Source organism: Triticum aestivum, chromosome 6A (genome assembly GCF_018294505.1).
Source record: "Triticum aestivum cultivar Chinese Spring chromosome 6A, IWGSC CS RefSeq v2.1, whole genome shotgun sequence".
NCBI classification, from domain to species: Eukaryota; Viridiplantae; Streptophyta; class Magnoliopsida; order Poales; family Poaceae; genus Triticum; species Triticum aestivum.
This window is the reverse complement of record NC_057809.1, coordinates 138,145,062-138,217,150: the sequence shown is the minus strand read 5'-3', so window position 1 is coordinate 138,217,150 and position 72,089 is coordinate 138,145,062. Positions and strand designations below refer to the sequence as shown.

Genomic DNA, 72,089 nt, shown 5'->3' with positions numbered 1-72,089 from the left:
AGTTCGGGAACCCCTACCCAAGATCTGGCGGTTTTGACACCGACACCAGGCATGCCACCGGATAGAGATATTGAGTCTTTGATTGAGCTTTTGCCAGGCACAGGGCCAATATCAAAGAGACCATATAGGATGCCCGCAAAGGATTTGGTGGAGATTAAGAAGCAGATTATGGAGTTACTGGATAAAGGATATATTCGCCCAAGTTCTTCGCCTTGGGTATCGCCAGTACTTCTAGTGGAGACGAAGGATGGATCGTTAAGGATGGTTGCTGATTATCGAGGATTGAATGAAGTAACCATCAAGAACAAGTACCCACTACCAACGATCAATGATCTGTTTGATCGATTGCAAGGAGCTAAGGTATTTTCCAAGATCGATCTGCGATCAGGATACCATCAGTTGAAGATTCGAGAACAGGATATACCTAAGACGGCTTTTACCACCAGGTATGGGTTGTACGAGTATACCGTTATGTCATTTGGTCTGACTAACGCACCTGCATATTTTATGAACATGCTGAACAAAGTATTCATGGAGTTTTTGGATAAGTTCGTCATGGTGTCCATTGATGATATCCTGGTATACTCGAAGAACGAAGAGGAGCATAAGGAGCATTTGCATTTGGTACTCAGTAAGCTCAGAGAACACCAATTATATGCCAAGTTTAGCAAATGCGAGTTTTGGTTGAAGGAAGTTGGATTTCTCAGACACGTTATATCCGGAGAAGGTATAGCAGTAGATCCCACAAAGGTTGATACTGTGACAAATTGGGAAGCCCCAACAACAGTTGGAGAGATCCGGAGTTTTCTTGGACTTGCAGGATACTACCGGAGATTTATTGAAAATTTCTCGAAGATTGCAAAGCCTATGACGGAGTTGTTGAAGAAGGATACCAAGTTCATATGGACTGAGGAATGTGAGGCCAGTTTCTAGGAGTTGAAGAAACGTTTGGTTACATCACCCGTGTTGATTTTGCCAGATCAGACCAAGGATTATGAGGTGTATTGTGATGCTTCACGTCGAGGACTTGGGGCAGTTCTTATGCAGGAAGGAAGAGTTGTTTCCTATGCCTCACGACAGCTTAAGCCTCATGAGTTAAATTATGCCACACATGATTTGGACTTAGCAGCCATAGTGCATGCATTGAAAACCTGGAGACACTTTCTCATTGGAAACCATTGTGAGGTGTACACGAATCACAAGAGTTTGAAGTATATTTTCACGCAGAAGGAGTTGAACCTCAGGCAAAGGAGATGGTTGGAGCTCCTCAAGGATTATGATATGACATTGCATTATCACCCCGGAAAGACTAACGTAGTAGCTGACGCGTTGAGCCGTATAAGTCATGTAAACACCTTAATGACGGGAGATTTACCAAGGGAGTTAGCTGAAAACCTTCGTGAGCTATGTTTGGAAATAGTACCAAGAGGCTATGTAGCTGCATTGGAGATTCAGTCTACTTTGATGGATAAGATCAGAGATGCCCAGAAGATTGACAAGGAGATTGCTTCTATTAAGGAGAAAATGAGAAAAGGAAAAGCTAAGGGATTTCGTGAAGATGAGCACGATACCTTATGGTTTGAAGACCGTGTTTATGTGCCTAATGACCCAAAGATCAGGAAGTTAATTCTGCAGGAAGCCCATGATTCACCATATTCGATTCACCCAGGAAATACCAAGATGTATTTGGATTTGAAGGATACTTTCTGGTGGACCGGAATGAAGAAGGATATTGCAGAGTATGTAGCAGTTTGTGATGTATGTCAGAGAGTAAAGACAGAGCATCAGAAGCCAGTAGGATTGCTACGGCCATTGCCGATACCCGAATGGAAGTGGGATAAGTTAGGCATGGATTTTATTACGGGTTTACCCAGAACTCGTTCAGGCTATGACTCAATATGGGTTGTAGTCGATCGTTTGACAAAGGTAGCTCATTTCATTCCAGTGAAGACTACCTATACCAGTGCAAAGTTGGCAAAGATATACATGACCAGAACCGTATGTCTGCATGGAGTTCCAAGGAGCATTGTATCAGATAGAGGAACCCAATTTACCTCAAAGTTCTGGAATCAGTTGCATGAAACTTGGGGAACCAGGCTAGAATTCAGTACAACTTTCCATCCGCAGACAGATGGACAGACCGAGAGAGTCAATCAGATTTTGGAGGATATGCTGAGAGCTTGTGCGCTAGATTACGGATCTAGCTGGGACGAGAATTTGCCATATGCAGAGTTCTCTTACAACAATAGTTATCAATCCAGTTTGAAGATGGCCCCTTTCGAAGCCTTGTACGGAAGGAGGTGCAGGACCCCACTGTCATGGGATGAAGTTGGAGACCGCCAGTTGTTTGGACCGGATCTGATTAAGGAGTCTGAGCAGAAAGTGAAATTGATTTGCGATAGGCTCAAGGTAGCTCAATCCAGGCAGAAGAGCTACACAGATTCTAAACGCAAGGAGACAGTTTATGCAGTCGGAGACCGAGTTTATCTTCGAGTATCTCCACTTCGAGGAGTTAAGCGCTTTGGAGTTAAGGGAAAGTTAGCGCCACGTTTTGTAGGCCCATACAAAGTTTTGGAGCGTATGGGAGAAGTAGCTTATAAGTTGGAATTGCCCAAAGGATTGTCAGGAGTTCACGACGTGTTCCACGTTTCCCAGTTGAAGAAGTGCCACGCAGAGATGGCTGATATACCGCTGAGAGATACAGTGCCACTGGAAGCGATTCAGTTGGACAGTGATTTGACTTATGAGGAGAAACCAGTCAGGATTCTTGAGTATGCTAGTTGAGTCACCCGCAGCAAGGTTATCAAGTTTTGCGAAGTTTAGTGGAGCCACCACACGGAGGATGAAGCCACCTGGGAGCGAGAGGAAGATTTGCTGAAGGACCACCCTGACCTATTTTCTAGCCAACCCGAATCTCGAAGGCGAGATACATCTTAAGGGGGGTAGGTTTGTAACATCCCAAATTTGCAATTTGGAATGTTATACACTAGATCATCATTGCATATCATATTTTATTGCATTTTGGTTGATGCTAGAAATTCTACGCGACTCAAGGACCCTCGGAGAGAGTTGGGGATTTCGTTATTTTCATATTTGAGTTTTCTTAAATTTTGAAAATAGGATCATTTGATTTTATTTATCTTATCTTCAATTATTTCTATTATCAAATTATGAGAGAGGGAATAAAATGAGTTTCCCAAAATAAAGAAAAATTGAGGATTTAATAAAAAAATCAAATAAGATTTTATTTTGGTTTTATTTGATTTTAGGAAAAATGCGCGTTTTTCAAAATTGCATTTAGGCCCCAAATAAATGTTCATCCTATGCGGCTTCATTTTAGAAGCCGGTGAAAATTTATTTCGGGATTTTTGGAGTCCGTTTAGTATTCCTTTTGTTTTTTTCTGAGCGTAATTATTAAAAAAAAGTCCGAACCGACTCTGGGCCGTAACCGGCCAGGACTCCACCCGGCCGGGGCTTTAAGTAGCGCCGCTCGAGGCCCAGGAGCAGCCCAAGCCGTGCCCCGCCCAAACCCTAACCCTAGCCCCGCCGCGCCGCCCCGCGCCGCCGCCGCCCTGCCGCGCCGCCACCCGCCGCCCCGCCGCCCCTCTGCCCCGCCGCCGCCGCCGTTCACCGGAGTCGCCGGAGGTTGACCTCGCCGCTGCCGTTTTTTTTCTTCGAAAAACCGTTCGGTTTTTCCATCGGTTTTTCGTTCGTTTTTTAGTTTCGTTTTTTTAAATAGATCGGTTTTCCGGTTTATTTAATTAGAGAGCGTTCGCTCGTTCATTCATTTTAACAAACGTGTTCTTCGTTTAGATCCAGTTAACGAACGTCCATTCGTTAATCTGTTCGTCATTTTCTTTTTCTCGGATTAAATCCGCGATTTTTCAGATTGCGATTCCTGATCCATTTTTCGTTCTAGTATAACTTTTCGCTCGTTTATCGAATCAGGCGATTCAAGCGCCTGGAGTTTCGTCTCGAAACCCTCTTTCTGTTTAACCCAACTCAAACAAGTTTTTACCACTGTAAAAATTGCCCTAGATCCAGAATAGTAAATGAAGCTTGTTTCTTTTGCCGTTTGTCTTTCGTTGCTTCGTTCGATTTGATTCTTTTTGCCAACCGGGGTTCTTAAGTTGAACTTTCTGGTTAGATCTCTTATTCAAATTTTACCTGTGCATTAGTTGAGTACTTATTGTCCCTGTTCAAGAATTCATCTGATTAACCAGTTAACTTGCCGATTAATCCCTACTCGTAGGGTCACCGAGTAGCCGATAAACTGATAAATCATCCGATTAATTGATTAAATGGCCGATTAACTTGCCGATTAGCCTATTAATCCCCTACTCGCCAGCCAACCGAGCAGTTACCAGTTAACGATTTCCTCAAAAATGTTTATTGTATGCTTGTTTGTTTGCGATAGAGTACCCGGAGTGCACCGCTTGCTACTTCGAATTGCTAGGTTTTGCGGATCATCAGCAAGGCAAGTAACACGTTGATCATACTTCCAATTACCCAGTTTTATTGCATTAGATCAATCCTCACACATTGCATGATTAGGATCTAATTAAATTGTGGGTTTGGGAAGTAGTTGAGGTAGTACCTATTACCTGTTATTATCAAACCTTTGGGAGTTACTTCTACGTTTGCTTATTATGCCATGCTATGCTAGTAGACGTGGATTGGGTGAGTGAAATCCATGACAGATGGTGAGATTGTTAAAGTAAAGGTTTATCTAAGGTGGCAACTTAAATACACATCTGGGTGGATTGAGGCACCTGGGTATTCCAGCGATTGCCTGTTTTCTTTTGGACTGCCACCCAGGCTCAAAGCGATCATGAGATTATTCATGCTAGAAACTTTCGTGTGCAGCCACAAGCTATTATGGGCTCTAGCATAGTTGATTAAGTCGTGCGAACTCTTACAGTGGTAGACTAGCAGATGTAGGGGAAAGTAGGTGTAACGGTCTACTCGATCGTAAGGTGCTAGCGCTTCTGAAAGACTATGTCTCGGTCATCCGTTTCTCAAACACCATGTAGTGCGAGATATTCAACGGAGGAGATCGAGTCTTGTGGGGAAAAGTGCGCAAACCTCTGCAGAGTGTATAAACTAATCATGGTTAGTGGTGTCCCCGGTTATGGACATCTTGAGTATCTAGTACCTGGATTATCATGTGAATCTCATCATGTTACTCTAAAATAAATTTTGTTGGGTTTTGTTTAATGATGATGTTTAATTGGGATTGAGAATGCTGTCAACCATTCTCAATGTTTAACAACTACCATGATAGTTAAATAAAATTTATTCCTTTACAGTAGGGAAAAATTGGCTTTACGCAAAACTGTAACCATAGAGCTTTCCACCAGCCAAATATGCATGTAGTATAGTCCTATTCTTTCATACTCTCTATGTGTTACATTGCCAGCATATTCCATGTGTTGACCCGTTTCGGGCTGCAACGTTAATGTTGCAGACTTTTCAGACGGCACTTAAGGTGCTTTTAGGTCGTGGTTCTATACTCAGTGATGCCGTTGGAGTTGATGGACTCACTTATCTTCCAAGCCTTCCGCTGTTATCGTATTTAGATGGCCTTAAGGAATATTTATTTTTTGAGACTCTCGATGTAATAAGTGTGTGATTGCTACTCTGTTATAAATCCTTCAAGTACAGTGTGGTGTCAGCATTACTGATCCAGGGATGACACCTGAGCACAGAGATTGGACCGTTTGAGGTCTGGTCGCTATAGAACTAGTGCACCTATACAATTTACCATTGTATTGGGTGTGTTGGGGACACAAGAGACTCTTTGTTATTTGGTTGCAGGGTTGCTCGAGAGAGACCATCTTCATCCTACACCTCCTACGGATTGATAAACCTTAGGTCATCCACTTGAGGGAAATTTGCTACTATCCTACAAACCTCTGCACTTGGAGGCTCAACAACGTCTACAAGAAGAAGGTTGTGTAGCACACGTTAGTATATCCCTCAGTTTTTGAGAACCAAGGTATCAATCCAGTAGGAGGCTACGCGCGAGTCCCTCGTACATGCACAAAACAAATAAATCCTCGCAACCAACGTGAATAGGGGTTGTCAATCCCTACACGGCCACTTACGAGAGTGAGATCTGATAGATATGATAAGATAATATTTTTGGTATTTTTGTGATAAAAATGCAAAGTAAAATAAAGGCAAAGTAAAAAATCAAAGGAAATAACTAAGTAGTAGGAGATTAATATGATGAAGATAGACCCGTGGGCCATAGGTTTCACTAGTGGCTTCTCTCGAGAGCATAAGTATTCTACGGTGGGTGAACAAATTACTGTTGAGCAATTGACAGAATTGAGCATAGTTATGAGAATATCTAGGTATGATCATGTATATAGGCATCACGTCCGAGACAAGTAGACCGACTCCTGCCTGCATCTACTACTATTACTCCACTCATCGACCGCTATCCAGCATGCATCTAGAGTATTAAGTTAAAACAGAGTAGCGCCTTAAGCAAGATGACATGATATAGAGGGATAGACTCATGCAATATGATGAAAACCCCATCTTGTTATCCTCGATGGCAACAATACAATACGTGCCTTGCTGCCCCTACTGTCACTGGGAAAGGACACCGCAAGATTGAACCTAAAGCTAAGCACTTCTCCCATTGCAAGAAAAATCAATCTAGTAGGCCAAACCAAACTGATAATTCGAAGAGACTTGCAAAGATAACCAATCATACATAAAAGAATTCAGAGAAGATTCAAATATTGTTCAAAGATAGACTTGATCATAAACCCACAATTCATCGGTCTCAACAAACACACTACAAAAAGAAGATTACATCGAATAGTTCTCCACAAGAGAGGGGGAGAACATTGTATTGAGAGCCAAAAAGAGAGAAGAAGCCATCTAGCTACTAACTATGGACCCGTAGGTCTGAGGTAAACTACTCACACTTCATCGGAGGGGCTATGGTGTTGATGTAGAAGCCCTCCGTGATCAATGCCCCCTCCGGCGGAGCTCCGGAATAGGCCCCAAGATGGGATCTCGTGGATACAGAAAGTTGCGGCGGTGGAATTAGGGTTTTGGCTCTATCCCTGATCGTTTGGGGGTACGTAGGTATATATAGGAGGAAGGAGTACGTCGGTGGAGCAACAGGGGGCCCACGAGGGTGGAGGGCGCGCCTGGGGGGGTAGGTGCGCCCCCTACCTCGTGGCCTCCTCTTTTGTGTCTTGATGTAGGGTCCAAGTCTCCCGGGTCTTGTTCGTTGAGAAAATCACGTTCCCGAAGGTTTCATTCCGTTTGGACTCCGTTTGATATTCCTCTTCTTCGAAACTCTAAAATAGGCAAAAAACAGCAATTCTGGGCTGGGCCTCCGGTTAATAGGTTAGTCCCAAATATAATATAAAAGTGGATAATAAAGCCCAATAATTTCCAAAACAGTAGATAATATAGCATGGACCAATCAAAAATTATAGATTTGTTGGAGACGTATCAAGCATCCCCAAGCTCAATTCCTGCTCGTCCTCGAGTAGGTAAATGATAAAAACAGAATTTTTGATGCGGAGTGCTACTTGGCATAATTTTAATGTAATTCTTCTTAATTGTGGCATGAATATTCATATCCGAAAGATTCAAGACAAAAGTTCATATTGACATAAAGATAATAATTCTTCAAGCATACTAACTAAGCAATTATGTCTTCTCAAAATAACATGGCCAAAGAAAGTTCATCCCTACAAAATCATATAGTTTAGTCATGTTTCATTTTCGTCACACAAGAATGTTCTCATCATGCACAACCCCGATGACAAGCCAAGCAATTGTTTCATACTTTAGTAATCTCAAACCTATAAACTTTCACGCAATATATGAGCGCGAGCCATGGACATAGCACTATGGGTGGAATAGAATATAATAAGGGGGGTTATGTGGAGAAGAGAAAAAGGGAGAAAGCCTCACATCAACGAGGCTAATCAATGGGCTATAGAGATGCCCACCGATTGATGTTAATGCAAGGAGTAGGGATTGCCATGCAACGGATGCACTAGAGCTATAAATGTATGAAAGCTCAACAAAAGAAACTAAGTGGGTGTGCATCCAACTTTCTTGCTCACAAAGACCTAGGGCACTTGAGGAGGCCCATTGTTGGAATATACAAGCCAATTTCTATAATGAAAAATTCCCACTAGTATATGAAGATGACAAACAAGACACTCTCTATCATGAAGATTACGATGCTACTTTGAAGCACAAGTGTGGAAAAAGGATAGTAACATTGTCCCTTCTCTCTTTTTCTCTCATTTTTGGGCCTTCTCTTTTTTATATGGCCTTTCTTTTTTTATATATTCCTCACTTGGGACAATGCTCTAAAAATGATGATCATCACACTTCTCTTTATTTACAACTCAATGATTACAACTCGATACTAGAACAAAAGATGACTCTATATGAATGCCTCCGGCGGTGTACCGGGATATGCAATGGACCAAGAGTGGCATGTATGAAAGAATTATGAACGGTGGCTTTGCCCCAAATACTATGTCAACTACATGATCATGCTAAGCAATATGACAATGATGAATGTGTCATGATAAACGGAATGGTGGAAAGTTGCATGGCAATATATCTCGGGATGGCTATGGAAATGCCTGATAACCCACAAGTATAGGGGATCGCAACAGCTTTCGAGGGTAGAGTATTCAACCCAAATTTATTGATTCGACACAAGGGGAGCCAAAGAATATTCTCAAGTATTAGCAGCTGAGTTGTCAATTCAACCACACCTGGAAACTTAGTATCTGCAGCAAAGTGTTTAGTAGCAAAGTAATATGATAGTGATGGTAAGGGTAACAAAAGAGTAACGAAAGCAAAGAAATGTTTTTGGCATTTTGTAGTGATTGTAACAATAGCAACGGGAAAGTAAATAAGCGTAAACCAGTATATGGAAAGCTCGTAGGCATCAGATCAATGATGGATAATTATGCCGGACGCGGTTCATCATGTAACAGTCATAACATAGGGTGACACAGAACTAGCTCCAATTCATCAATGTAATGTAGGCATGTATTCCGAATATAGTCATACATGCTTATGGAAAAGAACTTGCATGACATCTTTTGTCCTACCCTCCCGTGGCAGCGGGGTCCTAATGGAAACTAAGGGATATTAAGGCCTCCTTTTAATAGAGAACCAGAACAAAGCATTAGCACATAGTGAATACATGAACTCCTCAAACTACGGTCATCACCAGTAAGTATCCCGATTATTGTCACTACGGGGTTAACGGATCATAACACATAATAGGTGACTATAGACTTGCAAGATAGGATCAAGAACTCTCATATATTGATGAAAACATAATAGGTTCAGATCTGAAATCATGGCACTCGGGCCCTAGTGGCAAGCATTAAGCATAGCAAAGTCACAGCAACATCAATCTCGGAACATAGTGGATACCAGGGATCAAACCCTAACAAAACTAACTCGATTACATGATAAATCTCATCCAACCCATCACCGTCCAGCAAGCCTACGATGGAATTACTCACGCACGGCGGTGAGCATCATGAAATTGGTGATGGAGGATGGTTGATGATGACGACGGCGACGAATCCCCCTCTCCGGAGCCCCGAACGGACTCTAGATCAGCCCTCCCGAGAGGTTTTAGGGCTTGGCGGCGGCTCCGTATCGTAAAACGCGATGAATTCTTCTCTCTTGTTTTTTCTCCCCGAAAGCAGATATATAGAGTTGGAGTTGGAGTCGGGAGGTCTCCAGGGGGCCCACGAGGTAGGGGGGCGCGCCCTAGGGGGGGCGCCCCCCACCCTCGTGGAAGGGTGTGGGCCCCCTGGTCTTCATCTTTGGCGAGGATTTTTATTATTTATTGTAAGATATTCCGTGGAGTTTCAGGTCATTCCGAGAACTTTTGTTTTCTGCACATAAAACAACATCATGGCAATTCTGCTGAAAACAACGTCAGTCCGGGTTAGTTCCATTCAAATCATACAAGTTAGAGTCCAAAACAAGGGCAAAAGTGTTTGGAAAAGTAGATACGACGGAGACGTATCAACTCCCCCAAGCTTAAACCCTTGCTTGTCCTCAAGCAATTCAGTTGACAAACTGAAAGAAATAAAGAAAAACTTTTACAAACTCTGTTTGCTCTTGTTGTTGTAAATATGTCAAGCTAGCATTCAAGTTTTCAGCAAAGATTATAACTAACCACATTTGCAATAATTCTCAGGTCTCATGATTACCCATATCAATAGCATAATCAACTAGCAAGCCATAATAATAAATCTCAGATGACAACACTTTCTCAAAACAATCATAATATGATATAACAAGATGGTATCTCGCTAGCCCTTTCTGAGACCGCAAAACATAAATGCAGAGCACCTTTAAAGATCAAGGACTGACTAGACATTGTAATTCATGGTAAAAGAGATCCAATCATAGTCACACCCAATATAAATTAACAGTAATGAATGCAAATGACAGTTGCGCTCTCCAGCTAGTGCTTTTAATAAGAGGGTGATGACTCAACATAAAAGTAAATAGATAGGCCCTTCGCAGAGGGAAGCAGGGATTTGTAGAGGTGCCAGAGCTCGGTTTTGAAATAGAGGTGAATAATATTTTGAGCGGTATACTTTCATTGTCAACATAACAACCAAGAGATGGCGATATCTTCCATGCTACACACATTATAGGCGGTTCCCAAACAGAATGGTAAAGTTTATACTCCCCCTCCACCAACAAACATCAATCCATGGCTTGCTCGAAACAACGAGTGCCTCCAACATACATCAGGTCCCAGGGGGAGTTTTGTTTTGCAATTATTTTTGATTTAGTTTGCATAAAGCATGGGACTGGGCATCCCGGTGACCAGCCATTTTCTCGTGAGTGAGGAGCGGAGTCCACTCCTCTTGAGAATAACCCGCCTAACATGGAAGATACAGGCAGCCCTAGTTGATACATGAGCTATTCGAGCATACAAAACAGGATGATTATTTGAAGGTTTAGAGTTTGGCACATACAAATTTACTTGGAACGGCAGGTAGATACCGCATATAGGAAGGTATAGTGGACTCATCTGGAATAACTTTGGGGTTTAAGGGATTGGATGCACAAGCAGTATTCCCGCTTAGTACAGGTGAAGGCTAGCAAAAGACTGGGAAGCGACCAACTAGAGAGCGACAACAGCCATGTACATGCATTAAAATTAATAAACATTGGATGCAAGCATGAGTAGGATATAATCCACCATGAACATAAATATCGTGAAGGCTATGTTGATTTGTTTCAACTACATGCGTGAACATGTGCCAAGTCAAGTCACTTAAATCATTCAGAGGAGGATACCACCCTATCATACCACATCATAACCATTTTAATAGCATGTTGGCACGCAAGGTAAACCATTATAACTCATAGCTAATCAAGCATGGCACAAGCAACTATGATCTCTAATTGTCATTGCAAACATGTTTATTCATAACAAGCTGAATCAAGAACGATGAACTCATCATATTTACAAAAACAAAAGAGGTCGAGTTCATACCAGCTTTTCTCATCTCAGTCAGTCCATCATATATCATCATAATTGCCTTTCACTTGCACGACCGAACGATGTGAATAATAATAAGAGTGCACGTGCATTGGACTAAGCTGGAATCTGCGAGCATTCAATAAACAGGAGAAGACAAAGCAATATGGGCTCTTTGTCAGATCAACAATAATGCATATAAGAGCCACTTCAACAATTTAATCATGGTCTTCTCCTACTGACCCCCAAAGAAAGAAAAGAAATAAAACTATTTACACGGGAAAGCTCCCAACAAGCAAAAGAAGAACAGGAAATATTTTTGGGTTTTCTTTTTAATTACTACTACAAGCATGGAAAGTAAACTAATTAAAAGCTACAACTATTTTTTTGGGTTTTTCTTAAGGTTTATTAAACACAAAAGAAGAAAGCATAAAAGGAAATAAACTAGCATGGATGATACAATGAAAAAGTATGAGCACCGACATCTAGCAATGAGTGTGTGTGAACATAAATGTAATGTCGGTGGGAAATACATACTCCCCCAAGCTTAGGCTTTTGGCCTAAGTTGGTCTATGGCCACGTCTGGCGTGGCGGATATCCATAATAATAGTTGTTGGGGTCGTACTGTGATGAGAAGAAGAAGGCTCCGATTGCCTCTGGCTGGCAATCATCTCCGGATCCCACTGATAGTTAGACTGTCGTGAAGGATCAAATTGTGGTTCCGGTTCTGGCTCCTCGGCTAGTGCAGGGTTCCGGTAGGTGTGGGTATCCGTCAACGGAACAAGGTACTTGCCTACAGTCAAATCAAACAAAGAAGGAGCAGGCAAGGTAATAGTCTCAGGATGATGTTTATTAAAGAATAATTGATATTTAAGCTCTCCTGCCCTATTCTTAATAATAAAATCATGTGCCACCATACTTCTATAATCTAGATAAACACGAGGCAACACTTTTTCTTCCTTCTCAGCATGCCTAATAGGTATGTTAAAATGTGCAGCAAGGCGTGTAGCATAGATGCCTCCAAAGATGGGACCTTTGGTACGGTTCATACTTAACCGTCTAGCAATAATGCCGCCCATACAAAAAGTGTTATCACTGTATAAACCGTGGAGCAGAATAATTATATCAGGGATACTAAGGTTTCCACAGTTTCCACGTCCAATTAAGCAACGACTAGCAAATAATGCAAAGTAACGTAAAACAAGAGAATGTATGCTAGTGATTCATGCATCGGAAACCTTCCTAGTTTATCCTACAGTGATAGTATCAATAAACCCCTCCACATCATCATGATGTGGTTCTTCTGTCTTGCCCTCAAAAGGGACTAAACAAATCCGACAAAAATCATAAAGTGACATCTCCTTATGTTCATCATATAAATGAAACTCCACCGTGGGTGGCGAGTTCCTAGAATGGAAATGAAAGTTTTGCACAAAGGTATTTGTGAGTAAGAGATACTGATCACATTGGTCGTGGAGGAAAGCGGTGAGGCCTGCATTATGAGCCAATTCATGAAAATCTTCATAGATACCGGCTGCTCTCAAGAAATCATCAGAAGGCCATTCACACGCCCGAATCTCCGTGGTGCGCGGCAAATTATACTTAGGCTTCGGTGCCTTTTCCTTTGAGCTTTGGATCGATGAGCCCCTCAATAATCTCCTCATAATTTTCTGAAAAATTCTGCAATTTTTAGTAACTTCAAAATAAAAGTAAACCAAACTCAATAATACTAATAGCAACCACTCCTACAAGTGCCTAGGGCCTATATCATGCATCAAAACTACTTTTGACCATATAAATTTGACATGCAAGCTCAAGAACAGGGTCACCTAAGCAGCAAAAATTTGTAATGAATAAAGCACTAGAACAAAAACTAATTGGACCAATGGAGGAGTCACATACCAAGGAACAATCTCCCCAAGCAGTTTTGTGAGAGGTGCTTTGAGCAAGGAGATCGAAAATGGCAGCAAAGAGGGCTGGAACTCGTGCTTGAGTTGGTTTTTCGTGTTTGTGGGAGGAAGAAGAAGAGGATGGGTGCAGGAATAAGTGGAGGAGGGCCACCGTGGGCCCACGAGGCAGGGGGCGCGCCCTCCACCCTCGTGGCAAGGTGGTTGGCCCCCCTGGTGTGTTCTTTGTTCCATAAATCCTCAAATATTCTAGAAAAAATCATATTTAATTTTCAGGGCATTTGGAGAACTTTTATTTTCGAGGTATTTTTATATTGCACGGATAATCAGATAACAGACAGAAAATTATTTATTTTTACTTTATTTCAACTAAATAACAGAAAGTATAGAGAGGGTACAGAAGGTTGTGCTTCTAGTTTCATCCATCTCATGCTCATCAAAAGGAATCCACTAACAAGGTTGATCAAGTCTTGTTAACAAACTCATTCCGATTAACATGAAACCAGAGAAATTTCGAATAACACTAGGTTACCTCAACGGGGATATGCACATCCCCAATAATAAGTATATCATATTTCTTCTTGACAGTAGGAAGAGGAAATTCAAAACCTCCAAATATAATCGATGGAATTTTTCCGATAGAATTGATACTATGAACTTGAGGTTGTTTCCTCGGAAAGTGTACCGTATGCTCATTACCATTAACATGAAAAGTGACATTGCCTTTGTTGCAATCAATAACAGCCCCTGCAGTATTAAGAAAAGGTCTTCCAAGAATAATAGACATACTATCGTCCTCGGGAATATCAAGAATAACAAAGTCCGTTAAAATAGTAACGTTTGCAACCACAACAGGCACATCCTCACAAATACCGACATGTATAGCAGTTGATTTATCAGCCATTTGCAAAGATATTTCAGTAGGTGTCAACTTATTCAAGTCAAGTCTACGATATAAAGAGAGAGGCATAACACTAACACCGGCTCCAAGATCACATAAAGCAGTTTTAACATAGTTTCTTTTAATGGAGCATGGTATAGTAGGTACTCCTGGATCTCCAAGTTTCTTTGGTATTCCACCCTTAAAAGTATAATTAGCAAGCATGGTGGAAATTTCAGCTTCTGGTATCTTTCTTTTATTTGTAATAATATCTTTCATGTACTTAGCATAAGGATTGTTTTGAGCATATCAGTTAATCGCATACGCAAAAAGATAGGTCTAATCATTTCAGCAAAGCGCTCAAAATCCTCATCATCCTTTTTCTTGGATGGTTTGGGAGGAAAAGGCATGGGTTTCTGAACCCAAGGTTCTCTTTCTTTACCATGTTTCCTAGCAACAAAGTCTTTCTTATCATAACGTTGATTCTTTGATTGTGGGTTATCAAGATCAACAGCAGGTTCAATTTCTACATCATTATCATTACTAGGTTGAGCATTATTATGAACATCATCATTAACATTTTCATTAGGTTCATGTTCATTGCCAGATTGTGTTTCAGCATCAGACATAGAGATATCATTTGGATTATCAGGTGGTTCAGCAATAGGTTCACTAGAAGTTTGCATAGTTCTATCATTTTTCTTTTTCTTCTTTTTAGAAGAACTAGGTGCATCAATATTATTTCTCTGAGAATCTTGCTCAATTCTCTTAGGGTGGCCTTCAGGATACAAAGGTTCCTGAGTCATTCTACCAGTTCTAGTAGCCACTTTAACAGCATAATTATTTTTCTTACTATTCATCTCATTGAGCAATTCTTTTTGAGCTTTAAGTACTTGTTCTACTTGAGTGGTAACCATAGAAGCATGTTTTCTAATAAGTTTAAGTTCACCTCTAATATTAGCCATATAATCACCCAAGTATTTAATCATATCAGCATCTTGTTTTAATTGTCTACCAAAATAAGCATTGAAGTCTTCTTGCTTAAACATAAAATTATCAAACTCATCCAAGCACTGACTAGCAATTTTAGTCAGAGGGATTTCAGCTTTATCATATCTATAAAGAGAATTTACCTTTACTACCTGTGTCGGGTTATCGAGATCTAGAGGTTCTTCAATAAATAAAGGGTTAAGGTCATATGTTTCTTCAATAGGCGGTAAATTAAGACCATGTATTTCTTCAATAGGAGGTAAATTCTTAACATCTTCAGCTTTAATACCTTTTTCTTTCATAGATTTCTTTGCCTCTTGCATATCTTCAGGACTGAGAAATAGAATACCCCTCTTCTTCGGAGTAGGTTTAGGAATAGGATCATTAATTGGAGCAGGAGCTGGCTCAGGAGGTGCCCAATTATTTCCATTTGTCAACATATTAATCAATAAGATTTCAGCTTCATTCGGTGTTCTTTCCCTGAAAAGAGAACCAGCACAACTATCCACGTAATCTCTGGAAGCATCGGTTAGTCCATTGTAAAAGATATCAAGTATTTCATTTTTCTTAAGAGGATGATCAGGCAAAGCATTAAGTAACTTGAGAAGCCTCCCCCAAGCTTGTGGGATACTCTCTTCTTTAATTTGCACAAAGTTGTATATTTCCTTTAAAGCAGCTTGTTTCTTATGAGCAGGGAAATATTTAGCAGAGAAGTAATAAATCATATCCTGGGGACTACGCACACAACCAGGATCAAGAGAATTAAACCATATCTTAGCATCACCCTTTAATGAGAACAGAAATATTTTAAGGATATAAAAGCAGCGAGATCTCTCATCATTAGTGAACAGGGTGGCTATATCATTTAATTTGGTAAGATGTGCCACAACAGTTTCAGATTCATAGCCATGAAAATGATCAGATTCAACTAAAGTAATTATATCAGGATCAACAGAGAATTCATAATCCTTATCAGTAACAAAGATGGGTGAAGTAGCAAAAGCAGGGTCAGGTTTCATCCTAGCATTTAGAGATTGCTTATTCCATTTAGCTAATAACCTTTTGAGTTCGTATCTATCTTTGCAAGCTAAAGTAGCAAAAGAAGCTTCTTGATCAAATAAATAACCCTCAGGAATAACAAGTGATTCTTCATCATCACTTTCATCATCATAATCAGATTCAATATTTTCAATCTCTCTAGCCCTAGCAAGTTGTTCCTCGAGAAAATCACTAAGTGGCATAGTAGTATCAGGCATATAGGTAGTTTCATCACAAGGATCATGCATAGCAGAAGTGGCATCATCATTAACATGTGACATATCAGAACGAATAGCAGAAGCAAGTGTAGGTGTTGCAAATTTACTCACAACAAAAGGTGAATCAAGTGCGGAGCTAGATGGTAGTTCCTTACCTCCCCTCGTAGTTGAGGGATAGATCTTGGTTTTTGGATCTCTCAAGTTCTTCATAATGTCCAGCAGATATAAATCCCAAGTGACTCAAAGAATAGAACTATGCTCCCCGGCAACGGTGCCAGAAATTAGTCTTGATAACCCACAAGTATTGGGGATCGCAACAGCTTTCGAGGGTAGAGTATTCAACCCAAATTTATTGATTGGACACAAGGGGAGCCAAAGAATATTCTCAAGTATTAGCAGCTGAGTTGTCAATTCAACCACACCTGGAAACTTAGTATCTGCAGCAAAGTGTTTAGTAGCAAAGTAATATGATAGTGATGGTAAGGGTAACAAAAGAGTAATGAAAGCAAAGTAATGTTTTTGGTATTTTGTAGTGATTGTAACAATAGCAACGGGAAAGTAAATAAGCGTAAACCAGCATATGGAAAGCTCGTAGGCATCGGGTGAATGATGGATAATTATGCCGGATGCGGTTCATCATGTAACAGTCATAACATAGGGTGACACAGAACTAGCTCCAATTCATCAATGTAATGTAGGCATGTATTTCGAATATAGTCATACGTGCTTATGGAAAAGAACTTGCATGACATCTTTTGTCCTACCCTCCCGTGGCAGCGGAGTCCTTACGGAAACTAAGGGATATTAAGGCCTCCTTTTAATAGAGAACCGGAACAAAGCATTAGCACATAGTGAATACATGAACTCCTCAAACTACGGTCATCACTGGTAAGTATCCCGATTATTGTCACTTCAGGGTTAACGGATCATAACACATAATAGGTGAATATAGACTTGCAAGATAGGATCAAGAACTCTCATATATTAATGAAAACATAATAGGTTCAGATCTGAAATCATGGCACTCGGGCCCTAGTGACAAGCATTAAGCATAGCAAAGCCATAGCAACATCAATCTCAGAACATAGTGGATACTAGGGATCAAACCCTAACAAAACTAACTCGATTACATGATAAGTCTCATCCACCCCATCACCGTCCAGCAAGCCTACGATGGAATTACTCACGCGCGGCGGTGAGCATCATGAAATTGGTGATGGAGGATGATTGATGATGACGACGGCGATGAATCCCCCTCTCCGGAGCCCCGAACGGACTCCAGATCAGCCCTCCCGAGAGGTTTTAGGGCTTGGCGGCGGCTCTGTATCGTAAAACGCGATGAAATCTTCTCTTTTATTTTTTTCTCCCCGAAAGCAGTTATATAGAGTTGGAGTTGGAGTCGGGAGGTCTCCAGGGGGCCCACGAGGTAGGGGGCGCGCCCTAGGGGGGCGCCCCCACCCTCGTGAGAAGGGTGTGGGCCCCCTGGTCTTCATCTTTAGCAAGGATTATTATTATTTATTGTAAGACATTCCGTGGAGTTTCAGGTCATTCCGAGAACTTTTGTTTTCAGCACATAAAACAACATCATGGCAATTCTGCTGAAAACAGCGTCAGTCTAGGTTAGTTCCATTCAAATCATACAAGTTAGAGTGCAAAACAAGGGCAAAAGTGTTTGGAAAAGTAGATACGACGAAGATGTATCAATGCCATAATAGGTAGGTATGGTGGCTATTTTTAGGAAGATATAAGGAGGTTTATGTGTGAAAGAGCGTATCATATCACGGGGTATGGATACACCAGCAAAGTTTGCGCCAACTCTCAATGTGAGAAAGGGCAATGCATGGTACCGAAGAGGCTAGCAAGGATGGAAGGGTGAGAGTGCGTATAATCCATGGACTCAACATTAGTCATAAAGAACTCACATACTTATTGCAAAAATCTACAAGTCATCAAAAACCTCGGCACTACGCGCATGCTCCTAGGGGGATAGATTGGTAGGAAAAGACCATCGCTCGTCCCCGACCGCCACTCATAAGGAGGACAATCAAATAACACCTCATGTTTCAAATTTGTTAAATAACGTTTACCATACGTGCATGCTACGGGACTTGCAAACTTCAACACAGGCATTTCTCAATTTCACAACTACTCAACTAGCACGACTTTCATATTATTACTTCCATATCTCAAAACAATCATCAAGCATCAAACTTCTCTTAGTATTCAAAACACTCATAAGAAAATTTTAGTAATATTGAATACCTAGCATATTAGGATTTTAATAAAATTACCATGATATTTAAGACTCTCAAAATAATCTAAGTGAAGCATGAGAGATGGTTTCTATAAAACAAATCCACCACCGTGCTCTAAAAGATATAAGAGAAGTACTAGAGCAAAACTATATAACTCAAAAGATATAAATGAAGCACATAGAGTATTCTAAACAATTCTAAATCATGTATGGCTCTCTCAAAAGGTGTGTACAGCAAGGATGATTGTGTTAAACTAAAAAGTAAAGACTCAAATCATACAAGACGCTCCAAGCAAAACACATATCATGTGGCGAATAAAAATATAGCTCCAAGTAAAGTTACCGATAGAAGTAGACGAAAGAGGGGATGCCTTCTGGGGCATCCCCAAGCTTTGGCTTTTAGGTGTCCTCAGATTATCTTGGGGGTGCCATGGGCATCCCCAATCTTAGGCTCTTGCCACTCCTTGTTCCATAATCCATCAAATCTTTACCCAAAACTTGAAAACTTCACAACACAAAACTTAAAGTAGAAAATCTCGTGAGCTCCGTTAGCGAAAGAAAACAAAAGACCACTTCAAGGTACTGTAATGAACTCATTCTTTATTTATATTGGTGTTATACCTACTGTATTCCAACTTCTCTATGGTTTATAAACTATTTTACTAGCCATAGATTCATCAAAATAAGCAAACAACACACGAAAAACAGAATCTGTCAAAAACAGAACAGTCTGTAGTAATCTGTAGCTAGAGAAATATATGGAACCCCAAAAATTCTAAAATAAATTTCTGGACGTGAGGAACTTATCTATTAATCATCTTCAAAAAGAATTAACTAAATATCTCTTTCCAAATAAAAATGGCAGCAGTTCTCGTGAGCACTAAAGTTTCTGTTTTTTACAGCAAGTGTAACAAGACTTTCCCCAAGTCTTCCCAACAGTTCTACTTGGCACAAACACTAATTAAACACAAAAAACATAAACAAAACAGAGGCTAGATAAATTATTTATTACTAAACAGGAGCAAAAATCAAGGAATAAAAATAAAATTGGGTTGCCTCCCAACAAGCGCTATCGTTTAACGCCCCTAGCTAGGCATAACAAGCAAGGATAGATCTAGGTATTGCCATCTTTGGTAGGCAATCCATAAGTGGCTCTCATAATAGATTCATAAGGTAATTTAATTTTATTTCTAGTAAAGTGTTCCATGCCTTTATTTAATGGAAATTGGAATCTAATATTTCCTTCCTTCATATCAATAATTGCACCAATCGTTCTAAGGAAAGGTCTACCAAGAACAATAGGACATGAAGGATTGCAATCTATGTCAAGAACAATAAAATCTACGGGCACATAATTCCTATTTGCAACAATAAGAACATCATTAATTCTTCCCATAGGTTTCTTAATAGTAGAATCCGCACGGTTCATGTTTAGAGAGCAATCATCAAAATCACAGAAACCTAACAAATCACACAAAGTCTTTGGAATCGTGGAAACACTAGCACCCAAATCACATAAAGCATAGCATTCATGATCTTTAATTTTAATTTTAATAGTTGGTTCCCACTCGTCATAAAGTTTTCTAGGGATAGAAACTTCCAATTCAAGTTTTTCTTCATAAGATTGCATCAAGGCATCAATGATATGTTTAGTAAACGCTTTATTTTGACTATAAGCGTGCGGAGAATTTAGCACGGATTGTAACAAGGAAATACAATCAATCAAAGAGCAATTTTCATAGTTAAATTCCTTGAAATCCATAATAGTGGGTTTAGCAACATCTAGGGTTTTAATTTCTTTAATCCCACTTTAATCAATTTTAGCATCAAGATCAACAAATTCTGAATTCTTGGAACGCCTTCTAGGTAAAGGTGGATCATATTCAGTCCCATCATTATCAAGATTCATATTGAAAAACAAAGATTTAATAGGGGACACATCAATAACTTTTAGATCTTCATATTTATTTTCATAGGAACTAGAAGAACATGCTCTTATAAAGGCATCTTTCTTAGCACGCATCCTAGCGGTTCTTTCTTTGCACTCATCAATGGAAATTCTAATGGCCTTGAGAGACTCATTGATATCATGCTTAGGTGGAATAGATCTAAGTTTCAAAGAATCAACATCAAGAGCAATTCTATCAACGTTCCTAGCCAACTCATCAATCTTAAGCAATTTTTCTTCAATCAAAGCATTAAAATTCTTTTGCAAAGTAATAAATTATTTAATATTAGATTCAAAATCAGAGGGCATCTTATTATAATTTCCATAAGAATTGTTGTAGGAATTACCATAATTATTAGAGGGATTACTAGGATAAGGACTAGGATTAAAATTTCCTCTATACGCGTTGTTAGCAAAATTGTTCCTACCAACAAAATTCACATCCATAGATTCATTATTATTCTCAATCAAAGTAGACAAGGGCATATCATTAGGATCAGAAGAAACACTCTTATTAGCAAATAATTTCATAAGTTCATCCATCTTTCCACTCAAAACATTAATTTCTTCTATCGCATGCACCTTTTTATTAGTAGATCTTTCAGTGTGCCATTGAGAATAATTAACCATAATATTATCTAGGATTTTAGTAGATTCTGCTAAAGTGATTTCCATAAAAGTGCCTCCCGCGGCCGAATCTAAAAGATTTCTAGAAGCAAAATTCAATCCGGCATAAAAGTTTTGTATAATCATCCACAAATTTAAACCATGAGTAGGGAAATTACGTATCATTAGTTTCATCCTCTCCCAAGCTTGTGCAACATGTTCATGACCAAGTTGCTTAAAATTCATAATATCGTTTCTAAAAGAGATGATCTTAGCGGGAGGAAAATACTTAGAGATAAAAGCAACTTTGCACTTGTTCCATGAATCAATACTATTTTTAGGCAAAGACGAAAACCAAGCTTTAGCACAATCTCTAAGCGAAAAAGGAAATAGCTTCAATTTAACAATATCATTATCCACATCTTTCTTCTTTCGCATATCACACAAATCAACAAAGCTATTTAGATGGGTAGCGGCATCTTCACTAGGAAGGCCAGAAAACAGATCTTTCATGACAAGATTCAGCAAAGCAGTATTAATTTCACAAGATTCGGCATCGGTAAGAGGAGCAATCAGAGTGCTAATAAAATCATTGTTGTTGGTATTGGTGAAGTCACACAATTTAGTATTATCTTGAGCCATCGTGACAAGCAAGCAAACTAACACACAAGCAAACAAAAAGCAAGCGGGAAAAAAGAGGCAAATAGAGAAAGAGAGGGAGGATAGAGAGAGAGGGGGCGAATAAAACGGCAAGGGTGAAGTGGGGGAGAGGAAAACGAGAGGCAAATGGAAAATAATGTAATGCGGGAGATAAGGGTATGTGATGGGTACTTGGTATGTTGACTTTTGCGTAGACCTCCCCGGCAATGGCGCCAAAAATCCTTCTTGCTACCTCTTTGAGCACTGCGTTGGTTTTCCCCGAAGAGGAAGGGATGATGCAGCAAAGTAACATAAGTATTTCCCTCAGTTTTTGAGAACAAAGGTATCAATCCAGTAGGAGGCTACGCGCGAGTCCCTCGTACCTCCACAAAACAAATAAATCCTCGCAACCAACACGAATAGGGGTTGTCAATCCCTAAACGGCCACTTACGAGAGTGAGATCTGATAGATATGATAAGATAATATTTTTGGTATTTTTGTGATAAATATGCAAAGTAAAATAAAGGCAAAGTAAAAAAGCAAAGGAAATAACTAAATAGTAGGAGATTAATATGATGAAGATAGACCCAGGGGCCACAGGTTTCACTAGTGGCTTCTCTCGAGAGCATAAGTATTCTACGGTGGGTGAACAAATTACTGTTGAGCAATTGACAGAATTGAGCATAGTTATGAGAATATCTAGGTATGATCATGTATATAGGTATCACGTCCGAGACAAGTAGACCGACTCCTGCCTGCATCTACTACTATTACTCCACTCATCGACCGCTATCCAGCATGCATCTAGAGTATTAAGTTAAAAAACAGAGTAACGCCTTAAGCAAGATGACATGATGTAGAGGGATAGACTCATGCAATATGATGAAAACCCCATCTTGTTATCCTCGATAGCAACAATACAATACGTGCCTTGCTGCCCCTACTATCACTGGGAAAGGACGCCGCAAGATTGAACCCAAAGCTAAACACTTCTCCCATTGCAAGAAAAATCAATCTACTAGGCCAAACCAAACTGATAATTCGAAGAGACTTGCAAAGATAACCAATCATACATAAAAGAATTCAGAGAAGATTCAAATGTTGTTCATAGATAGACTTGATCACAAACCCACAATTCATCTGTCTCAACAAACACACCGCAAAAATAAGATTACATCGAATAGTTCTCGACAAGAGAGGGGGAGTGCTACCTCTTTTAGCACTGCGTTGGTTTTCCCCGAAGAGGAAGGGATGATGCAGCAAAGTAGCGTAAGTATTTCCCTCAGTTTTTGAGAACCAAGGTATCAATCCAGTAGGAGGCTACGCGCGAGTCCCTCGCACCTGCACAAAACAAATAAATCCTCGCAACCAACGCAAATAGGGGTTGTCAATCCCTATAGGGCCACTTACGAGAGTGAGATCTGATAGATATGATAAGATAATATTTTTGGTACTTTTATGATAAAGATGCAAAGTAAAATAAAGGCAAAGTAAATAGCAAAGTAAATAACTAAGTAGTAGGAGATTGATATGATAAAGATAGACCCGGGGGCCATAGGTTTCACTAGTGGCTTCTCTCGAGAGCATAAGTATTCTACGATGGGTGAACAAATTACTCTTGAGCAATTGACATAATTGAGCATGGTTATGAGAATATCTAGGTATGATCATGTATATAGGCATCACGTCCGAGACAAGTAGACCGACTCCTGCCTGCATCTACTACTATTACTCCACTCATCGACCGCTATCCAGCATGCATCTAGAGTATTAAGTTAAAAATAGAGTAACGGCTTAAGCAAGATGACATGATGTAGAGGGATAGACTCATGCAATATGAAGAAAACCCCATCTTGTTATCCTCGATGGCAATAATACAATACGTGCCTTGCTGCCCTTACTGTCATCAGGAAAGAACACCGCAAGATTGAACCCAAAGCTAAGCACTTCTCCCATTGCAAGAAAGATCAATCTAGTAGGCCAAACCAAACTGATAATTCGAAGAGACTTGCAAAGATAACCGATCATACATAAAAGAATTCAGAGAAGATTCAAATATTATTCATAGATAGACTTGATCATAAACCCACAATTCATCGATCTCAACAAACACACCGCAAAAAGAAGATTACATCGAATAGATCTCCACAAGAGAGGGGGAGAACATTGTATTAAGATCCAAAAAGAGAGAAGAAGGCATCTAGCTACTAACTATGGACCCGTAGGTCTGAGGTAAACTACTCACACTTCATCGGAGGGGCTATGGTGTTGATGTAGAAGCCCTCCGTGATCGATGCCCCCTCCGGCGGTGCTCTGGAACAGGCCCCAAGATGGGATCTCGTGGATACAAAAAGTTACGGCGGTGGAATTAGGATTTTGGCTCCGTATCTGATCGTTTGGGGCTACGTGGATATATATATAGGAGGAAGAAGTATGTCCATGGAGTAACTGGGGGCCCACGAGGGTGGAGGGCGCGCCTGGGGGGGGGGGGGGGGTTGGCGCGCCCCCCTACCTCGTGGCCTCCTATTACGTGTCTTGACATAGGGTCCAAGTCTCGTGAGTTGTATTCGATGAGAAAATCACGTTCCCGAAGGTTTCATTCCGTTTGGACTCTGTTTGATATTCCTTTTCTTCGAAACCCTAAAACAGGCAAAAAACAACAATTCTGGGCTGGGCCTTCGGTTAATAGGTTAGTCCCAAAAATAATATGAAAGTGGATAATAAAGCCCAATAATGTCCAAAACAGTAGATACTATAGCATGGAGCAATCAAAAATTATAGATACGTTGGAGATGTATCAAGCATCCCCAAGCTTAATCCCTGCTCGTCCTCGAGTAGGTAAATGATAAAAACAGAATTTTTGATGCGGAGTGCTACTTGGCATAATTTTAATGTAATTCTTCTTAATTGTGGTATGAATATTCAGATCCGAAAGATTCAAGACAAAAGTTCATATTGACATAAAAATGATAATACTTCAAGCATACTAACAAAGCAATTATGTCTTCTCAAAATAACATGGCTAAAGAAAGTTATCCCTACAAAATCATATAGTCTGGCTATGCTCTATCTTCACCACACAAAATATTTAAATCATGCACAACCCCGATGACAAGCCAAGCAATTGTTTCATACTTTTGACATTCTCAAAACTTTTTCAATCTTCACGCAATACGTGAGCGTGAGCCATGGATATAGCACTATAGGTGGAATAGAGTGGTGGTTGTGGAGAAGACAAAAAGGAGAAGATAGTCTCACATCAACTAGGCGTATCAACGGGCTATGGAGATGCCCATCAATAGATATCAATGTGAGTGAGTAGGGATTGCCATGCAACGGATGCACTAGAGCTATAAGTATATGAAAGCTCAGAAAGAAACTAAGTGGGTGTGCATCCAACTTGCTTGCTCATGAAGACCTAGGGCAATTTGAGGAAGCCCATCATTGGAGTATACAATCCAAGTTCTATAATGAAAAATTCCCACTAGTATATGAAAGTGATAACATGAGAGACTCTCTACTATGAAGATCATGGTGCTACTTTGAAGCACAAGTGTGGTAAAAGGATAGTAACATTGTCCCATCTTTCTTTTTCTCTCATTTTTTTATTTTTTTTATTTTGGCCTTTTCTATTTTTTATGGCCTCTTTTCTTTCTCTTTTTTTATTTGGGCTTCTTTGGCCTCTTTTATTTATCGTCCGGAGTCTCATCCCGACTTGTGGGGGAATCATAGTATCCATCATCCTTTCCTCACTGGGACAATGCTCTAATAATGATGATCATCACACTTTTATTTTTCTTACAACTCAACAATTACAACTCGATACTTAGAACAAAATATGACTCTATATGAATGCCTCCGGCGGTGTGCCGGGATATGCAATATGACAATGATGGAGTGTGTCATAATAAAAGGAACGGTGGAAAGTTGCATGGCAATATATCTCGGAATGGCTATGGAAATGCCATAATAGGTAGGTATGGTGGCTGTTTTGAGGAAGGTATATGGTAGGTGTATGATACGGGCGAAAGGTGCGCGGTATTAGAGAGGCTAGCAAAGGTGGAAGGGTGAGAGTGCGTATAATCCATGGACTCAACATTAGTCATAAAGAACTCATATACTTATTGCAAAAATCTACAAGTTATCAAAGCAAAGTATTACACGCATGCTCCTAGGGATATAGATTGGTAGGAAAAGACCATCGCTCGTCCCCGACCGCCACTCATAAGGGAGACAATCAATAAATAAATCATGCTCCGATTTCATCACATAACGGTTCACCATACGTGCATGCTATGAGAATCACAAGCTTCAACACAAGTATTTCTCAAATTCACAACTACTCAACTAGCATGACTTTAATATCACCATCTCCATATCTCAAAACAATTATCAAGTATCAAACTTCTCATAGTATTCAACACACTCATAAGAGAGTTTTATTATTAATCTTGCATACCAAGCATATTAGGATTTTAAGCAAATTACCATGCTATTAAGACTCTCAAAATAATCTAAGTGAAGCATGAGAGATCAATAGTTTCTATAAAACAAATCCACCACCATGCTCTAAAAGATATAAGTGAAGCACATAGAGCAAAGTTATATAACTCAAAAGATTTAAGCGAAGCACATAGAGTATTCTAACAAATTCCAAATCATGTATGGCTCTCTCAAAAGGTGTGTACAGCAAGGATGATTGTGGTAAACTAACAAGCAAATACTCAAATCATACAAGACGCTACAAGCAAAACACATATCGTGTGGTAAATAAAAATATAGCTCCAAGTAAAGTTACCGATAGAAGTAGACGAAAGAGGGGATGCCGTCTGGGGCATCCCCAAGCTTTGGCTTTTAGGTGTCCTTAGATTATCTTGGGGGTGCCATGGGCATCCCCAAACTTAGGCTCTTGCCACTCCTTGTTCCATAATCCATCAAATCTTTACCCAAAACTTGAAAACTTCACAACACAAAACTTAAAGTAGAAAATCGCGTGAGCTCCATTAGCAAAAGAAAACAAACGACCACTTCAAGGTACTGTAATGAACTCATTCTTTATTTATATGTGTGTTATACCTACTGTATTCCAACTTCTCTATGGTTCATAAACTATTTTACTAGTCATAGATTCATCAAAATAAGCAAACAACACATGAAAAACAGAATCTGTCAAAAACAGAACAGTCTGTAGTAATTTGTATCTAGGGCAAGATCTGGAACCCAAAAATTCTAAAATAAATTGCTGGACGTGAGGAATTTATCTATTAATCATCTTCAAAAAGAATTAACTAAATATCACTTTCCAAATAAGAATGACAGCAGTTCTCGTGAGCGCTAAAGTTTCTGTTTTTTACAGCAAGTTCAACAAGACTTTCCCCAAGTCTTCCCAACGGTTCTACTTGGCACAAACACTAATTAAACACAAAAAAACACAACCAAAACAGAGGCTAGATAATTTATTTATTACTAAACAGGAGCAAAAAGCAAGGAATAAAAATAAAATTGGGTTGTCTCCCAACAAGCACTATCGTTTAACGCCCCTAGCTAGGCATAACAAGCAAGAATAGATCTAGGTATTGCCATCTTTGGTAGGCAATCCATAAGTGGCTCTCATAATAGATTCATAAGGTAATTTAATTTTCTTTCTAGGAAAGTGTTCCATGCCTTTCCTTAATGGAAATTGGAATTTAATATTTCCTTCCTTCAAATCAATAACTGCACCAATCGTTCTAAGGAAAGGTCTACCAAGAATAATAGGACATGAAGGATTGCAATATATGTCAAGAACAATAAAATCTAAGGGCACATAATTCCTATTTGCAACAACAAGAACATTATTAATTCTTCCCATAGGTCTCTTAATAGTGGAATCCGCAAGGTGCAAGTTTAATGAGCAATCATCAAAATCACGGAAACCTAACAAATCACACAAGGTCTTTGGAATGGTGGAAACACTAGCACCCAAATCACATAAAGCATAGCATTCATGATCTTTAATTTTAATTTTAATAGTTGGTTCCCACTCATCATAAAGTTTTCTAGGGATAGAAACTTCCAATTCAAGTTTTCCTTCATAAGATTGCATCAAGGCACCAACGATATGTTTAGTAAACGCTTTATTTTGACTATAAGAGTGAGGAGAATTTAGCACGGATTGCAACAAGGAAATACAATCAATCAAAGAGCAATTTTCATAGTTAAATTCCTTGAAATCCATAATAGTGGGATTATGTAAAACCCTCGATGCGACTATAGCTCCCACGTGTCGAGGCACGACTTAGAGACATAATCGCATTGTAGGCATGTGTCGCAAGTTAGGCAATCTTCACAACATCCCATGTAATATAAATCATAAAGGGGAGATAACATAGTTGGCTTACACTCGCCATGTCAATCAAGTACATAAATAACATTACATCATCCAAACACTCATGGCCCGATTACGGCGCCAAAATAAAAGATAACCCAACAAGCGACACGGTCCCGATCACCCCCAACTGGGCACCACTACTGATTATCAGGAAAGGAAACATAGTAACGTTGAGAGTCTTTGTCGAACTCCCACTTGAGCTCAAACGCGTCACCTGGAGCGGAATCATCAGGCCCTCCATCTGGTGTAATAGTAATTTGTGAGCCATAGGGACTCAGCAATCTCGCACCCTCGCGATCAAGACTATTTAAGCTTATAGGTAAAGCAAGGGAAATATATATGTGGAGCTGCAGCAAGCGTTTAGCAAAAATATGGTGGCTAACTTATACGCAAAAGAGAGCGAGAAGAGGAGGCAAAGCGCGAGCGAGAAATTAGAGAGGAACCTGCGCAACCATTACTCCAACACCGTGTCCACTTCCCGGGCTCCACCGAGAAGAGGCCATCACGGTAACACACTCAGTTGATTCATTTTAATTAAGTTAAGGTTCAAGTTATCTACAACCGTACATTAACAAATTCCCATCTGCCCATAACCGCGGGCACGGCTTTCAAAAGTTCAAAACCCTGCAGGGGATTCCCAACTTAGCCCATGACAAGCTCTCACGGTCAACGAAGGAATAGACCTCCTCCCAAGACGTTCCGATCAGACTCGGTATCTCGGTTCTTCAAGACACTTCGACAGGTTAAAACAAGACCAGCAACACCGCCCGAATGTGCCGACAAATCTCGATAGGAGCTGCACATATCTCTTTCTCAGGGCACCCTCAGATTGTCTAAACTTCTGGTAGGCCAGCCCAGAGTTGCCCCTGGTAGCCACCGGCGGCTGACAGTTTGGACCAACACTCAGAGGAGCACTGGCCCGGGGGTGGTTAAAATAATGATGACCATTGAGTCTGCAGAACTCAAGGGAAAAAGGCTAGGTGGCAAATGGTAAAACCAAGGTTGGGCATTGCTGGACAAGCTTTAATCAAGGCGAACTATCAAGGGGTTCCCATTATAACCCAACCGCATAAGGAACGCAAAATCTGGGAACATAACACCGATATGACAAAAACTAGGACGGCAAGAGTGGAACAAAACACTAGGCGAGAGGCCGAGCCTTCCACCCTTTACCAAGTATATAGATGCATTAAGATAACAAGATAATATAATGATATCCCAACAAGTAAATAAATGTTCCAACAAGGAACGACCTCCAAACTTCACCTGCAACTAGCAACGCTATAAGAGGGGCTGAGCAAAGCGGTAACATAGCCAATCAACGGTTTGCTAGGACATGGAGGGTTAGAGGTTTGACATGGAAATTTGGGAGGCTTGAAAGCAAGTGGTAGGCATCGTAGCATTGGCATAGCAAAAGAGCGAGCAAACTAGCATAGCAAAGATAGTAGTGATTTCGAGGGTATGATCATCTTGCCTGCACAGTTGTCAGAGTTGACTTGATCCTCAAAAGCAAACTCAACGGGCTCCTCGATAGCGAACTCGTCTCCCGGCTCTACCCAAACAAGACAAACAAGCAACAAGGACACCATCAACCACGTGCAAGGATCAACCAATACGATGCAAGGATGGTATGCTATGCGGGATGCGATGCGGGATGCATATGCAAGATGTGACAAGGAATGCATGAGCCTGGCCTCAACTAGGGAATCCAAGTGCACCACTGGAAAGATGAGATGAAATCCCTTGAAAACGATATAAAGATCACCGGAATCGGAGTTACGGTTTGGAAATGGCAAGCGATTCAAATATGGCAGCGGTCTGCGATTTACAGCAAGTAGCCATCTAAATGCAATGAGATGAACATGCTACAGCACCCAAACATGACAACAAAATTCATGGTAGGGATGCATACAAGATGCTTAACAAAAGTCTAGCACTGATCTACGGCCAATTCATCCATTAGCAGGTTCAAACAAGCATGTCAAAAATGCATATGGCAAACAGATCTCAGACTTAGTGAATTTAACACTTGTCTGGAATTTCATATCAGGTAGCACTCTTTGGAGCAACAAAACTACATGCTATAGGAACTGAACATGGTAAAGTAAAGCATGGCATGGAGCTACTCAAAGAGCTTAACAAAAGTCCCTTAGTGACCTTGAGCCAAAAGGGGTCAAAAAATACAATTGCAAGCATGTGAACATAGCAAAAACATAATCAGTTTTCAGACTTAGTGAAAACTGGAGCATGCTGAAACCATATATCAAGTAGGCATGTTTACGAGCTCGATGCACTCACTACGGAGTAAGTCATGACCAACTAAGCATACATCTATCAAGAACACACAAAATGCAAGCTAGACATGGCAATAACAATAACATGGCATGCACGGATCAACTACAACATCATCGGCAAATTGCAAACAAGTTGACAATGTGCCCAGATTCACAAAGTAGCAAAAGTAGAGCTCGATTGACTCAAGCTAGGGTGCTCCATAATTGCAAGCAAAGACATGGATGGATAGAGCACTACAAGATTAACAAAACATCCTTACTGACCATCCTCAAAAGAGGCACGGATCACTAGGAAACAACATGAACATATGGCCATATGAAGTAAATAGATCAAGAACTTAGTGCAAATGCTAAGTCCCTGAAAACAGAATTAACAAGTGCACCACTTTGCAAGCTCGTGCTAGACACCACACACATCACAAAAATACATGGGTTACACCTCTGGAAAGATGAAAAAAACCTTAACAAAACATATGTAGCACTCAGGGGCATATCATACACACAATAATCATGGCAAAAATGACAAAAAGCTAAATGGAGTAGCAGATCTGACAATTATCTCAAGTAGCCCACTTCTAACAGCATTTCGGGCATCAAGATGAACTCAAATGAAAATGATGCAATGGAATGAAATGATGTACTCTCTGAGGTGAACATTTTGATATGCTATATGCATGAATCGGAGCTACGGATGCAAAGTTACGAGGCCACGAACATAAGCATATGGACTAGAAAATCCGGGGACTTAGAAGAAAATCAACCTCCCAGATCTAGGGTTTTGACGGCACGCGAACCGAGGCGATTTCCGGCAAGCACTATTCACCGGCGACGACGAAGACGGCGGCGGCTAGGGTTGGGGGCGCCGGATCCGGTCGCTCCTCGACCGGATCTGGCCCGAGGAGGGAGCTGGCGGCGGCGGCGGCGACCCGCGGTGGCGCGGCTGCGGCTGCGGACGGCGGGCGAGGCGGCACGGCGGCGGCGCGGAGAAGGAGGCGGCGGGGCGCGGCGCCGGCTTGGGAGGAGAAGGGCGGCAGGCGGCGGAGCGCGGCTTCGGGCCGCGTGGGCCCGGGACGGGCTCGCGGGCCGGCGGGGGGAGGCTCCCGGCGCGACACGTGGCGGCGTTTCACTAGCCGGGCGCGGCGGCGCGAAGAGTCCGGCCAGGGGCGGACATGTCCGACGCGGCGGGGCGATTTTTAGGGTTTCGGAGAGGGGGATCCGCGAATTTCGGGAGGGGACTATATATACGCATAGGAGGAGCTAGGTGAGTCCAAATGAGGTGCGGTTTTCGGCCACGCGATCGTGATCGAATGCTCTAGATAATGGATAAGACTTAGGTGGTTTTGGGCCAAATTGGAGGGGTGTTGGGCTGCAACACACACGAGGCTTAACCGTTGGAGTATCAAACGAAGTCCAAATGATACGGAACTTGATAGGCGGTCTACCGGTAGTAAACCAAGGCCGCTTGGCAAGTCTCGGTCCAATCCGGAAATGTTTAATACCCACACACGAAGGAAAGCTAGAAACGACCACCGGAGGAGAACGAATCGCCGGAATGCAAAACAGACAACGGGGAAAATGCTGGAATGCATGAACGAACACGTATGCGAATGCAATGCACATGATGACATGATATGAGATGCATGACAACTACAACAACACACGGAGACAAAGACCTGAACCCGAGAAAATAAATTAACTTAACGCCGGAAATGGCAAGAGTTGGAGTACAAATTGGGAAAGTTACATCCGGGGTGTTACAACACTCCACCACTACGAAAGGATCTCGTCCCGAGATCTAGGACTGAAAGAACGCCGGGTACTTAGAATGGAGGTGATCCTCGCGTTCCCAGGTAGCTTCACGGTCGGAATGGTGTGACCACTTGACTTTGAGAAATTTGATTGACTTGTTGCGAGTCTTGCGTTCAGTCTCTTCAATAATAGCAACGGGGTGCTCATGATAGGAGAGATCTTCTTGGAGCTCAATGTCCTCGAAGTTGACGGTGCGGTCAGGAGTCTTGAAGCACTTTCGGAGCTGAGAGACATAGAACACGTCATGAACATTTGCAAAGTTTGAAGGAAGCTTGAGTTGATAGGCGAGGTCACCTCTCTTGCTGACAATCTTGAAAGGTCCCACGTATCTGGGGGCAAGCTTCCCTTTGATACCGAAGCGACGAGTACCTTTCATAGGAGAGACGCGGAGGTAAACATGATCTCCGATCTCGAAAGCCAAATCGCGGTGCTTACCATCATAGTAGCTCTTCTGGCGGGATTGGGCTGCTTTGAGGTTATCATGAATGACTTTGCACATTTCCTCTGCCTCTGTGATTAAGTCATTACCCAAAAGCTGACGTTCACCGGTTTCAGACCAGTTGAGAGGGGTACGGCACTTCCTGCCATACAGAATTTCAAATGGGGCCTTGCCCGAACTTGCTTGAAAACTGTTGTTGTAGGAGAATTCAGCATAAGGAAGACAATCCTCCTACTTCATGCCGAAGGAGATCACACAAGCCCTGAGCATATCTTCAAGAATCTGGTTGACACGCTCGACTTGACCGCTAGTTTGAGGATGGAAAGCTATGCTGAAGCGAATGTTGGTGCCCATGACCTTCTAAAAAGAATCCCAAAACATGGATGTAAAGATGCTGCCATGGTCTGAAGAGATCACTTGTGGAATACCGTGCAGAGAGACAATACGAGAGGTATAGAGTTCCGCCAATTGAGCTGCAGTGATCGACTCTTTGATAGGCAGAAAGTGAGCCACTTTAGTGAGTTTTTTGATGACAACGAATATAGCATCATTGCCATGCTTGGACTTTGGAAACCCAGTCATGAAGTCCATCTCAATGTGGTCAAACTTCCATTCTGGAATGGCAAGAGGTTGGAGGAGACCAGCTGGCCTTTGGTGTTCTGCCTTCACTCTTCTGCAGACATCACATTCATTCACGAATTGAGCAATCTCGCGCTTCATTCGAGTCCACTAATAAGCTTGCTAAAGGTCCTGATACATCTTCGTGCTCCCAGGGTGGATGGAGAGGAGAGAATTGTGAGCCTCGTTCATGATCACTTTACGGAGGTCACCTTTGGCTACAACAATACGATCCTCGAAGAAGAGAGTGTCCTTGTCATCAAGGCGGTAGCACTTGTACTTGGGTTGACTCTTGGCAATCCCAATCTTCACCTTTTTCACCATAGCATCAAGAAGCTGGGATTGGCGAATCTGATCTTCCAAGGTAGGAGAGACTTGAAGGTTGGCGAGGAAACCTTGAGGAACAATTTGCAGATTAAGTTTGCGGAAAGCTTCACAAAGCTCGGGTTGATAAGGCTTGAGAATCAGACTGTTGCAGTAAGCCTTCCTGCTCAATGCGTCAGCAATCACATTGGCCTTGCCTGGAGTATACTCAATACTCGGATTATACTCTTGAATCATTTCGACCCATCGAGTTTGCCTGAGATTGAGATTAGGCTGAGTGAAAATGTACTTGAGACTCTTGTGGTCAGTGAAAATGTCCACTTTTCTTCCCAATAGAAGATGTCTCCAAGTCAAAAGAGCATGCACAACTACCGCCAACTCGAGATCATGAGTGGGGTAGTTCTTCTCATTAGGCTTCAACTGGCGAGAGGTATAAGCAACAACTTTCTTCTCTTGCATCAATACTGCGCCAAGACCTTGGAGAGAGGCATCACAAAAGACCTCGTACGGCTTGGATTCATCAGGTGGAGTCAGAACTAGAGCAGTGATCAATTTCTCTTTCAAAGTATTGAAAGCAATGTCACACTCCGGAGACCAAATGTACTTGACGTGCTTCTGGAGAAGATTAGAGAGAGGCTTCGCGATCTTGGAAAAGTTTTCAACGAATCTTCGACAATAGCTTGCGAGACCGAGGAAGCTACGGAGTTGCTTCACGTTGTGAGGAGGTTCCCAATTCACAATTGCAGACACCTTCTCAGAATTCACGGCAATGCCCTTGGCAGAGATGATATGACCAAGATAAAGAACCTCATCGAGCCAAAATTCACACTTGGAGAACTTGGCGTAGAACTGATGTTCCCTCAACTTATCAAGAACCAAACGCAAGTGCTTGGCATGATCTTCCTTGTTCTTGGAGAAAACCAGAATGTCGTCGAGATAGACCAAAATGAAGTCATTGGTGTAGGCATTGAAGATGAAGTTCATCATGCGAGAGAACGTCGGAGGAGCGTTGACGAGGCCAAAAGACATGACAGTGTACTCATATGAACCAAAACTTGTCCTGAAAGCCGTCTTGGGAATATCTTGCTCGCGGATTCGAATCTGATGATAACCCATACGGAGATCAAGCTTGGAGAATACTTGGGCACCTTTGAGTTGTTCGAACAGCTCATTGATGTTGGGAAGTGGATATTTGTTCTTGATGGTCTTCTTGTTCACTGGACGGTAATCAACACAAAGTTGGTCCGTTCCATCCTTCTTCTTCACAAGAAGAACACCACAACCCCACGGAGAAGAACTAGGCGGGATGAGACCCATTTTCTCTTGAATATCGAGTTGCTCCTTCAGCTCCTTCAACTCTTCAGGTCCGAGCTGGTAAGTACATTTGCAAACAGGTTCCGTGCCGGGCTCAAGATCAATGACGAATTCAACTGGCCGGTGCGGAGGCATTCCTGGAAGCTCTTCTGGAAAGACGTCTTGATATTCGCAAACGACTGGAATTTGCGAGATAGCATCCAATTCACCCTTCTCATTGAGAGAAAACAGACGGATGGTATTATCTCGAGCGGCAAAGACAATTACATCCTCAGACGAATGAGTCAATTGAATCTGCCTGGCTGCACAATCAAGCTGCGCCTTGTGCTTAGAAAGCCAATCCATTCCGAGAATAAGATCAATATCCGAGTTACCAAGGATCATTGGAGAAGCCAGAAACTTGAAATCACCCATCAAGATAGAAATATCCGGAACCTCGTAGTTAGCGAGCAAACATCTACCCGGAGAGACAACTGCTAATGGCTTATGCATAACTTGTGAAAACCACCCATGCTTAGATGCAAAAGGTCTCGAGATAAAGCAATGTGATGCACCAGTGTCAAAAAGAACTTTTACAGGAACATCGTTAATAGGAAGGTTACCCATGATGACATCTGATGAATCCTCTGCCTGAGCTGCACTCACCATATTGACCTTGGCGTACTTGGGGTTATGCTTGACCACAGCTGTACTTGCCGATCTGACAGGAGGAGGAGGAGGAAGACGCCTCTGGTTGAAACACTTGTTGGCATAGTGACCCTTCTGTTGGCACTTGTTGCACGTGACCTCTGAAAGCGGACGGTGATACGGAGCACTCGATCTTGGAGCTTGAGACGAAGTCTTGTTCTAAAAGCCAGGGTTGGGTGGGTGGGAAGAACCACTGCCACCTTTGCTCTTCTGCTGATACGGCTGACGGAACGGAGGAGGAGGAAGCCAATACTTCTGCTGCTTGGCCACTTGAGTAGAGGAAGGAGTAACATCTCTGACTCGCTTCTTGGAAGCATCACACCTCAACTGAGCAGCCTCTTGCTTCAATGCCATGATGTAGAACTCATCGTATCTCAAGGGCTCAAAGAGAACAAGAGCTAGCTGAATTTCTTCTTTGAGACCACCCCTGAACTGGTATATCATGCTCTTCTCATCAGGGACGTCCTGCTTGGCAAAGCGGGCGAGCATCTGAAACAACTTGTTGTAGTCATAGACAGACAAAGAGCCTTGCTTCAGGTTGCGGAATTCTTCACGCTTGCTTTCAACCACGCTTTGGGGAATATGATGAGCTCAGAAATCTCGACAGAATTCATCCCAGGTGATAACACGTCCACCTCTGGAATCCTTGTACTGCTGGAACCATTCGGCAACTTGATCTTTGAGTTGGAAGGAAGCGAACTTAACAAAGTCCTCAGGCCTGACGTTACTGCACTCGAAATGTTTGCACAGATCCACTAGCCAATCGTCAGCATCAGTTGCCTCAACACAATTTCTGAAAGTCTTTGGCCCATTAGCAAGGAACTGGTTGAGTGAAGCAAAGTGATTCTGAGAGTTGCCTTGATTCCCTTGGTTGCCTTGATTGCGCTCTTGAAGAATTTGCATGATCAACTATGTGTTTGCATTGGTTGCGGCCATCACAGCTTGCCATGCCTCCGGAGGAGGTGGAGGTGGTGGCGGATCAGGATTCGGAGTCGTGCGCATTGGAGGAGCCATCCTGAAGAGGTTGACATCCATTAGCACATTGATAGACAATATTGAAGCTGAATCCAACGGAATGAAAATTGCAACACATAGTCTTCACATCCGAACGAAATGAACGAATGCATTCCTCTTGAAATGGTCACATATCCATAAATTGAGAAGCCACGTAGAATTAAGGTAGAGAAATAAATCAACAAGGTACGGATCAAGAACGAATAATCGGTAAGAAATCCCAATCTCAAACCAATATCCGTGGAAGAAGAACTAGAGCTACAAGAATTCCCACCTATGAAACTCCCAAACCTTTCCGGTTATGCAATCAGGTGTTGGGGATACAGGGGAAGCATAATATCTCACCCAATTCTAGCAAAATCCTACATCCAGTTGTATCCATCCTTCAACACATAACCAAGAAAAACTTCGGAAACCATCTACCTCAACCTTCGAAAAGCATCCGTTATACAAGTTATGGCGATACTCCCGAACTCCCGCCCCAGTACTGGGTGGCGTCGAGGTTATCTCACCAACGAACTGCATAAAAGAGATTTTCGATGTCAGCGTACTAAACTCAGGTATTCCAGAACTGCAACGATAAAATTATGACGACAACACCTCAGAGCTCAACTCCCCGGGACACTTCCACAAAACCCCTGACAGGAGGCACCAAGACAATGTTCTCATCATAACACCATCGGAACCATTCCAAGATACCCGCGTGATCCTAAAAAAAATTTAGTGAAATTTGAGAAGAGAAGAGTCAAAACTCTACGTCAGGATGCCTTACCAGAGCGATGAGGAGACTGGGAAGTAAAAATAATTCCTAAACTCTCCGATATATAATTCCTAAATGACTCAAAACATTTTTCTAGACACAACTCGGCCGCTAAAAACGATCAAGCAATGGGGCTCCTAAGGTCGGGGAAGGCTCTGATTACCAACTTGTAACACCCTCGATGCGACTATAGCTCCCACGTGTCGAGGCACGACTTAGAGACATAATGGCATTGAAGGCATATGTCGCAAGTTAGCAATCTTCACAACATCCCATGTAATATAAATCATAAAGGGGAGATAACATAGTTGGCTTACACTCGCCACGTCAATCAAGTACATAAATAACATTACATCATCCAAACACTCATGGCCCGACTACGGCGCCAAAATAAAAGATAACCCAACAAGCGACACGGTCCCGATCACCCCCAACTGGGCACCACTACTGATTATCAGGAAAGGAAACAAAGTAACGTTGAGAGTCTTCGTTGAACTCCCACTTGAGCTCAAACGCGTCACCTGGAGCGGAATCATCAGGCCCTGCATCTGGTGTAATAGTAATCTGTGAGCCACAGGGACTCAGCAATCTCGCATCCTCGCGATCAAGACTATTTAAGCTTATAGGTAAAGCAAGGGAAATATATATGTGGAGCTGCAGCAAGCGTCTAGCAAAAATATGGTGGCTAACTTATACGCAAAAGAGAGCGAGAAGAGGAGGCAAAGCGCGAGCGAGAAACTAGAGAGGAACCTGCGCAACCATTACTCCAACACCGTGTCCACTTCCCGGGCTCCACCGAGAAGAGGCCATCACGGTAACACACTCAGTTGATTCATTTTAATTAAGTTAAGGTTCAAGTTATCTACAACCGGACATTAACAAATTCCCATCTGCCCATAACCGCGGGCACGGCTTTCAAAAGTTCAAAACCCTGCAGGGGAGTCCCAACTTAGCCCATGACAAGCTCTCACGGTCAACGAAGGAATAAACCTCCTCCCAAGACGTTCCGATCAGACTCGGTATCTCGGTTCTTCAAGACACTTCGACAGGTTAAAACAAGACCAGCAACACCGCCCGAATGTGCCGACAAATCCCGATAGGAGTTGCACATATCTCTTTCTCAGGGCACACTCAGATTGTCTAAACTTCCGGTAGGCCAGCCCAGAGTTGCCCCTGGTAGCCACCGGCGGTTGACAGTTTGGACCAACACTCAGAGGAGCACTGGCCCGGGGGTGGTTAAAATAATGATGACCCTTGAGTCTGCAAAACTCAAGGGAAAAAAAGGCTAGGTGGCAAATGGTAAAACCAAGGTTGGGCATTGCTGGACAAGCTTTAATCAAGGCGAACTATCAAGGGGTTCCCATTATAACCCAACCGCGTAAGGAACGCAAAATCCGGGAACATAACACCGATATGACGGAAACTAGGACGGCAAGAGTGGAACAAAACACTATGCGAGAGGCCGAGCCTTCCACCCTTTACCAAGTATATAGATGCATTAAGATAACAAGATAATATAATGATATCCCAACAAGTAAATAAATGTTCCAACAAGGAACGACCTCCAAACTTCACCTGCAAATAGCAACGCTATAAGAGGGGCTGAGCAAAGCGGTAACATAGCCAATCAACGGTTTGCTAGGACATGGAGGGTTAGAGGTTTGACATGGCAATTTGGGAGGCCTAAAAGCAAGTGGTAGGCATCGTAGCATTGGCATAGCAAAAGAGCGAGCAAACTAGCATAGCAAAGATACTAGTGATTTCGAGGGTATGATCATCTTGCCTGCACAGTTGTCAGAGTTGACTGGATCCTCAAAAGCAAACTCAACGGGCTCGATAAAGAACTCGTCTCCCGGCTCTACCCAAACAAGCAACAAGGACACCATCAACCACGTGCAAGGATCAACCAATACGATGCAAGGATGGTATGCTATGCGGGATGCGATGCGGGATGCATATGCAAGATGTGACAAGGAATGCATGAGCTTGGCCTCAACTAGGGAATCCAAGTGTGCCACTGGAAAGATGAGATGAAATCGCTTGAAAACGATATAAAGATCACCAGAATCGGAGTTACGGTTTGGAAATGGCAAGCGATTCAAATATGGCACCGGTCTGCGATTTACAGCAAGTAGCCATCTAAATGCAATGAGATGAACATGCTACAGCACCCAAACATGAGAACAAAATACATGGCAGGGATGCATACAAGATGCTTAACAAAAGTCTAGCGCTGATCTACGGCCAATTCATCCATTAGCAGGTTCAAACAAGCACGGCAAAAATGCATATCGCAAACAGATCTCAGACTTAGTGAATTTAACACTTGTCTGGAATTTCAGATCAGGTAGCACTCTTCGGAGCAACAAAACTACATGCTACAGAAACTGAACATGGAAAAGTAAAGCATGGCATGGAGCTACTCAAAGAGCTTAACAAAAGTCCCTTAGTTACCTTGAGCCAAAAGGGATCAGAAAATACAATTGCAAGCATGTGAACATAGCAAAAACATAATCAGTTTTCAGACTTAGTGAAAACTGGAGCATGCTGAAAACAGATATCAAGTAGGCATGTTTACGAGCTCTATGCACTCACTACGGAGCAAGTCATGACCAACTAAGCATACATCTATCAAGAACACACAAAATGCAAGCTAGACATGGCAATAATAATAACATGGCATGCACGGATCAACTACAACATCATCGGCAAAATTGCAAACAAGTTGACAATCTGCCCAGATTCACAAAGTAGCAAAAGTAGAGCTCGATTGACTCAAGCTAGGGTGCTCCATAATTGCAAGCAAAGACATGGATGGATAGAGCACTACAAGATTAACAAAACATCCTTACTGATCATCCTCAAAAGAGGCACGGATCACTAGGAAACAACATGAACATATGGCCATATGAAGTAAATAGATCAAGAACTTAGTGCAAATGCTAAGTCCCTGAAAACAGAATTAACAAGTGCACCACTTTGCAAGCTCATGCTAGACACCACACACATCACAAAAATACATGGGTTGCACCTCTGGAAAGATGAAAAAAACCTTAACAAAACATATGTAGCACTCAGGGGCATATCATACACACAATAATCATGGCAAAAATGACAAAAAGCTAAATGGAGTAGCAGATCTGACAATTATCTCAAGTAGCCCACTTCTAACAGCATTTCGGGCATCAAGATGAACTCAAATGAAAATGATGCAATGGAATGAAATGATGTACTCTCTGAGGTGAACATTTTGATATGCTATATGCATGAATCGGAGCTACGGATGCAAAGTTACAAGGCCACGAACATAAGCATATGGACTAGAAAATCCGGGGACTTAGAAGAAAATCAACCTCCCAGATCTAGGGTTTTGACGGCACGCAAACCGAGGCGATTTCCGGCAAGCACTGTTCACCGGCGACGACGAAGACGGCGGCGGCCGAGTTTGGGGGCGCCGGATCCGGTCGCTCCTCGACCGGATCTGGCCCGAGGAGGGAGTTGGCGGCGGGGGCGGCACGCTGCGCGGCGGCGGCGGCGACCCGCGGTGGCGCGGCTACGGCGGCGGATGGCGGGCGAGGCGGCGTGGCGGCAGCGCGGAGATGGAGGCGGCGGGGCGCGGCGCCGGCTCGGGAGGAGAAGGGCGGCAGGCGGCGGAGCGCGGCTTCGGGCCGCGAGGGCCCGGGACGGGCTCGCAGGCCGGCGGCGGGGAGGCTCCCAGCGCGACACGTGGCAGCGTTTCACTGGCCGGGCGCGGCGGCGCGAAGAGTCCGGCCAGGGACGGACATGTCCGGCGCGGCGGGGCGATTTTTAGGGTTTCGGAGAGGGGATCCGCGAATTTCGGGAGGGGACTATATATAGGCATAGGAGGAGCTAGGGGAGTCCAAATGAGGTGCGGTTTTCGGCCACGCGATCGTGATCGAACGCTCTAGATAATGGAGAAGACTTAGGTGGTTTTGGGCCAAATTGGAGGGGTGTTGGGCTGCAACACACACGAGGCCTTTCCGGTCCCTCGGTTAACCGTTGGAGTATCAAACGAAGTCCAAATGATACGGAACTTGACAGGCGGTCTACCGGTAGTAAACCAAGGCCGCTTGGCAAGTCTCGGTCCAATCCGGAAATGTTTAATCCCCACACATGAAGGAAAGCTAGAAACGACCACCGGAGGAGAACGAAGCGCCGGAATGCAAAACAGACAACGGGAAAAATGCTCGAATGCATGAGACGAACACGTATGCGAATGCAATGCGCATGATGACATGATATGAGATGCATGACAACGACAACAACACACGGAGACAAAGACCCGAACCCGAGAAAATAAATTAACTTAACGCCGGAAACTGCAAGAGTTGGAGTACAAATTGGGAAAGTTACATCCGGGGTGTTACAGTTTAGCAACATCTAGGGTTTTAATTTCTTCAATCCCACTTTTATCAAATTTAGCATCAAGATCAAAAGATTCAGAATTCTTGGAACACCTTCTAGGTAAAGGTGGATCATATTAAGTCCCATCATTATCAAGATTCATATTGCAAAACAAAGATTTAATAGGTGACACATCAATAACTTTTAGATCTTCATCATTATTTTCATAGGAACTAGAAGAACACGCTTTTATAAAGGCATCTTTCTTAGCACGCATCCTAGCGGTTCTTTCTTTGCACTCATCAATGGAAATTATCATGGCTTTGAGAGACTCATTGATATCATGCTTAGGTGGAATAGATCTAAGTTTCAAAGAATCAACATCAAGAGCAATTCTATCAACGTTCCTAGCAAATCATCAATCTTAAGCGATTTTTCTTCAATCATAGCATTAAAATTCTTTTGCGAAGTAATAAATTCTTTAATATTAGATTCAAAATTAGAGGGCATCTTATTATAATTTCCATAAGCAATGTTGTAGGAATTACCATAATTATTAGAGGGGTTACTAGGATAAGGCCTAGGATTGAAATTTCCTCTATACGCGTTGTTACCAAAATTGTTCCTACCAACAAAATTCACATCCATAGATTCATTATTATTCTCAATCAAAGTAGACACGGGCGTATCATTAGGATCAGAAGAAACACTCTTATTAGCAAATAATTTCATAAGCTCATCCATCTTTCCACTCAAAACATTAATTTCTTCTATCGCATGCACCCTTTTATTAGTAGATCTTTCAGTATCCCATTGAGAATAATTAACCATAATATTATCTAGGAGTTTAGTAGCTTCTCCTAAAGTGATTTCCATAAAAGTACCTCCCACGGCCGAATCTAAAAGATTTCTAGAAGCGAAATTCAATCCGGCATAAATTTTTTGTATAATCATCCATAAATTTAAACCATGAGTAGGGCAATTATGTATCATTAATTTCATTATCTCCCAAGCTTGTGCAACATGTTCATGATCAAGTTGCTTAAAGTTCATAATATCATTTCTAAGAGAGATGATCTTAGCAGGAGGAAAATACTTAGAGATAAAAGCATCTTTGCATTTGTTCCGTGAATAAATACTATTTTTAGGCAAAGACAAAAACCAAGCTTTAGCACGATCTCTAAGAGAAAAAGGAAATAGCTTCAATTTAACAATATCATTATCCACATCTTTCTTCTTTTGCATGTCACACAAATCAACGAAGCTATTTAGATGGGTAGCGGCATCTTCACTAGGAAGGCCGAAGAACGGATCTTTCATGACAAGATTCAGCAAAGCAGTATTAATTTCACAAGATTCAGTATCGGTAAGAGGAGCAATCGGAGTGCTACTAAAATCATTGTTGTTGGTATTGGTGAAGTCACACAATTTAGTATTATCTTGAGCCATCGTGACAAGCAAGCAAAGTAACACACAAGCAAAAAAAGCAAGCGGACAAAATGAGGCAAATAGAGAAAGAGAGGGAGGATAGAGAGAGGGGGGCAAATAAAACGGCAAGGGTGAAGTGGGGGGAGAGGAAAACGAGAGGCAAATGGCAAATAATGTAATGCGGGAGATAAGGGTATGTGATGGGTACTTGGTATGTTGACTTTTGCGTAGACCTCCCCGACAACGGTGCCAGAAATCCTTCTTGCTACCTCTTTTAGCACTGCGTTGGTTTTCGTGGAAGAGGAAGGGATGATGCAGCAAAGTAGCGTAAGTATTTCCCTCAGTTTTTGAGAACCAAGGTATCAATCCAGTAGGAGGCTACGCACGAGTCCCTCGCACCTGCACAAAACAAATAAATCCTCGCAACCAACGCAAATAGGGGTTGTCAATCCCTATAGGGCCACTTACGAGAGTGAGATCTGATAGATATGATAAGATAATATTTTTGGTATTTTTATGATAAAGATGCAAAGTAAAATAAAGGCAAAGTAAATAACTAAGTAGTAGGAGATTGATATGATAAAGATAGACCCGAGGGCCATAGGTTTCACTAGTGGCTTCTCTCGAGAGCATAAGTATTCTACGGTGAGTGAACAAATTACTATTGAGCAATTGACAGAATTGAGCATCGTTATGAGAATATCTAGGTATGATCATATATATAGGCATCACGTCCGAGACAAGTAGACTGACTCCTGCCTGCATCTACTACTATTACTCCACTCATCGACCGCTATCCAGCATGCATCTAGAGTATTAAGTTAAAAACAGAGTAACGTCTTAAGCAAGATGACATGATGTAGAGGGATAGACTCATGCAATATGAAGAAAACCCCATCTTGTTATCCTCAATGGCAACAATACAATACGTGTGTTGCTGCCCTTACTGTCACCGGGAAAGGACACCGCAAGATTGAACCCAAAGCTAAGCACTTCTCCCATTGCAAGAAAGATCAATCTAGTAGGCCAAACCAAACTAATAATTCGAAGAGACTTGCAAAGATAACCAATCATACATAAAAGAATTCAGAGAAGATTCAAATATTATTCATAGATAGACTTGATCATAAACCCACAATTCATCGGTCTCAACAAACACACCGCAAAAAGAAGATTACATCGAATAGATCTCCACAAGAGAGGGGGAGAACATTGTATTGAGATCCAAAAAGAGAGAAGAAGCCATCTAGCTACTAACTATGGACCCGTAGGTCTGAGGTAAACTACTCACACTTCATCGGAGGGGCTATGGTGTTGATGTAGAAGCCCTCCGTGATCGATGCCCCCTCCGGTGGAGCTCCGAAACAGGCCCCAAGATGGGATCTCATGGATACAGAAAGTTACGGCGGTGGAATTAGGGTTTTGGCTCCGTATCTGATCATTTGGGGGTACGTGGGTATACATAGGAGGAAGAAGTACATCGGTGGAGTAACTGGGGCCCACGAGGGTGGAGGGCGCGCCTGGGGGGGGGGGTAGGCGCGCCCCCCTACCTCGTGGCCTCCTGTTACGTGTCTTGACGTAGGGTCCAAGTCTCCTGAGTTGTATTCGATGAGAAAATCACGTTTCTGAAGGTTTCATTCCGTTTGGACTCCGTTTGATATTCCTTTTCTTCAAAACCCTAAAACAGGCAAAAAACAACAATTCTGGGTTGGGCCTCCGGTTAATAGGTTAGTCCCAAAAATAATATAAAAGTGGAAAATAAAGCCCAATAATGTTCAAAACAGTAGATAATATAGCATGGAGCAATAAAAAATTATAGATACATTGGAGACGTATTAGGGAGAACATTGTATTGAGATCCAAAAAGAGAGAAGAAGCCATCTAGCTACTAAATATGGACCCGTAGGTCTGAGGTAAACTACTCACACTTCATCTGAGGGGCTATGGTGTTGATGTAGAAGCCCTCCGTGATCGATGCCCCCTCCGGCGGAGCTCCGGAACAGGCCCCAAGATGGCATCTCGTGGATACAGAAAGTTGCGGCGGTGGAATTAGGGTTTTGGCTCCGTCCCTGATCGTTTGGGGGTACGTAGGTATATATAGGAGGAAGGATTACGTCGGTGGAGCAACAGGGGGCCCACGAGGGTGGAGGGCGTGCCTGGGGGGGGGGTAGGCGCGCCCCCCTACCTCGTGGCCTCCTCTTTTGTGTCTTGACATAGGGTCCAAGTCTCTCGGGTCTTGTTCATTGAGAAAATCACGTTCCCGAAGGTTTCATTCCGTTTGGACTCCGTTTGATATTCCTTTTCTTTGAAACCCTAAAACAGGCAAAAAACAACAATTCTGGGCTGGGCCTCCGGTTAATAGGTTAGTCCCAAAAATAATACAAAAGTGGATAATAAAGCCCAATAATGTCCAAAACAGTAGATAATATAGCATGGAGCAATCAAAAATTATAGATACATTGGAGACGTATCACTCAACGCCCCTCCAAATTCTGGCAAGGGGTCATGTGGGCAGCCAAGGCCTTGAAATTTGGTTATAGATGGGTAGTTGGTAATGGACAAAAGATCAGGTTTTGGGAGGACATTAGGTTTGGTACCTCACCACTGTCTGTCCAGTTTTGGCCCCTTTATGTCATTTGCCACCAGCATGGTGAGACTCTTGATAAGATCTGGGACCAAAACAATATTAAAGTAACCTTTAGACGGATTTTTACACCTACTATTGAAAGTGCTAGTTATCGACTAGAGGGGGGTGAATAGGTGATTTTTATGAAAGTCTTCAAAACATGGGAGTTTCGAAGACAAACGATAGAAATGAACCTATAACCATGCAGCGGAAGGTAGACTACACTAGACAAGCCATAGTCAAGTATCAAATGAAGTGAGGGCACAAAGACTAATAGCAGCTAGGCAGTACATATCAGGATGGAAGATAGTATGAAACCAATCAGAACAAACAGTCACACAGTGAAGACAAATGGACAATGCAAACAGGCAATGACTTCACAAGGACCAACTGTAAATAAAGAGATGGAAAGGATAGAATCTGTTGCTTGTTGAAGACAATGATTTGTTGGACCAATTCCAGTTGCTGTGACAACTGTACGTCTGGTTAGGGAGGCTGAGATTTAACTCAGAAGACTGTGTCTTCACCTTATTCCTCTTGAGATAAGGACACCTAGTCCTCGCTCAATCACTCTGGTAAGTCTTCAAGGTAGACTTCCAAACCTTCACAGACTTCATTCATCGGCGATCCACAATGACTCTTGGATGCTTAGAACGCGACGCCTAACCGGCTGGAGGATTCATAGTCCTCAAGTGTAACAAGTCTTCAGATCACACGGATAGGAAGACTTTAGTGATGCCTAACACTCTTTGGCTCTGGGTGTTTAGGGCTTTGTCCTGGCAAGGATTTCTCTCTCAAAGGCTTCAAGGTGGGTTGCTCTCAAACGACAAAAGCCATGCACTAACTCTGAGCAGCCACCAATTTATGGTGTAGGGGTGGGCTATTTATAGCCACTAGGCAACCCGACCTGATTTGTCTGAAATGACCCTGGGTCACTAAGGAACTGACACGTGTTCCGACGGTCAGATTTCAAACACACGCGGCAACTTTACTTGGGCTACAAGTAAAGCTGACTTATCCAGCTCTGGATAAGTATTGCTTTCATTGTCTTCGCTCGAAGACATAGGATTTTGGTTAAGCATCACTTAAGTCACTCTGACTTTGTTCACTGGGACCCCACTTAACAGTACGGTGGTTCGTATGACTCAACAAAGAAGAAAAGGAAACAACGAAACAACTAAGTCTTCGCGCTCTATAGTCTTCACGTGATGTCTTCTCTTGTCATAGTCTTCAATGTGAATATCTTCACATACCACATTTGTCTTCAATGTCTTCATACATTTTTAGGGGTCATCTCCGGTAGGTAAACCGAATCAATGAGGGACTACTACCTGTGTTATCCTGCAATTCTCACAAACACATTAGTCCCTCAACCAGGTTTGTCGTCAATACTCCAAAACCAATTAGGGGTGGCACTAGATGCACTTACAACTATGATGAAGAGTTGGTACTGCCTAGAACAAATTATTACTAGTACAAAATATCCTGGAGGTGAAGACTCCCTGATTTGGCAACATGAATCCAAAGGGGAGTACACAACTGGGTCCTTATATAGTATAATTAACTTTAGAGGTGTTCAACCTATTTACATTCCTTTAGTTTGGTCTATTAAAATCCCCCCTAGAGTCCAAGTTTTTCTGTGGCTTCTTTCTCATAATAAGCTGATGACCAGAGACAACCTCTCTAAAAGAGGCCTTGAAAAATCTCATGAATGTGTCTACTGCTCTGAGAAAGAGTCTATACAACACCTTTTTTTGAATGTGTGGTTGCTAAGAAAATATGGAAATCTGTATCAGACTTCTTCTCCTGCTCTTTGGGGGTGATTACCTTTCCATTGCTAGATTTTGGATAGCCAATAAGAAACACACTGCTCTAAATGTTATTTGTGCTGATGTGCTATGGGCTATCTGGAAACATAGAAATTCCTGCATTTTTAGAAATGTAATGTGGATTGATTTGAAACAGATTTGGAACTTGATGATGGGGCTCTTGAGGAGATGGCTGATTCTTCTCAAGGACGCTGCTCGCGCGAAGATGGAGGAATTCATGACCAGGGTTACCCTGATCCTGACTGAATACCCCCTTCCAGATCACAGTGGGGTAGTTGAGCTTGACAAAAACACTGAAGGCGTTTTCAGTCAAGTACTTCTCTCCAAGCTGAATCTGGGGGTAATGTCAATCCAGCCTTCTGACGCTATGCGATCATCCCCGCCCAGGAGCCCGGGCAGTTTCACCTGCAAGCATACCCCGCTGAGCCCGGTGACGCCGCTGGACCTCCTGGGCTCCCCTGCCCAACCAGCAAAGAAGATCAGGCGCCCCGGAGTTACGTCCGCTGGTGTGTGGAAGATGAAGATCTCACAACCGCTGGAGGAAACCAAACAAGACAGCTGCGCCGCGCTGGGAATCCCAGCCTGAGTCCTGGGTCTGGGTTGCCCACTGTAATAGTTTAATTTGCTGGTCTGGGAATGTAAATATTGGGCACCTGTTTTTGCTTCTTGCCTTACTGAACTTGCATTCTGCAAGCTGCTTGTTACCTGAACTCTGGTTTCGTTATTAATAATAGAATCGGGGGGGCGGGGGGGGGGGGGGGGGCGGCCCTCCTATTATTCTAAAAAATTGAACCCCCACTCTATCATCTTCTAAATCACTAGGGGTAAAACTCCTAGGAGCATTCAGGCCACCGATTCAGTTTCTCACATCGATTTTGTCTCGGTCCTCCCAACGTGAACTAGGCTGCATCAGCTGCCTGTTTTGTGAGCCTTTTTTGTGGTGTGAGGCCATGGGCCCGGGCAGTCGTTGAGTGGGATAGGCCATTTCTGCTTGATGGTTCCTCTTGCTTGATGATCCACGCCAAGTTTTCACCGTCCAACACACACGTCCACCCGTGTGAGTCCATTAGGACCGACCGCATAATTTTTTTTGAAACAAGGCAAAAGACATGCCATTTTCATTGATTAATAAAAGGGTTTAGACATAAGCCGCAATGCGGCAAAAAAAGGTCTACTCTCGCGACATAACAGTACTAAGCTGTTTGGCTCCCACCAAAGACCAAAGACGGGCCTTCTCTTTGAATTTTGTGATAACAATGGAGGTCGGGGCGGAGACATTTAAAAAAATTCTTGCGTTGTGCTCCTTTCAAATTTCCCACGAGACAAGCATCATCAAGGAGGCGATGGCCTTCCTGCAGCCGCCTCCACCATTGACCGCCTTGAGCCACCAGACAGAAAAGGCCCACCAAAACCCAACATGAAAAAAAGGAACCACAACTCATTGTTTCCCTAGGCGCCAACACCTAAATAGAAAAACTTCATATGGCACAACAGGGGCAGTGAAGCGTGCCTTGTCCTTCTAGTCTCATTTTTTTCTAGAAGAATCTTTCTCATGCTTATTTGATTCTCTAATAAAAAAATTAAGACAAAGAAAAATCCGAATTTTAGAAGTGTGAGAACCAAGTTGGCATAGAGTTGTATCTTGTCCAATATGGATCGCGAGGAGAGAAATAAATATCTTATTTTAATTTTACCAGTCCCTATATTTATATGAATAACCTAGGATATGGATCATTGGATGAACTATATCCAATGGCTGAGAGGTGGAAAATCCAGGTGTTGATGACCATTCGATTTCCTATTCATTGCATCATATTCTGCAAATCCAGGAGTATTTAGAATCTTTAAATTGTTAAACATAGCACACCCATTAATGGGTGATGTAATTGCCACATGTACTATCTTGGCACACTTGTCCTTTATTCTAGACTCTTTCATGCATACTCTTGCTCCAATAGTTTTTCCCTTTTGGATAAAAGTGTTGCCACTTGTGAGATTACCTTGTAAAATTTTGTTCAAGGTGGAACACTTATGATCACCACTTCTTAAAGTCTATGATTTCTAGATAACTTCTACCAAACGTCCGAACCCTAGCAATCTTATGGGGCACCCTGCACTAAATATACATGCTCATTGAGTTTTATTCTTGTGGCCCATACATACAATGTATCATATACGCATGCAACTTGGAGCACTATACGGCTACAATTTTTTTTACTCCCTCTGTCTCCCAAAAGAAGGCCTATAAATTTTGTCTGAAGTCAAACGTTGCAAAGTTTGATCAAGTTAACTATTGACGATTATAATACTAAATAGATATAATCTAAAGACATATTTTATTGTGTATATAATAGTGCTAATTCTGCATTGTAATTGTTGGTATTATTTTCAACAGAAAAACTAGTATCATTGTCCGAGCTTATGGGTTCTATTTCTTCATCGTCTTTACTTTCAGTATTTTTCTCACTGTTGTGAAGAACTTCTCATGTATATTTTCTTTGTGATTGTTGTGAAGACTTTGCTGAGAACTATCTTATTCTGATGCAGGCTGCTTAGCTTTGTTCTCTGTCTTGCTGTACTAAAGACTATCTATTTGTTTGTCAGGCTTGTTTACTTGTACTCCAACTTAGTTATTCTTCTGTCTAGCATATGTTATTGCCTTTGACTCAGTAGTTTTAGCCTATTATCCCTCTGAGTCATTTGCTGTCTGTCCTAGTTCTTCTTTAGTTCAACATCATTTCAATTAGTATTACTCGTACTATTTTCTTCATAAAATCTTTTCTTTCGAATAATTTGTCATATCTACCATTCACCCCCATATGGTAGATATCTGAACCTACAAAATGTGTGAACACTTTTTTCAATTAGATGAAACATTTTTCAAATATATGACGATTTTTTTAATGCATGGACATTTTTAACACATAGTGAGCATTTTATTAAAATATACTAAACATTTTTCTAATAGTGAGTAAAACTTTTTGATATACGCTACACGGTGAACAATTAAAATACATAATGAACTATTTTTGAGTATAATGAACTATATTTTAAATACACGATAAAAAAATTTAAGTGAAAATTTAGAAACAAATGATGAATATGTTTTAATACACAATGAATATTTCTTAATACACAGTCAATATTTCTAAGAATACACTACAAATATTTTTTAATATAGGATTAGCTTTTTTATACATGATGAGCATTTCTAGAATACATGATGACCATTTTTAATACAAGATGAAATATTTTTAAAATACGCGTCACTTTTTAAACACGCACTTAAAACATTATTAATACACTATGAATATTTATGAATTATATGATTAACAAAAAACAACTCTTGATGGGTGTTTTCAGTTTGTCGCAATGCTAAACTAGTGCTCCAGGAAAAGCTAGGCGCTCTATTTCCTCTTCCCCTAGGATAGACCCCAGGCAATCATGTTTCCTCCTTCTCTTGTCGGTGGCGGCACATGTCCGCCGTGCCTCCAAAGGCATTTGGGCCTTGGAGGTCCTTGGGCCCCCGTAGGCTGGAGAGACCCCTCTCCCGTTCTTATTAGGTTTAGCATCTTTGTTGGGATAGTGTGGTGTCGACGAAGTCCCTCAACAGGAATAATGATTCCCACATTCGATTCCATCCTGATGGTGCATCTAGTGTTGTCGGAGGGCGTGTGGAGGTGTGTTTTCATCGGATCTCACGGAATTCCATTGGTGCTGATTTTTGTTGGATCTGTTTGGATCCAGTCATTGTTCTTCTTTGTTTGGTTGTTCACATGTTTAATCCTCTCGATCTACGACTTTCTTAATTGACGATGGTTGTTGCTTTTGTACGTTGATTCCATGGGGTATTAGCACGACAATTTTTTGACTGCCTATTATAATAAGGTTTTGCCTGGCTCCAATGAGGGAGAGAGGTTGGCAACGACACACCTTCGACTCGTTACCTACTTGTAGTTGTCGCTAGGTGATCAATGGACCTACTATAATAAGTTTTATGCTCTTTTTGAAAAAGAAGCAAAATGAAAGCAAAAAATAAAATTATAAAAAGGAAAAACAAAAACAAAAACAGAAAAAGAGGAACAAAAATAAATTTAAAACTATTAAAAAAGTTAAGCCAAAAAGAAACAGGGAAAAAAAAAACTACCTCACACAACATAAAATGAAAATAAACTCAACAAAAAAACCCAAGACAAACCAAAAAGAAAAAGCCCACACATTTGGATACTGGAAAGAAAATCGCCCTAGCATGCATCTTTCTACCGATCTGGTTACAGTCTTTCTACCGAAATCTTGACAGTATTTCATGTTGCAAAGATTGACACCACAAAGAAGACGATTCTTAAAATCTCAATGTAGTTCCCAGTTATAGGAATTATTTTGCAACTTTCTGGATCTATCATCCAAAGAATTGTGTCTATAATTTTGTTGAGTTCGAATATAGTTAAGTCATTCTAAAAAAATCAAAGAAAATTGAGAAGAATCATCATACGGACAAAAAAGACAACTAAGGTAAAGACAATCCAGACATATGAAAAATATCAAAAACGATAATAAACATGAGAAATAATTTCTCGGCCAAGAGTCCAGTTTTCCTTTATTTTGAGTTTGAGTCCCGTTTTATGTTTATTTAATTAAACAACCAATAATTATGTCATCCTATTTAATTCCAGTCAATTCCACAAAGTCAACACTACACCATCATGACTACGTAGTTGCCTAGCTAGAAAAGTTCCCCGGCAAGCCTAGCTAGAAAAGTTCCCCGTCAAAATTCCTGATGTCCTCGTCCCTGAACGACGGCGAGGCCATCCCCTTGAACTGCCTGAGGTCAGACGGGCTCCGCCCAAGCTGCAGCGCCACTTTGGTCTCAAACAATTCGCCGTTCTCCCTCCGCCTGAGGTTGGCTTCCTCGAGGTTGTCCTCGATGTCGTCCTGTATCTTCCGGTACAGCCCCGTGACGTTGCGGCACAGCTCGAACACCATGCCCACCTGCCCGCCGTGCTCCACCGTGTTCACCGCCGCGGCCAGAGCGCCGCAGAGGACCGCCGCCCCGGACGCCCAAGACGTCCCGGTGTCGCCGGACCCGATGAACGCTGCGGCGATCACGGCTGTGCCGGCCAGCGCCGGGCCGGCAACCGCGAGGCCTCTGTTCAGTGTGAGCACCGCCTTACCGAACGACAGGTACTCCTGCTCGTCCTTGGCCTTGAGCACCCGTGCGATGCCTCTCATCTCCTCTTCCAGCTCCAGGGTCCAGCCGTTGTCGCCGGCCACGGAAACTCGCCGGGCGCCATGTCTGGTTGTATTGCACGACGCGCTCCGACGAGCCGGGTTCTTCTCCGGCCACCAGCGCGTGGGCTCGACGATGTCGGGGAACTTCTCCAGCATGCCGGGGAGCAGCGGGAGCGGATAAGCGGCGTCGAGCGCGAGCACCCGGTCCATGGCCTCCTGAAAGAAGTCGCCGTTGGTCACCGACGACGACGCGCCGCTGAGCGCGAGCGTTGCGCGGACGTCGCGCTCGAGCTGCCGCCACAGCCACGTGGCGTTGCGCTGCTCCTCGGCGAGCTGCGAGGGCTGGATCCTGTTGACCGCCGCCATCGTCACGGCCGCCGATGCCAGGAGCGCCCCCGCGGACGCCTTGAGCGCGAGCAGGCTCGTCGACGCCGGCGCGAGCGCGGCCATGGCGCAGGCGGCGAGCGCGAGGGAGTTGGTGGAGTGGAGCAGCAGGTGGTTCCAGTTGTCCCTCTGCCTGCCGATGATGTCGTGCATCTGGGCCCGGTCCGTCGCCGCCTGGAGCTTCTCGACCTCCGCGGCGCCGTCGTCCCCCGTTGTGATCACGACGCGGTCATCGGCGCCCGCAATGGGGTCTACGTCTACCCGGCCGAGCGTAAGCTCGTCGATGCTGCTCACCAGCTGCCGCTGGTCGGATGTGGTGGTGCTGGTGCTGTTGCTTCCGACGCCGCGCAGGCTCGCCCGGCAGCACAACGCACTCCGGCCACGCAATCGCGACTTGGCCGGCGGTACGAGGCTGCTGCCGGCCAGCAGCCGGACAACACTTGCCATCTGTGCCCTGTGCTCTGTGCTGTATACACGTTCGTTCTTCTCCATGCTCGACGAGTGCTTATATAGTTCACGCGCGCGGGAGAGAACATGATCAGGAGGTCAGCAGCCGGGGAGTGAAGGGAGGGTGAGGAGGAGAGTCTAGCTTGTTGACGAGGGCAGACGGTCATGCTTGGTTGGGCTGGGTCGAGGAACGCGCCATCAGGCGCTTCAAATCTGGAATGGTTTTGGGTGCTGGCTGGCTGGCGACTAAGTTATTCTACCGGTGCCGGTAGGTACCGCTATTACATCCACCGTTCCTCACTTTCCTCAAGATCTGTGTCATCAGCTTCCGTATAAGTTAGTAATCACACAGGAATATTTATACAATGGGAATACCTCTGTCCATTCTGACAGGTAGTATAGAATACTGTGTAATGGAGCCCACCCACTGTGGATATTTTATCTTTCTATCGTTCTCCTCCACACACCAGTATGCTCTGTTTCCCCCATTTACATTCTATCTCTGTCTCTCCATCGCCATTGTTTCTACGGAAGTTCTTCCCTCTGGTTATGAGTATATTGGTGAGTCAAGTTCTCTCACTGTCCATCGCCATTGTTTCTCCTCAAGTTGTACCTTATAATATCTTCCTTAGTAATCGATTGCAAATCTTATGCGTCAGTTTTCTAATCAGATTTGAAGCCACGAAGCAGCTGTAGGACATATAAGATCTGATTTTAGGCCGGGATGAGTTGAAGGTACTGGCTGCGATCTCTCTGTCCATCATTTATCCAAGATCTTAGCGGGACATCAATATTTTCACCGCTGAGGAAAGCAAATAAGGTGGGTCCAGAACGCAGTTCCAGTAGTTCCTTGTAGGATTAGGATTCTGTTCTGTTGTGTTAAAAATTGATCCCATGCTATATAGTGTGCTTCAATTTTTTTTAATCATATAATGTTTCTGTCATTAATTTATATTATTTGATTACATAGTTGTAATATTAATTTCGCTTCTTCGAAATCATTTGCGGTTGTAGGCTAATATGGATAGTGAGAGGGACAGCATCCCAGGCAGTTTTATGGAACTACTAAACATAGTTGAGCAGCCCATGTCAAATTTCAATCAAGAGTAAGTTTACATAATTTATATGTTAATGTATATATTATTAATATGTTCGCCCCTGACTTTTCAATTTATTATCCTAATTGTGCTAATATAGTAACAAATTCATTAAAAAATTTAGAAACACTATGAACTCAGTACCCGAAGAAAGTTCGTGCTTTTCTGATAGACCATATTGTTCAGAAGACACTGATGTACTTTCGAGACCTAACTTAAGGTAAAGTGCAGAAATTCCATTATCACAATCCTCACATGTAGTTTACATAAATCTATGTATGTTCATGTACTTGTAATCATTATTTTAAACAGGGTTGACACTTATGATTATGTCGATGAGTCAAATGAAGTTCAGTCCAGTCTTGAATGTATGAAAGAAAAGTTTGCGATTGCTGATATGATTTCTGCCCCTGAAAATCTTGACGAGCAGTACTTATTTTCTGCATACAATGTTCAGAATGAGGAGTCTGATTCTAATGAACGATACCTTGAGTAAGAACGACATTTCTAAAATTTGTTTTATACTGAATAGATAATAGCAGTTTGATATAAAGATGTTTATTTGTTTTGGATAGAGGAGGACAAGTTGGAGCTGTGGAACACGGGATTAGAAGTTTTTGTGAAGACACATCTGTTCAAATGTTAAAGCCGATTGTTGGTATGAAGTTTTCATCAAAGGAAGAAGCATATGACTTCTACAATACATATTCTCGGGTGCTTGGTTTCAGTATTCGGAATGGTGATAATTATATTAATTGCAATGGCGTACAGACAATGCAGGAATTAATTTGCCAACGAGCGGTAAGTAAATTATGAACTACTGCAGCTTTCTATGTCCCTAGTAAACATTAGGAATGTTAATCCAGTTACTAAACTTCTTACTAGGCTTAATGATATTTAATCTTATCGAGCCATTTATTGTGCAGGGAATCACCAAGAATACTAAATATGCAACTACTAGATGTGGTTGCAAGGCAACACTCAGGGTACATCTTAATGAAAATTCAGAATGGTATGTCAAAGTTTTTAGGGAGGAACACAATCATTCCCTTGTAGAATCTTGTAGCGAGAAGAAGCACCTGCATTCACATCAACATATTGACAAGCCAATAAGAGATTTAATAAACAATCTTCGGGAGAATAATGTTTCACTAACGAGGGTTAATTCTATAGTAGCAGGTTTCTATGGCTCAACAAAGAAAGTACCATTCTGTAAGAGGAAGTTGCGAACTGTATGTTCTCAGATTGCTAGTGAAACACTTCAGGACGACATTGCTAAGACACCGGAGAACTTCCGTGATATGATAGCACTGGATGATAGATTTGCTTTTTGTGCACAGGTTGATGATGACAACAGGCTTAAGTCACTAATGTGGACTACTGGAAGGAGTAGATCATTATATAATCACTTTGGAGATGCAATAACTTTTGACACTACTTATGGAACAAACATCTACAAAATGTCATTTGGTATGTTTGTAGGAGTTAGTAACCACTTTGAAAGTGTAGTTTTCGCTGGAGTGTTTTTGACTAATGAGAAGGAAGAGAATTTATGTTGGGCTTTTAAGCAATTTGTTGCTATGATGGGAGGAAAACACCGAGTTACTATTCTTACAGGTATAGAATACTTTGAAAAGACCTTTATGTGTTGCTTGTTTACCTTATGTTTAGTTTGTTACTTTCATCCAAAAATTTATTTTCAGTACTTTTCATATATAAGAATAGTAATGAAACATACTTTATTCCATATCTTCATATATACAATATATATTATTAATCCATTCTTTTACATCATTTCTTAATTTCAGATTAGGCTAGAGCAATTGGAAACGCAGTCAAGAAAGAGTTTCCTCATGCAGAACATAGATGGTGCAAATGGCACGTCCTGAAGAGGGCTCATGAACTTCTTGGTGCTGTGTATAGCAAGCACAAAACTTTTGCCGATGATTTCCATAAGTTAGTGAACCACAGGCTGACTATAGAAGAGTTTGAAGATGCGTGGGGTTTTTTTACCGTCAAATATGGTTTGCAGGAACATCCTTTCATGACTAGAGCCTACGAGTGTAGGCACAAATGGGCGAAACCATATTTTAGCAAAGTTTTCTGTGCCAAAATGTGTAGCACTCAACGTAGTGAGTGTGCAAACTTTATGCTGAAGATACATACTGTATGCAATTCTTCAATAAATGCATTCATTACACAGTACACTAAGCTTATAGACGATCGTGAGAGTTGTGATGCAGATGCTGAAAGGAAGAACAAACGGGTAAAATTTCTGAAAACGACAATTTTGTACCATTTAAAATGTTATCTCGCTACTACATTTATTGTTTTTCATTTATCTAGAAATCTAACTTTCTGTAATAAAATGCAGAAAATAATTAAGGTCCATTTTGGATATCCAATGGAGAAGCATGCTTCAGTTATCTATACTGCGAAGGTTTATAATCTATTCAAGAAGGAGCTCATTAAGTCAACATAATACCTTGTGCTTCCTAGCTTGGAGGAACATAATTTTTTTGTCAAGCACGTCCAGGTCGAGTCTAGGGAATCGTGGTCGAAAGTTATATACAAAATCAAAGTAGACGAGTCTATTGGATATTACACTTGTGAATGTGGACTTTACGAACATTTTGGTGTTCATTGTAGCCACGTCATAGCGGTATGAATTGTATATATTTCAAGTATTAAACTTGATGTTGTATCGGCAAGCAACTAATTTTCGCTCTTGTTGTTATTTGTCGCAGATTTTTGTGAACAGAGGTGTCTGCAAAATCCCCGATTGTCATATAATGAAGCGGTGGACAAAGCAAGCCAGGTCATCTACTTTCAACAATAAGTTGGAAAAGTATATCTGCGACATGAACAAGGAATCTAGATCATTTAGGCACAAGCTATTATATTTTGCTGCAATAGATATAGTGAATGAAGCTGAAACTGATCCAGATGCTTTTGCAATGGCAAAGTCTAATTTTACTCGCTGCAAGATGGAATTACATGAGCACAAACTTTCAAAGACAACTACATGCCAGGTCGGATATGGATCAATCCCTGAACATGAAGTAAGTACACAGTCTGGTATTCAACAGGAAGATGACGAAGTTGGTGATTCATGTATTCAAATAGTTGATACCGCAAGAAATCTCTCTATTCCGGTATCTTCAATTCTTGCACCTGCTATAATGAAGAAGAACAGTAGACCATCAAATAAAAGGTACATGTCTAGCATGGAAGCAAACATCAAGAAGAAGAAGAAACGTGGGAAAAAACCTGACCCGAAGAGCAAACAACCTGGTGGTGTGTTAGGGGTTGTCCAGTCAAGGTTTTGCAGCAAATGTCGATCGCCAACCCACACGATAAAAAATTGTCCTTAGCTATATTTACCTTAATGTTATTTGTTTGCTTTATGTGGTTTCAATGAAATGACTAATGAAGTGTGTAATGATTGGCAACTGCTGTGTATTAATCAGTGAGCTAAGTTCCGTCTTATTAATGTTAGTATTTATTTATAAAGTAGGTTTGCCGTATAAATTCCGTAATTTGATTTCGATGTCTTATTTTCATCATTCATTTCTATCCATTGAAATTCTGGATATCAAATATAATGAGAAGATAATTTGCATTAATGCATATTATTATATTCATTACATAGTTTTCCTGTTCATAATTTTTATTATTAAAGTGGACATATTTTGTAATTACTTGTGGGAAATTCGTAATCAATTGAAACATGGTTTGATAGAATTGTATAGCATTTTTGGTAAGTTTTTAACTTTTAATTACTTACCAGGTTAGTTTACCTTTTATAGTAAAACCATTGCAATTCGACATCTCTTATACAAATGTTTTGTAAGAGAAATCTCTCATTAATGGAAAGTTTCAAACATTGTACATATCTATATTAACCTGATTTTTATGTTGCTGTCCTATATTGTTTGAAAGTTTGGTAATTAATTTTACTTTAGTAAATGAGTAAGTACGATATAGTCCACTTTACTTTAATTATCAAACCATTATCGAGTGCATTGATCAATTGTTACATTGATGTACAATGTCTTACTAGTTTGTTAATGTACAATCCGTGTTGCGAGGAATATGTATTATGCATTATTACTATATATTTCACAATAACAAATACTAATTATTTCTTCGTTAATTGTTTAAAACGAAATCATTAATGATATGTCTTTTTCTCAAGTATTATAATTAATAACAATTAAACATTGTTTCTTTATTTTTTAATTTCAACATAGATTAGTAACTTATAGTTGTATGTTTCATATTTCAATATTATTGACTTCTTTTCAATTGCAGTTATTACTTTCTTTTATAGTCAAATGAAACTAAAAATCAATTTCAATTATCACTTATAATAATTTACGTCTTAGGGTTGACATTCATTGTGCAAGATTTGGGGCATTCATGATTATTATTTGTTTTAAGTTAAGCTATTTTAATAATGTTTGTAATGTGAAATTACATTTATGTAAACCGTACGAGCATAACTACAAGTCTAAGATTACAATTACTTATCGTTAATCTAGTACTGTACGTAATGCATTATTATAACAGGAAGTAATTTGAACAGATGGAGTACATTATTTTACTTACAATTATTTGTTTACTTGTGAATATTTTATAGAGCGGTTGAAAAATTACAAATGGATAGGAAATGATATTCGAATAAGTTGAAATTTGTTACGTTCTGCATATTATGGTACAGGTACATGTGATATAATGCAGATAGATTAACTACTTTCAAAGTAAATTGAAATCTGGAAAGTTTTCCATAATTTTTATGATACTTTGAATACAAATAATAATTGTCCTCAAGTATCATGAAAGTAGATAACATAAATATCTCATACAAAATATTTAAATATCACGTCCAATTGTTCAATTCAACTCTGGTGCTATTCCCCTAATCATCAATTGTTTCTATGTAGGAAGTAGGAACTGTTCCATGGTTTCCTTTAATGGACATCAACTCATACAACAACAAAGGCTTGAATGGCATTATTGTTTCCTGCGGAAGAAGGAACATGTAATGAAATCTTAGTAAGATGCAACAGATTTTCAAGAAGGTATATGGATAGAAGATGTCACTATTTTTGATAATTACCTGTGTGTGGGATTCAATAATTGTGTCTCCATGGAAATCCCGAATGGATATAATCGTCACCAAACCAGAGTCGTCGTTGTCGAACATTTCAGTATTAGAAAAACCTATACACAAATATTACTTGTGAATGCATTCTCAAAGTTTAAGCAATAGTACCTGCTAGCACCGTGAATTATAGGCTTCAAGTAATTGGTGTCCCATGTGGTGAAATCAACTTCCCATCCAGAGTAAAGCTCTTTCACTACTTTTGTCATTGCACATAGAATTTTCTTGACGTTTGAATCATGCATCTTCTTTAGTTCAATTTCATTTGATCGTACATACGTTGGGTCAGCAACATGTACACATTTTAGCATCATGTCAAAGAAATACGAGCACCATGTAACATTAACTAGAGCAGGAACTATAATCTGCACAGAGATTAATAACTTAGTTAATACGCCGTAATTTGATTGCTCCTTACATATTATTTCTGAAAATAAAAAACTTCGAAACATATATATTTATTTGATGCCAACAAACTTACGGTTCTGCACTCTGATATATCATAGAATACTGCAATCTTCCTAAACTGATCAAGAATAGATCTGCTGGACATAACATTTTCATTTCCTAGAACCATCATCTACATTCATTATATCAAATTGCATTATTTTCCATTCATATTAAAAAACACACAATAATTACTAATAATCTAATGTTAATATTTATATCTTGTTTAATTTTAGGAAACTTACAGCGAAGTCGGACTCCATTATATGCCTACACCTTTGCTTCTTTGATGTGCCATAAATCAACATTTCTAGTTGAACCAATCTTCTGATACATAAATCAAATACTTCATAGCTAAATGGTTTGAATAGTACGAGTGTATCCTTCAATTCATTCCCTGTGACCTCTATGTACCTTGGTTCATAGTTTATTATCCAGCACCTGTTATAGTTAATGTATGAGCTGTATTAATAAATGTATATATTTTGTATATGTCATTCTTTAAATGCACTATACTTACACTTCATTTTCCTCTTGCTTGCTGTGTAGTACCCAATTTGAGAATGTAGCTAGCATGGCTGATGATTTTTGAAGCATTGTAGTACCGACAAGCACATGATTACTTGCCAATTGACCGTTGCTTACTTTAATTTTCTCAATCGGTGAGTCCGTGAACTCTGCTTCAAGTGCTCTTGCATTTAAGTTAAGGATATCTTCTCGCTGAAACAAACGGAATGCAACAGCTGTTTCTGACATCCTACTAGCAACTGTTGCTGGTGAAAGTTCATTCCTTGGTGTTTGTACATTCTCAAAATCTCGATATGTATTAGAACATGGTGTTTCTAGTGCATTAGTTGGTGTTCTTGTTGCATCCATATCTCCTGAAACTAAAATATTTGCAAATTAATTAGTATCAACCAGATAACTATGGTTGTTGGACTTATTTCAGTATAGAAAACACATGACATATAACGTAATCATTGCAGAATAAAATACTATGAGTTCATATATCTTACCAGCAATTTGAAACATTTTGCTTTTGGATGAGTCGATTTTTTTGGAAGTGCCTGAATCATTAATAGAAAAAACTTATCAGTAAATAGTATGCGTAGCAAAAGTTAAATTTTGTTGCAAACTACTTACAATCACTATTTGAATCAGCTCCGCTATATTCACTTCCAGAACACTTTAAATTGTTTATGCACTTTGGTGGACCTTCTGATCGAACTTCTACTGCCGGGACATGCTCATGAAGCCTCTTTGCTAATTCAAGGTTATCATTTAAAATGATTTCCAAAAGATTGTCTATTTTGGCAGATAAATTATCCGTTGCTGATGTTGACAATGCTTGGTTATTACAAATTGGCTGTGCAATTGATTTGAACTCATTCATATGTCTTATGATCCTAGCACTGTGCCATCTAAGATCAATTATTTGAGGAATGGATAGCTGATCAAATAAAAAGTGTTAGCATTGAAAGTTCATTCTTCTAAAATTTATGTACTATCCAAATGTTAGAAGTATGTACCTTCTTTGGTGTTGTTCCTTGTACATAAGAATCCAGGAAAATATTGAGTGGGCGCTTTGCATGACTAGTAGTTTGTACTGCTGCAGGCTTGCTTGTGCCTTGGTAAGGTATAAATGGAGGTTTATTCATTGTAACAGTTGCAAAATTGTATTTAGTAGCAGCTTCGTTACGAACATTTTGTTTCCTGTTCCTGAATGACTTTACCTGATAAACATAGAAAACAAATTTGATTAGTTACACAAAATCTAATAAATTTATATTATAGCATACTAAATATAATTGCACCTCATTAGATCCAAAATAATCATTATCAGACTTCTGCCTCACAAGTTCTATCATCTTTGACATCTTTTCACAATCAAACGCAGATATAGTAGGCACTACATAATCAGGTATGTTCAGAAAGCCAAGATTGAGGCTGTCTAAAACGAAAGCCTGTTGTATTTTTATGAAAGCAAAACAATTAGTTTCATTGAATTGTCAAATGATAAACTAGAAGAAAGAAAAAAATGAATATGCATCGTACTTATTTGAATTAAATTACTCACCTGCAAGAGTAGCGGACAGCTAGAAACATATTTGATAGATTTTTTGGTTTTCAATTCATTCTGAGCTTTTCTTGCTGCATTCATAATTTCATCAATTGCTGCTGAGCAGAAGTTGTATGATGGTATTTCATTTGGTGTGAGTAGTGAACCCCAGAAATCTTTGGCACCATGATTTGCATTGCTACAAGCTATTAAGAAATAACCCAGTATGAAGCAAACAAAAGAAGTCTTGAATTGGTCAACCTGTGTTGCATCCATACCATTTGGGTACTCCCTGCTTATTATTGTTTCAGCCACCTTCAAGTTGTTCATCTCTTGAGGATCGTATGTAACAGATCCCATTATAAGTCACAAGAATTTTATTTTCTCGTCTACTGATTGGCAGTCCAATCCTCTCAATATCTTAGAACCTTTAGGTATTCTTAGAATTCTGTGTACATCATCATCAGTTATTCGCAGCGAAACTTTTTCATTCAGTCTTATTGTTCTAGTATCAGGATCAGTGTTGCAGAGTAGCAGTACTCTGAACTTTCTATCTAACTGTTTATTTGTGGAAGGTCCAACAGTCCTCCAAAATCCATATCTTTCACAAGCTTCCTTTTATAATTATCAAACTTGCTTATCACTGCTGCAACCTTTTTGCAAGAACTTCTAGGAGTTGCTGCATCACATTCAGAAGCATCTAAATTTTTAGAATCATTGGACGTCCTCTCTGAACTATGATCATGTCCTGACATGTTGTAGCAAATCCTAGGAAAGTACAGTAGGTAACAAATTAGATTTCTTTCACTTTAAATGAACTCTGTTTCAATCATTTCTTTAAATATGTATAATGAAAAATTATATGGATAAAGTTGCTAATAACAAAAGTTGATATACAATGGTCAAGTAAAATATTCCATTCTTTCTGTGTTAAATCTAATTCCAATATGCAGGAAATTAGATGAGTTAGCTTAGTTGTGGAATGTAAGAACACAACCTATTTTCTGGTTATTTACTATATATATATATATATATATATATATATATATATATACATATCAGTAAATATGTTATAGGATATATCTTGAGGATATACATGTTTATTAATGTCTTCTATTTTTCACTCGATGAAAATTTACATTTGTTTTTTAGCGAGCACGTCAATAATATTACACTTACAACTGTAATTAATGAAACAATATTGGAGTTAACCTTTGTAGTAGCAAGTGAAATGATATATCACTAAATATTCACATTTCAATGCAGAACTAAAATTCTGTACATATCACTAAATATGTTATACAATACTTATTCATGATATACATTTCTATTATTGTAATGTGTTTTCCAGTGAATAAAAAGTGAAAGGTGATATACATGTTTACCATATTCCAGCAAACCATTGTAACAGGAATTGAAATACTATATCATTAACTTAACATATTTCAGTGTAGAAAAAAAATTAAGCTATCTTGCAGGCTTCCGATTTGATGGTCCAAATAAACATAGAGGTATGTAGCAGATTGGAAGAAAATGGTAAGTTCTGCTCGAATGGAGCAGAAATATGTTTGTTCAACAGAAAGAAAATTTAAGAGATTGAACTAACTGAAACAAAATCCTTACTAACCTCTTTTTGTTAAAGAATCTTGTGTTTCTTCAGATCAGTACAACTCTAGTTGCCATCATAAGCGCCGAGATATTTGGATTGAGATTGGAAGAGAAGTATCACTCTTTAGCTGATGCAGTCAAGAGGTAGAAGAAGAACATCAATGGCGATTGAGTGAGAGCTCTGGGTTACAGAGTGCTTGTATGGCTGTGAGGTTGAGGTATGGGCAGAGATAGTGGGAGAGATGGGTTGCCTAGTACCACGCGTGCTGTGACAGAAGTCGTTGCCTCGGTCTATGAAATAGATTGGACATGGATATGACAACACACTACACTGCCTTAATGGTTAGTACTATTTGGTAGCAGACATGTAAATTTTACACATTGGCCACCTAGTTAGCATTCATATGTAAATTCCTTTTGGCAGTATTATATCACATTAAAAATTACATGTCACTGAAACAAGAGACCCAACAGTGAAACTTCTTATTGTATGGAGGTGTTATATGTGAAAAAACAAGTAGGAGTGTTATAAAAACAGTTGTCCCGGATATTTCCATTGTCTGGTTTCAAATTTTGGAGGTACATTTTGGTGGGAAACTTACCTCTAGAAGTAGTAGTATAAAAGCCAGGCTGGGACTTGTCCATGCCCCCTCCCGATGAAAATCTTACTCCACAATGAGCCAGGAAGAGAACAATGTTGTGGCTCTCTCAGCCTTCACCAATGGCAGCATTGATGCGAATCCGATGGAAGAAAATCTTAGTTTCTCCAAGGTAATTACTATAAGATGTTCCTTGTTATGTTATGTTCAGTGACATTTGAAGTTTCCTATTTCACTTTCATTTGGTATGCTGTTAGAGATCTTCTTATGGTTTTTTATTTCAATTTCTCTTTCTTCTGTTTGATAGAAAATATCGGATGGGAGCTCATGTGAAGATGATGCTGACTCTAGCAGACGTTCAGTACATACAAAAATCTTGAAGGACAACCATGTGGAACAAATAGAAGTAAGCACACTTTAGTACATTAAACTTCCATTCGTGGATGATTAATATGTTCTTTCTATGCAGCATCCTTTGTTAGTAGTTGAAGAAGACCATTTGCTGGAGCATGTTGGAGAAAACATTGTTGTTGAGCATATACATTTTGAAGCAGAGCTAGATGAAGGCGACGCTGCGTCTGATGTTGAAGTTGAAAGAGTACATCGTGTACATGAGGAGCCAATTACATACTTCCAGCTGCGTAGGATTGGTGCGGATGGAAGATCGATGAAGAGGAGAAGAATCGATGAGTAACTTTGAAACATGGAACTTGCAGATGGTAGAAGTGTTTCATATTTCATTTTGTGTGTCAACATAGTTGGCATTTTCTTTTGGGTTCAAATTACAAGATATTCTCTATCCTGTATTAAGTAGATTTAAAAAGTTGTGGCCAATATATGTTAGTTCTTAGTTAACGTTTAAAATTGAAGTTGCTTCTTATTTAATAATTTATCCATTACATATTTCAGTTCAATGAAATGGCTGAGTTGTATGTCATTTCATTGAAATTTAAAACCTCTAACATTATTGGTATGCGGGACTACTCAAATGTATTATGTATTTTAACCGCGGCTCTTCAAATAGTCGATATAGAATTTCAATTCCTACAATTTAGATACGTAATCAAATCTTCACGTTTCACTTACATAAGCTGTGAAAATTAAGTACAAACAGCTTACATGAATTGTACAATGAAGTTACTTAACTTTTGTATTTAAAATAGTTGACTTTAATCAAATCATCCCGAAACTCAGGAAACAAATCCAACCAAGTTAAGATAATATGGAATAAAAACTTTAGTAGCACAATGATATATAATTTGGTTTTTCATTATATGAAATACTGAAATGTATTGATACTGAAGTGAGTACATAGAAGCATGAAATCTGGTGCTGAATAATAGTACAATGAGCTATAAAAAAGGTTCACTGATAGTAAACACTAATGATTATCACAAGACATGAAATCAACAACAGTATTACGTAGTCTTTCTTCTTTGACTCAGCAGTAATGGAAAACAATCGATCATTCAGCAGCTTATTCTTTACAAGGAAAAAGTTCTCTCGGTTACTTTTCTCTTCATTGGCATCTTCTAGTTTGACCATTGTATTTTCCATGTCAAGATGAAGGCTAGCCAGGTAGTTCTTTATTGGAGATGCATTCTCAGGATCAACCCAACATGTCCATGCACATTCATCTCCCTAAAAATAATTCCATTTTTGGAAAAGTAAATACAAATAAAAGAATCACACATGTAATATAGGGTTGAGTTTGTACTTCTTACATCTAGAGGACAGCCGAGGAAATGCCTACCCCCATGCTCGATACCCCATGCAACCCTGCGGGCAGGACTGTATCCATGGATGCATCGTCGGAGAGTTTGCTTGTCAATCCCCTTCCAGCTATCACATGGTTTGGTTATGTACAGAACATCTTCATATACAACTAAACCGGCACCCTAGACAGAAAATGGCAGTAACACATTTACAGCATGCAGTTATACAAACCAAATGTTAATAAAGTAGTTTTGAAAGAAATAAGAACTCACCTGGTTCTCCACAGCTAGATTCATTCTTGAGATATCAAGATGTGGTTCTAAGGAGGAGCAGTGCTTGGAGATTGAGTGCGTGCATGTGCTGGTGACTTGGGTGAATGTGTGTTGTGTATAATATAGGCAGGCAGCACCTAGCCAGCCGTTGGTTTGCAATAAATGAGCAATAAGTTGGCAGGTTGGCTTATAACTGTAGCATCACTTATTGAATCCACAGTAGTAGCTTTATATTACGTCCCACCAACCTTCTGTGCCAGGTGATGAAATTAAATTGCATATGATTAATTTCATTAATGATTATAATTGAAATCTTATACGTAACTAATTTCATATTTCAATCAAATGTTCTTATCGTTAATTTCACTATGTTTGCCGCACTACAATTTCTACCATTAGAAAACATGGCTGTATAAAACTCCATCATTCCGTCAAAATATAAAAAGAAAAATCAGATAAGATATAAAAAAATTATCATTAGGTACATTTTAGCTCTGCAATGGTATTTCAATTTGTTACTATTAGGTGCAATTTGTATTTGAAATCGTTTCTATTAGGTCAAATTCATTGCTATTATATATCAAAGATAAACGATTGGTATTATATATCGAAGATAAACGATGTAGTAATATGAACTATGATATCTAATACTTTCACATGAAATTTTATATTTAAATAATTCTTTATTTGTGAAGGTGTTGAAAATAATTATGTTAGATATTATAAGTCAGATGATACATTTTAGTACGTCCTTTATCTTTGTAAAAGGAAAATAATACTTATATATAAATATTTATGTTATTATGAAGGAATTTAGCATTATTTTGATACTATATTGAAGTAAGTACTTGTGTTAGTGAAATTAAAAAAAATAGCAATGAATGCCATTAATTGATATAGCTAGAACTGAATGCAATGTAGATTGATGGAACATTAGTTTGCTTATGTTATAAAATGCCAATTTCAATGATTAGCTACTACATCCATTGAATACAATCGATCTTTACGGTTCCCAGTCCGGAAGTGATAAGAAAACAATTGAAAAACACTCATCACATATAATATATAATATGATTTTATGAATGAAGACATTGTGTCTCATATAGTTCCTACTTACTTCAATATAGAAGTTATTGAGATTAGATTACATATGATAATTTTCATTATGTACTCTTATTAAAATGGTAATTTGGTACTTTTACCATTTTATCTACTACTTATGTATCACTATCTTCCATTAGAACTTAAAAGTGCTTGTACATATCTTTTAAATGTCATTTTAACTTAAATGTTAGCTCATTAGTGACATTTGATATCGTTAATGACATGTCAAATTCGTTCAACATGTTAGATTGGGAAGATACAACTATACACCCATGTTAGATATAATTAAATTAAAATGATAAGTGTGTGCCACACTTGTTAGGAGTAATAAATGAAATTTTTTAACAGGAAATAAGCACGTTTTAGGGAAAAGGGCTGATCCAGACTTAATTTTATTGAAGTAGAGGTAGAGCTGACATGTTAGTATATACGTTTTGTGTAAGTATCATATCAGAAGCATGATTTTGAGCTGCCAATCATTTTGTCCATTGTGTTTAACGAGGCAAATTCATTATTGAGCGCTCCCCGATGAAAGTCTTATATCTGAGTAATAATAAACAATAAGTTGCATAAAATGATTGCAATACTTCAATCCTTATTAAAACGTTAATCCTATGGGAAACAATTCTGTTATTGAATTATTATACATGAGATGATAAACATCACAATAATAGTACAAATAAAATATGAACAAAGGGATCTTATGTACATCCTTCCTCTTGCTAGGATTAACCTTATTAATGGGCTTCACCGACTAGTACTCGAATCAACCACTACAATGTTGTTGTGATGCGAACTGTGAATTATGCTTACATGAGCAACTCTTGCAGACATCGCTAACATGAGGGCCGTATCTGAATAACGATAAGGCCTGCTAAAGTTTTCGAGGTGGGCGTGATAGTCTATGCGTGAAACAATTTCATCGTTGGTTTCAACCTCACCATTGATTTCACTTGCATATAATGGTAAGCAGTTAGTGTGTTGGAAATCCCCTCTTGAATTTAATGCACCTTCCCTCTCACAGTTAACCAAACCACCTTCCCTCTCTCATTTAACGCACCAAAACTCCGGCTAAACGACCAAGTAGGAGCACGCACAAATGGGGCCAACCGCGCGACGACTCCCCTCCCGTCAACCTGCTTCGTCTTGCCTATTGCTTAGCAAACCGATGTAATGGTCATTGATCATGTCATCCAGCCTGGAAAAGGTCTCATCGCCGTATGCTGGTATAGGTTAGCCGACCGTGGCGGCCTATTATTTGCTCGAATGAGTTCTTATGGCCATCCACCGTGATCGGTGCTAACACAGCGTCTCAGTGCCTTGACGATGCCGCGCATATAGACGGACGACTTCTAGCGGAAAGTGCGGCGGCTAAACTCTAGAAAACCAAAGAAGCAATGAACGTTGTTTTTGATAATCAAAACGACGGGGTTGGTGCAGTAGCTTTAGCTCATTTCAGAGCTCTTTGTTTGATTTTTTTGCGGTAGTAGAAAGGTAAACTATTAACTAGATTCAAGAATATGACTGAAACTAGTGAAACTTTATTCTTAGTTTAGTTAAATAAGATTTATAAGTGAAGTTAATTATTGAAATTATTAACTAGTTACACTAGCCTAAAAAATAACATAATTCACTCTTTGGAACTTTTGAAGCAAGTGCAAATTGTTATTGAAACAACTGAAATAAGAAATTTAATAATGAAACTAGTTAAGATTTTTGGAACGGGGTGAAATGTGTTATTGACACCGAGTGCAATTATATAAATAAGATGAAAACAATTGTTGAATTCACCTAGTAAAATTAGTGAAACAAGTTAAATTAGTGGAATGTGTTAAAAATGATATTGAAATAAGTGAAATAAGATAATTATTTTAGCAAAAGGATTGATATGACTGAAATATTGTATTGAAAAGATTGAACATGAAATTGAAAGAAGTAAAATATGTTATAACTTTTAGTCCTGGATAAAAAATTGTTGTTGGATGTATAATAAGAGGTGACTGCAAGGGCTCATGTTAGGCCCTGACTGCCAGCAGGCATGTCACCTCAGCCCAGCCGTAGTAAAAACATATTTTAGTAGGTCATATATCTATGTACGTGGAGTGGTGCACAGAGACCTTTCCTATAGTGTGTCCTCTACCTCTCGCCGTCTAGTAAGCGTTGAACCACACAGCTACAGGAAACATGAGCAGAGACTAGACGGCACAAGGAGAAGAGGAGCAGTGAAGATAATGCAACAACTTTCAAGAAGAATCTCTGGGCCGTATCATTAGTAGTGAGAAGCTCGTCCAGGCTGCTATCCTTACCGCGGAGAAGCAACTCCAAGCTTCCTATTTTTCTCTGAAATCGACGGTATGTTCCCTTACCGCGGGGTGACATCTTTGGAAATTATAGATCTGTCCTCTGGTCATCACTTTCCTTACTTTTGTGACTATCCAATTTTTGAAAATCATAAAGAGAACCTACTAGTTATGTACTACTTAAACTTGAAATAATGAATGATACATGTGGTGATTTACTTGAATCTTTTGGTAGAACTGTTACTTGAACACCAGCTTGACTATTAATCTTTTAACTTGTTTATATTGTGTATAAATTTTTTTGGGAGTAAAATTATGTATTTACATGTCTTAGGTCCTAGTCTGATACTATGATTGATGGTGTACTTAAATAGATTTTCTTTCTATAATGGTTCATTCTTTCAACATCTCACAATGATCAAGTTAAAAATTGCAGTTAATAAGTGCAATTGGTAATTTTAGTTAGATTTAAAATAAGTACATTGTTTCAGGATGGAAGATCAAAACGATGAAGAAACAGGTGACCTGTCAGTACTACCCGATGAGATTAAACAAATTATTTTAGCACGATTGCCAGCACACCCAAATAGTCTGGCTAGAGCTATAAGTGTGTGCAAAAAGTGGAAGAGGCTGATTGTAACGAATTCCTTTAGGAGACTGTTGATTGATAATCAGAAGAGTCCTCCTTTCCTAGGAGTTTTCACAAGAATAGATGGAAATTTTATATTCCTTCCTGTTGGTCAACATCCTGATATGATTAGAGCTCAAGTGTTTGAGGAACATTTGCAAAGTGAAACTGACGATCCTTTCTTAAATAATCTGCGAATAGTTGATGTTCGTCATGGGAAGGTACTATTGTTGTGCACACAAGGTAGGATTCTAGCTATCTGGGATCCTATGAATGGAGAAACAACATTGACACAAGAACCAGAGAATGAAATGAATAGCCAGGCTAGTATATTGTGTGCTGCCAACATGATCACAATGGTGGATGCAATAATTGTCCTATCAAAATCATTTGGATTAGCGCAGGAAGAAATCCAACCAAGGTGTACACCTTTTCTTATGCTACTGCTGAGTGGCAATGTGCTGTGTGTGTTCATCCTTATTTGTCATATGTAGAATTTTGTCCTGGAACCATTGTTGGAAATGTCATGTATTGGGTACTTAGTGTGAACCACCTGTTTAGTTTCAATATGATTGACAACAGCATGAGCTACATAGAATAACCTCATGAAGTTGATGCAATTCTTAGGAGGAATGTTCATGTAATGAAGATTAGAAATGATGAACTTGGTGTTGTTGCTGTTATTAATTATGAGATGAGAATATGGAGGATGGAAGCTGAATTAGATGAGACAATTTGCTGGATCCCTCATAAAGTGATTCAACTACAGCGAATCATTTCCTTCCCAAGAATAACCCATCTGTGCTGGAAGCCTAAAGCAATTATACTGCATATTTTTGAAGATGGAGAAAAGATGATTGTTAGAACCGCAGCTGGTGTCTATGAAGTTGACATTTGCAATGAAGGTGGTACAATGCTGTTTGGGCCGAAAGTTACCATGTCAGTGTACTCATATGCAACTTTACATATCCCTGGTATGATTTTGTTTATTAATTGAACCATGATATTAAGTAGAACTAGTTATGAAACACTGACATTTCAGTTCTAAATGTAGGCTTATCTGGGTACGTGAACTAAGAAGGAGAAAGTGTTAGTATTTTGGGCAATCAAGACGAATAATGGACAAGTGTAACCAGTAGTTGTT

General features: G+C 40.5%; 3 protein-coding genes across 12 annotated transcripts; 2 read left to right on the top strand and 1 right to left on the bottom strand.

Annotated features, from left to right (window-relative positions):
• Positions 1 to 54,286: 54,286 nt before the first annotated feature.
• On the top strand, positions 54,287 to 61,149 carry LOC123132515 (protein FAR1-RELATED SEQUENCE 5). 7 transcript variants are annotated; one of them, XM_044552329.1, is made up of 12 exons: positions 54,287 to 54,509; positions 54,620 to 54,768; positions 54,963 to 55,054; positions 55,170 to 55,265; positions 55,358 to 55,537; positions 55,621 to 55,846; positions 55,972 to 56,662; positions 56,854 to 57,311; positions 57,420 to 57,707; positions 57,793 to 58,367; positions 59,992 to 60,129; positions 60,896 to 61,149. In XM_044552329.1, the coding sequence occupies exons 3-8, from the start codon at positions 54,969 to 54,971 to the stop codon at positions 56,856 to 56,858; spliced, it is 1,284 nt and encodes a 427-aa protein (XP_044408264.1). In that variant the 5' UTR covers positions 54,287 to 54,509; positions 54,620 to 54,768; positions 54,963 to 54,968; the 3' UTR covers positions 56,859 to 57,311; positions 57,420 to 57,707; positions 57,793 to 58,367; positions 59,992 to 60,129; positions 60,896 to 61,149. The 7 variants fall into 7 exon arrangements, 5 of the variants coding, with proteins under 5 accessions (XP_044408264.1, XP_044408261.1, XP_044408262.1 ...); XM_044552326.1 differs by having other exon boundaries at positions 57,793 to 59,768; XR_006464791.1 differs by lacking the exons at positions 59,992 to 60,129; positions 60,896 to 61,149 and having other exon boundaries at positions 55,972 to 56,057; positions 56,386 to 56,662; positions 57,793 to 58,558.
• LOC123132514 (uncharacterized) lies at positions 60,272 to 66,991 on the bottom strand. 4 transcript variants are annotated; one of them, XM_044552322.1, is made up of 9 exons: positions 66,914 to 66,991; positions 66,650 to 66,823; positions 62,189 to 62,392; positions 61,803 to 62,109; positions 61,676 to 61,726; positions 61,180 to 61,546; positions 60,905 to 61,100; positions 60,694 to 60,792; positions 60,272 to 60,577 (listed from the first exon to the last, which is right to left on the bottom strand). In XM_044552322.1, the coding sequence occupies exons 1-9, from the start codon at positions 66,935 to 66,937 to the stop codon at positions 60,272 to 60,274; spliced, it is 1,728 nt and encodes a 575-aa protein (XP_044408257.1). In that variant the 5' UTR covers positions 66,938 to 66,991. The 4 variants fall into 4 exon arrangements, with proteins under 4 accessions (XP_044408257.1, XP_044408255.1, XP_044408258.1 ...); XM_044552320.1 differs by lacking the exons at positions 66,650 to 66,823; positions 66,914 to 66,991 and adding an exon at positions 62,737 to 63,566; XM_044552323.1 differs by lacking the exons at positions 66,650 to 66,823; positions 66,914 to 66,991 and adding an exon at positions 62,474 to 63,025.
• On the top strand, positions 63,864 to 65,775 carry LOC123132516 (uncharacterized). Its single transcript, XM_044552330.1, has 3 exons — positions 63,864 to 65,097; positions 65,233 to 65,331; positions 65,395 to 65,775. The coding sequence occupies exons 1-3, from the start codon at positions 65,002 to 65,004 to the stop codon at positions 65,617 to 65,619; spliced, it is 420 nt and encodes a 139-aa protein (XP_044408265.1). The 5' UTR covers positions 63,864 to 65,001; the 3' UTR covers positions 65,620 to 65,775.
• Positions 66,992 to 72,089: the final 5,098 nt, after the last annotated feature.

What these genes read in the sequence shown, in the direction of transcription:
- LOC123132515 (XM_044552329.1), top strand. Translation starts at nt 54,969, where the DNA reads ATGGATAGTGAGAGGGACAGCATCCCAGGCAGTTTTATGGAACTACTA. An exon ending in ATGTCAAATTTCAATCAAGA is followed by an intron (nt 55,055 to 55,169) that starts GTAAGTTTACAT and finishes TAAAAAATTTAG; the next exon opens with AAACACTATGAACTCAGTAC. An exon ending in TCTAATGAACGATACCTTGA is followed by an intron (nt 55,538 to 55,620) that starts GTAAGAACGACA and finishes TGTTTTGGATAG; the next exon opens with AGGAGGACAAGTTGGAGCTG.
- LOC123132514 (XM_044552320.1), bottom strand. Translation starts at nt 63,078, where the DNA reads ATGGGATCTGTTACATACGATCCTCAAGAGATGAACAACTTGAAGGTG. An exon ending in AAGGAACAACACCAAAGAAG is followed by an intron (nt 62,110 to 62,188) that starts GTACATACTTCT and finishes TTATTTGATCAG; the next exon opens with CTATCCATTCCTCAAATAAT. An exon ending in AGCTGATTCAAATAGTGATT is followed by an intron (nt 61,727 to 61,802) that starts GTAAGTAGTTTG and finishes TTAATGATTCAG; the next exon opens with GCACTTCCAAAAAAATCGAC.
- LOC123132516 (XM_044552330.1), top strand. Translation starts at nt 65,002, where the DNA reads ATGAGCCAGGAAGAGAACAATGTTGTGGCTCTCTCAGCCTTCACCAAT. An exon ending in AAAATCTTAGTTTCTCCAAG is followed by an intron (nt 65,098 to 65,232) that starts GTAATTACTATA and finishes TCTGTTTGATAG; the next exon opens with AAAATATCGGATGGGAGCTC. An exon ending in ACCATGTGGAACAAATAGAA is followed by an intron (nt 65,332 to 65,394) that starts GTAAGCACACTT and finishes CTTTCTATGCAG; the next exon opens with CATCCTTTGTTAGTAGTTGA.